At 36.9% G+C, this 51,081-nt stretch overlaps 1 protein-coding gene across 1 annotated transcript; it reads left to right on the top strand.

The window, feature by feature from the left end:
- The first annotated feature begins 21,940 nt into the window (after positions 1-21,940).
- lhcgr (luteinizing hormone/choriogonadotropin receptor) lies at positions 21,941-47,222 on the top strand. Its single transcript, XM_041251671.1, has 12 exons — positions 21,941-21,954; positions 30,740-30,886; positions 39,898-39,969; positions 41,534-41,608; positions 42,231-42,305; positions 43,492-43,566; positions 43,652-43,729; positions 43,932-44,000; positions 44,400-44,474; positions 44,920-45,105; positions 45,665-45,736; positions 45,977-47,222. Exons 1-12 carry the CDS (start codon positions 21,941-21,943, stop codon positions 47,220-47,222), a joined length of 2,184 nt encoding a protein of 727 aa, XP_041107605.1.
- Positions 47,223-51,081: the final 3,859 nt, after the last annotated feature.

Below are 51,081 nucleotides of genomic sequence, written 5' to 3' on the forward strand. Positions count from 1 at the left end.
TGGAACCGTGCCAACCAAAAGATGTTTGAAAATGGAAAGATTCCATACAAAAATTGAAATTAAAGCGTTCGGAAATATTTTAACACACGAGACCACTTTTTTATTTGTACTATTAACTTATTTTAAGGGAGACGATGCCCTGTTAACGAAGTGTTTACATTGCCTGTATTGTGTAGGGTGGTCAAACGTATTTCCAAATTTAAACGGACAATCGCAATTGATTTTCTTAATCTGTTTTTAATCGAATTTAAAGATATCTGAAACCATTAAAAAATAATAATAAAATAAAAATAAGCCTTTTAGCGCGCAAAAAAAGCGGCTCATCATCTAACTTTGAGTTTCAACAGTTAAAAAAAAAAAAGATTATGTTGAAATAACATCACAGTTGTTGTTAAATAGCCAATAGCTGACTTGGTTGTAAAATAAGTGCCTCTAAAAACAGCGTCTCCCACTGAAACTTTTAACCACCGGTCCAAACGGGACAGCCACTGAGCAGCTGCAGTCTGCGCTGAAAACGCGTAGCCGGCAACATCATTTTAAAAGGGGAATTAGCACAATTTGCTGAAAGCGTATCACTTATTCACAGCACTATAACCAAAATAGCACACTCGATATGTTGGCTGCCAATCAGAACATTTACATTTTTTGAGGCAGAAAGTTTTAGTGCATTCAGTTTATTGTACTGCGTTTTGTATGTGTAACACGCACGGTCTGCCAGTGGGGTCAGAGCAAGCCATGGGGGCGCATTAGGTTACTGTCGCTTTAAGGAATGAACCCTCTGGGCCCCGCCCCACACAAACGCGTAACGTTCTTCTTAGAGACGTCATTTTGGTGTGGTTCAGGGACTGAACAGTTAACGAATAACTCAGAGTCCTTGGGAGGCTGCGCGTCTCTACTTATTGCTTGCTTTTTCGTTTAAGGCATTTCACTGTACAAGGAGAGACGAGTCGATTTAAGATTTGCGATTGCTTTTTCACCGGTTTCAGTTAACATGAATAGAAAATAGATCAGACCCGTTGAAGTGGTTTTAGCCACCCCAGAAAAATGACTAATCACACTATACAAGAAAAAAATACATAAATCAGCTTTAATTAGTTTGTCACCCCAGAAAAGTGACTAATCATACTATTCATAGAAGATTACATGAAATCAGCTTTAATAAATACCAGAGCATTTTTGGTCATCCGATTCTGTATAATAGATTGAAATCAGTTCTAACTTCTAATGACGTAATGGTATTAGTAAAACCAGTAGGCTAAGACATATATATAACGATTATATTATTATTATATTAAAGTTAATATTATTATTATTATATTATTATTATTATTATTATTATTTTATTTTTATTTCACAACAAAGTTCACCTGTTTCAAAGTTTAAATAACCAGCAAACTAAATACATAATCTGCTTCAATATTTGACGTAGTTGTTATATTGCATTAATGTATCTTTACAAATACTGCATTTATTATTATTAGTATTAATGAAATTGGTAGTTTTTCCCATGATAGCAATGTTATCTATTGTATTATATGTGGGGGGAAAAAAGGTTTTGGCAACGAGACAAAGGTATGGTATAAAATCAGCCATTAACTGACTTTATGCAAGTAGTAACTCGGTGAGAACGTTGGACTTTAGCCAAGTAGTAACTCGGTCTCTTGCCCAAACATAGCCTATACAATTTCGTTGATATATATTATATATATATATATATATATATATATATAGTAAATATTATCATATATAATATATATTAAGTCAACACTTGTTAAACCATCTTTCTGTTCCAGGCCTTTTTTTGCGTTTCAACCCCAGATACCTTGCTGTACATTTTTTGCGCAATTGTTAAAGCTATAATTTCATTTCAATGTATTGTAGTGTTTCGCGCAAGAGGCAGAAAACAGACACGCTGGTTCCTTTTTCTAGTCCTTTTACTTTATTTGGATGCTCGCTCAGCACCCACACAGTCCTCAGCTCTGAACAGCAACACGAATACCGGAACCATGACAACTAGCGCCGCCTCTTATGCAGATCAGGGTACCAGAGCTTACATCCCATTGGTCCTACGCCGCACACTAGGAGCAATGGGCACAGACAAACAACCAATGGGGACAGACAAATAATAGCCAATCACAGGGGAGACACACAATAAGCACACGCAGGGCAGCAGGCTGACATACTAGAGGTGAATAAAGCAGCGGCGGTAAATCAAAGGGGCATTACAATTACAGCAGCAGTTACAGTACAAAAACACAAATATAGAGATCGTTACATTATGAAAGTTAGTACGCCCTTCCCCGAATAAATGCACTGAACTATGTACCTTATTATTACACAATTATCTTTTCAGGTACCTGTTTAGATTTTAACCCTCCTATTAGGTTTCGGGGTATATTTGACCCGACTCTATTTTCCAATTAGCTTAAAAGCTATTTTAATTTTAATTTTCTTTATAATATTGTATGACTTTTCCTAAGTTGGGGTCATGAACTTATACACAGAAAACAGAACCTTTGAGATGTTTTTTTTTTTTTTTTTTGTTTGGGGGGACAGGGTGGGGTCACTGTGACCCATGGCATTTATCTATGTAGATTTGTGTGCAGGAATAAAACAAACTTATTTAATTTGTTATTATTAAACAAACTATTTAATTTGTTATTATAGTTGATTATTATCTCTCTGGAGATATTTATAAAAAAAAAAAAAAAAAAAAAAAAAAAAAAAACATATCTCTACAAGGCAGAGCCTAATGTTTTTCTGTCAGTATTGCAACAGCATCTCACTGGTAAAGACATTCCAAAATGAGGAGCTAACAGGTTGGCATTCAAAAAAGTTTTATCACAGCTCCTGGACTAAGAGAGCATAAAAGAGTAAAACCTTTGCATATAAAAACATTTAATCAATTTAAGGCTGTTTAAATTAGTATGAACTTGCACCGGGTCAATATGACCCAAAACATAACAGATGTACCTAAATTCTGAACATAATAGGAGTGTTAGATATGCACTATTCAAACTTGTGCCCAATTACAGATCAATTACTGTGTGTTAAATTGGCACGACTAAAAACAATAGAACGAGGAGGATCTGCAAGTCCTATCTCCTGTTACAAATCGCTTGTCTCATTTTTTATTCATTGTGCTTTGAGCATACCAGTAATCCCTTCAGGCATGGCGTCTACACCTGTCATATTCTAATCAGCCGCTAACAAAAGCACCTCTGTACGAATGGGTGTTTTGTTTCTATTATTGTGTGCCTGGTGGTCATGCACTGGCACCATCAACATCTTGGAGCTTCATCCTCAATGCCGCCATGCAACTGTGTGCTGGTTTTTTTTTTTTTTTTGGTTTTTTTTTTTGTGATGTGGTCCAACCTACTCTGTATTCCGAGCTTCCAAACATGTGTAGACTGTACTGCATGGCACTGTAGACCCCAAGAGTAGCAAAACAAATTATTGTATGATTTACAGAAAATAAAGTGTTATAAAAATTTCAAATGTCTTGTCACATCCAACCTCACCATACATACTTTTACCATGTGCATAAGTTTATATGGAAAAAGTATATTATAAAATTGACAGAAATTCTAATATCCACAAAACCAAAAGATGCATAAACATGTACAAATATTCTAGTTACTGCAGTGCACATAGAAAAAAAATGCAGGAAAACCACTAAGATTTGTTTTAACAGAAATGTACCTTTTTAATTGAGGATTCTGAGCAGCGAATTCCATGATACAGCTTTCAATGGTGAAATAAGTCAGATGTTGCTACCTAGAAAAGTAAACCACCATGATAACCTGCATAAAAAGATGATTCCTTTATGGAACTGAAATCAGACACTTGAAGGATGTGACCATTTACAATGCTGTAATAACATAGGTTCCATCTAGATCGATGTTCCTCAGAGACTCCTTTGCTACCTCTGATTTTACTGTATGTGTGTATATATTTCATATGTGTGTGTGTATATCATATATATATATACCATATGCATAAATTTACTATTATAACATCCTAATTTTATTATATTTATTATTGGTTTGTGTGACTTGGATAACTATACATATATATTATCACCGAGCGGGACACTGAAAATCTTTCTGGGTGTACCCGACCACGGACCAAAAGTGCTTTAAACCTCTTTGTTACTAGGTCTACCAATTATTTTTCGATGCGGTCAAAAGCACGACTTAGACTTTAATGACAGATATTAGGTCACCAATTTTCGTCGATGGACTGACACACAGGAAATTTTTTGTTAATTAAAAAAAAAAAAAAAGAAAAAACGCTATTGTGAAGATACAAAAATAAATAAAATGCAGGTGAAATTCTATACTAGGGGTTAACATTAGAAGCTAGACACCCAAACTGTGCTTTGGCTGACCCCATTAAAACTAACCACCTGCAATGTAATTAGTCGTGTTCATAAAACACCTGGGAATGCAGTTTTATACAGCCAAGTGGGAGGTCTGTTTGGTGTTGAAACCACATGAACATCTCACATTTTCCAAGGGCTGCTTTCAATTAAATTCCTCTGAAACTCAAAGTGAATCCCTCGGAAAGCTTTTTTTTTTTTTTTTTTTTTTAATGGAGTGGATTAATTATAAAACACCATTGGTCACTAAGAGGAAAAATGTACACTGCTAGCCTTTGTATTAAATGTAATGGGGCAATGAGAACCTTAAGAACTTTATCCATCCGTCCACAAATACTGATCTAAAAATCAGTTCAAATATAGTTCTTGTCGCTGTATAAATACAGATTAAAAGGAAGCTGTAATGTTTGTTGCTGATCTGTTCTCAGCATCATTAATGACACTTTCCTGTAAGAACAGAGCTGGTATGAATGGGTTGCCATGGTGAATAACCACGATCAGTATCCACCGCTAATCTAAAATCATAGGAATAAAAACTTGTTACATACAAGTTGTAATTGGTGAATAATTTCAACAAGATACAGAAATGAGGATTGGTGTGGGACCCATAATTGTGATACTAATAAGAAATAAACTACACACGTTGTAATGGCAGATAGGTCATTTGCCTCAATAAAGTTAAACCCTGAGCTTAAAAACAGACAATCACATCAAAACTCGAATTTCTGACAGGTTGAATCTGGTCCTCTAAATTGTCGGTTGCTTTTAAGAACCCGATTGAACAACTACTCAATTTCTTGTGTAGCCTAAGGGATAAAAAAGGTTCTATTTTTCAATACAAAGAAAAATAAAAAGGTCACATTGAACTTTTAATGAACTTGTTTCAGTTTATTTGAGGCAGTACAAGATTAGTGCTAATCAGGGTCTGTGTACCAGCTGAAATCGCCAAACCTAACAGAGGAGACGGGTGTTACTTTCTATTAATTTAAAGCTGTAGATCCAAGACATCTTGCTGTTCACTTAACCTGAGACTTCATTACTTTACTAAGATTTTACATGTGGTTTCATTTCTGTCAATACTCTCTTATTATTATAATATTCTCATAGATCGAGATTTTTTAGAAACCTTCAGACTGAAATTTTTTATTTATTTATTTATTTTAATGGAGTGATGTGCTATAAATGCAAAAATAAGCCATTCTACAGTAAGGTAGCCAAATGGTAGTTGTTAAATGACGTCGATATTCACATTATTAACAAGGTTATATTCATGGTGATCATTTCTCTAAACCCCGTTAACATTCACTTCAATTTTATTTTTATAACAATCTCCAAATTATGAAAGTGCAAATATTATACAGCAAACTGTTGGCATAATAATTATTATATTAACTACTTATTTTTTAATATCACCATTATTGTGTTGTTAAGATTTCAACTAATCTTAAGAATTCAGATGAGAACATACATATATTTTACATATATACTGTACAAAGGAAACAAAAAAGAAAACTGTTAATCTTCTAGTCTTGCTGAGCTATCTGGAAACAGTGCTTTCATTTTGTTTTAAAATAACCTCTTTAAACATTGTTTTTTTAATTAAGGCATGTCGTGCAGCACTTCATAATGGCATCCCTGAAAAAAAAAAAACACAAGAAAACAAGCATATTGGCTGGGAGTTCATACAGTTTTGGTATACAGGCAGGGCTTTGATTGCTACCTCACCTCTCCAGCAATTAAGAGCAAATATTTGTGTTTCTTTTGAAATATATAAAAGAATGCACTGGTGGGGCAGATATTAATACAACCACTATAAATAACACTATGTAACACAATTTTTGTTCCTGGGTAGTAAGTGTTATTTCCTAATTGCTTATGCCTCAAATGTATAGAAAATGGCTATTATTCCCCACAAACCTTGCTTTTGTGACCAGGACAGCGATATTTCAAAATATCACTATTTCCAATGGGAAAACAGGCAAATGTGTGTCTTTTCGTTCACATAAAGTCAGAAAAAAACAACATATGAATCCAAATTAACATGTATTTATACTAAAGTAATACAAAAATGACTACAAAAGATTTAGAAGTGAGTAGTTTTTCGAGATTTACGATTATACTGTAAATACATGCTAGTCACATGCTAAATTTAAAATGTTTACCGTACATTATGAGTTTACTTCCTTTTATTAAAATGCACTGCAATACAGAAATGCCTACAGCATATAAAAAATATGCTTCACAGATCTGTCAAATGCACCCAGCCCACCAGATTAGCAAATTGTTCTAAATATAGAAGCAGAAGCATGACTATTTAAAGAAATTAAGAAAGAAAAGATTACCAGGACACACTGAACTTACCTTGCAAATGGAATGTAGGAAAGGCTGTACCTATATATATATATATATATATATATATATATATATATATATATATATATATATATATATATATATATATATATATTGTAATGAAGTGTGGGGCATTGTGGTCGAGGGCCGATATTTTGGCCACGGATTTTGCACAGTTTGTACCCACTTTAAGGAAATGTAGTCCTGCCGATCTGGCGCAGCAGGACTTCAATTCCCAGGAGGCCATGTTAGATGGCATACTTAGACAAGGTGATTGTGTAATTGATTGAACAGCTGCCATCAGTTAAACAATTGGGAGCCTTTTAAAAAGGGCAGGGTCAACCTGTTGGTTGAGGAGAGTTGGAGAATTGGAGAGTTGGAAAGTGAGTGAGAGAGTGAGCTGGAAAAGAGTCCTGGTATTTGGAGCCGGTAAGCAGCTTAGCTGCCCGGACAGTTAGTTAGGGAATCTTTCTGTTATAGTTAGTACTCTATTAAGGAGTTAGGCTTTTGTTTGTTTATTTTGGGTGTTTTGAAGTATTGTAAATAATAAACACACAGGTACCATCCTGTTTAACTTGCATTCCTGGAAGTTTGACTTTCTTTTTTTTTGCTAGAGGACAGTGTAAAAGGTCTGGAGAAGTGACAAACACACCAAGCCTTTCCAGAGTTGTCACAATATATATATATATATATATATATATATATATATATATATATATATATATATATATATATATATATATATATTCAGTACACAAATGAAATGTGAATTTGTATAAATTCTTGTTTAAGAAAAAAAATCAATATTTTTAATGGCATTCTGGTACCTTCAGATTTAGGACTGTGGCAGTGGCGCAGCGAAATACCAAAGATGCAGTTGAGAAACGAGCTCCTTAGCGAATTGTACAAGTAGTATATTAGTTAAAATAGTTTGAGCTAGATGTGATGCAATTAGAAAAGTGTAACTTTTGGACAGTGTTTTAGAAGAAACACAACTATAAGATGTATTCAACTTCAGAATGCAAGATACAATAAAAATAAAAAAAAATCAATTGTCACCACTTGGATCAAGGAGCATGACTGATGTATACAAAATGGAAAATAAATTAATAAATAACACATTCCCGATGTGCTCCACAATGCCCATTATGTATCAGGGAAGCACTTCACTATCTTACTGCTGTTGCTGCAACTGATTTAAGAGAGGAGAGTTTCACAATAGGTGACCCAGAAAATGTAACAAGAGCCAGTCTCTCACAGCCCACACGTTCCCATTGAGAATGGTGCAGGTGGTTGCTACAACAGTCCTGGTAGTGCTGCAATGAATCTTACCGGAACACAGCAGTGACTCACTGAGGAAATTAGCGGCTCACATTAAACAGACAGCAATTGCACAGGCAATAAATCTTGGTGAACAAGCATGTGCCCGTTGCTTTTGCAACAGCCTGGAATTTTTGTGGGCTATTCCAATCAGATCACATGGCGGAACAGTGAAAGTGGTGGCTATGGTACCATCAACATTTGTGCAACAGAGGAGTCATGGATTTAGAAATACTAAAAGTTTGAAGATATTGAAAAATACTTCCTACTCTAGACATTTGTCATTGTTATAAATCTGCAAAAAATAAATAAAATACAATCAATCAATTAAATGTATTTTCTATAGCTGCTTTCATGCAAAGGCATCCCAAAGCGCTTCACAGTAAAAACATCAACACTAAAACATTCAAAATAAGTACTTCACCACAAAAAAAAAAAGAGAACAGTTGAATATTAGAGTAACTGAAAATGCATGTGATTGAAGGGGTTTGGTGACACAAAATTACATTCTTTTACCAACAAACATCTGCATTGCTCCATGTAGACAGGTGTAAAAACCAGCCATCACTGGATCTCATTTAAATCTTAGGCTCTTCTCAGCTTTTACACTGGCCCCTCAGTTGCAGGGAAGATTAATAATAACAGGATGAATTGTGAATTGACAGGATTTACTATTAAAGTGGGGACCTCTACACCTTGTTGAAAACAAAACATTCTGAAGACTCAAGTGCTTGATAAGAGATGTTTGGGTTACCAGAACCCTGCTAAACAAAGGACTCCATGTCTATTTAAATTAGACCCACCATTTTTAATCCTCCTTCATGTGTACTTATTTATTTTTAACATCTGCAGTACTATGGAGTTGTGTGTCTTATTACAAGGAAATTTTCTAAAATAAATAAAAATCACTGCAGTTCCCTACAATTTCAGAGCCGTGTATGAAAAAACCCACTTGCTAATACTGAAATATTTAGGGCTTAGGTTGGATAGTTTGGGACGCACCTTCATTTGGAATCTCAAAAAAGGGACAGATAACACAAATGTGTACTCAAGCTTTACACCATACATCTTTAACTTGACACACATCTTGTACATCATGAGGCTAAGGCAAGCAGCAGTGAGAATTCCTTCAAAATCAGGAAACACATTATCCTCAGAGTCTAGGGAGAACCCTGAAAACTTGTTTTCTTGTCCTTGTTAATACTGGCCTCCTGTGAATTAATTTGGTCCACATCAATAACTGCTCCGTTACTGAGGGCTTGACATTAAGTTTGAAAAAATAATACAAACAAACAAATAAATAAATAAATAAAATTTCTTACCATGCCATTGCCAAAAACTGCAATATACAGAAAATAATGGCCAGTTCTTTTTTATGCCACCAGAAGAAAAAAGGTATTTGCGAATACAATTCAAGGCTAGCTCCAAAAAGATTATAACAAATACCGTACTACTTCAATTTGGCGCCACCCTCGTATTAGACGCCCTCGTATTGATGCCGCAGTCATATTTCAGCTTTATAATAGAGGCTGTCCTCGAATAAACGGCGCTATCAATAAAGAAACATTAAGGGATTTTTTTCTCCCCCTACTAAAAAAAAACAAAAAAAAAAACACAGTAAACAAATAAACACGCAACACTGACTACGGACCATGCCTACAGAAAGTCTACACCCCCTTGAACTTTTTTCACATTTTGTTGTATCAGTGCCTCAGAGTTTCATGCATTTATGAGGATTTTTTTTCCCACATATCTACACACCATACCCCACACTGTTAAGGGGAAAAAAGTTTTTATTGAGAAAAAATTATATATTAAATACAAAACTGAAAAGATCATAACTTAATACTTATAGTTAATAAGTTAATACTTGGTGGAAGCACCTTTGGCAGCAATTACAGCTGTTAGTCTGTTTGGATAGGTCTCTACCAACTTCGCACACCTAGATTTGGCAATATTTGACCATTCTTTACAAAACTGTTCAAGCTCTGTCAAGTTCCTTGGGGAGCGTTGATGGACAGCAATCCTCAAGTCATGCCACAAATTTTCGATTGGATTTAGGTCGGTGCTCTGACTGGGCCATTCAAGGACATTTACCTTTTTGTTCCTCAGCCAGAGGGCAGCAGGTTTTCCTCAAGGATTTCTCTGTACTTTGCTCCATTCATTTTTCCTTCTATCCTGACAAGTGCCCCAGTCCCTGTCGATGAGTAGGGATGGTATTCTTTGGGTGATGCGCTATGTTGGGTTTGCGCCAAACATAACGCTTTGCATTTAGGCCAAAAGTTCAATTTTAGTTTCATCAGACCACAAAAACTTTTTTGCATACTTCAAATGGGATTCAAGTTGGGCTTTCTTGAGTAATGGCTTCATTCTTGCCACCTTACCGTACAGGCCAGATTTGTGGAGTGCTTGGGATATTGTTGTCACTTGCACACTTTGACCAGTCTTGGATATAAAAGCCTGTAGCTCTTGCAAAGTTGCCACTGGCCTCTAGGTAGCCTCTCTGATCAGTCTCCTTCTTCCTCGGTCATCCAGTTTGGCCTGATCTAGGCAGGGTATTGGTGGTACCACACACCTTCCATTTCTTAATAAATTGTCTTGACTGTGCTCCAAGCGATATTCAAGACCTGTGCACACACATAGTAAGCACATTTTATTTTATGGTAGCACAGTTCTGAATGAAAATGCAAGATAAACTACGTACAGAATGACAGTCCTTCTGAAGTTCTTGTAGGTGTTTTTTTTGTTTTGTTTTTAGTTCAATTGTAATTCCCGTACTCAATCCAATTTAAAACAATGTGCTTACTATCTATGAGAAGATTTAGTTTAGGGTTTCTCTTGCAGAAAAATTCCAAATAAGCAAGTTACAGTGAGAAAAAAAATAAGAGTAGGATATATTGTAGTTTTTACAGAAATCTAACTGATATTCTGAGGTAATTTTTGGTGCAGAAACATCTACGTCACACTCATGGATTTAACTGCCACACCAGCATTGTCCAACCCCCTAACAACAAATACACAGGCCTGATTCGCTGGTACGGTACTCCCCTGACCTTCCAACTCCCCCCTAATAGGCTCTCAAATTGAAGTAATACATTACATGTTATTTACTCTTGATATAAATGAAAACACCAGTATTATCACCACTGCATTACAGGACTTGGCACGAAACACTTGCTACAGGTCATGATTATCTTTAAACAAATCTCAAGCGTTACAGTTATAGGTCAGCAAAACCTTACAATAAATACAGGTGTGTTTTTCAATGTAAACTAACATGAAGATGACTGGTGCTACAGCAATTTTGAGAGGATACATTTTTTATTTATTTAAACAATATGTGCAACATTATAAAACAAGGCTGTCCTTCATGGCGGAGGTTTGACTACACACACCGCAGGCACAAACAGTGCATCATGTGATTATGCAAATGAGTAACATAATGGGTTTCTGACTTTATAAAAAGTACATATTTGAAAACTTCCTTGTCATGCTAGGAAGGGACTTTGCTCTTGGACTGGACACTGGCCCAACACTACCAGGCATTGAAAGCCAATCTTATTTGCACAGCACTTTTCTTTACCTGCATTGATAACAAGGAATGATTTATTTGACCGTTTAACCACGTGCTTTACACTCACACACGTAACATAACTGCAATTGCCAATGTCCTGGTACACTGTGTTCATCAGCAGGCATTGTTTTCAAGTGCCTGCAGCAGGACCATTGTTACCAGTGCTGCAGTGCTTTACCGTTTCTCTGAATTGTAACCTTATCACAGCGTTCATTTTATATTCCAATTTGAAAAGGATCTGCAGTGCATTCAATTTAAAAAGAATGTAGCACTCAACACTTCTACATGAAGCACATGAAGCCTTCGGTCCAAATAGACCCTGTTGCAAACTTCTGATATGTTGTAGAAAACAAATGCTGTAGAATACCCCACCCCCCGAAAAAAAAAAAAACACACACTCACTTATTCATGTATTCTTGGTTTGTTTTCTATGCTGTAGAGATCACATATCTTTACAGCAAGCAGGTTAGTGAACACCTCCCCCCCCCTCCCCTAGGTATGGCTTTGTTTGTATTTTGTTTAAAACATCACAAGAGAAGTAATTTTGCATGACAGTCTAACAACAACAACGTGCTGATGCGTCAGCAGCGTCCCTTACTTGAGTATTTTATTTTGATATTGCATAACTGTGTGAAATCCAACAATGAAAAACAATAAACAAGTCATACTTTATTATTTCAATTAAAATGCATTGCATCTATAAAGTCGTATATTCCCTGCTGTTCAGTGTTTACAGAACAGTTTATTCATTCTGCACCAGCCTCTCCAACCTTGGGACAGGGGAGCCACATCCTCAATTTGGTAAATCTCGGGACAAGACCAGTAGAATTGTCTGCTACTCAGAAATGTCTCAATTAAAATGAGTGCCCAGTACAAATCTGTCCAAAGATGTGAGCATATCATCAATACTGTCTCTCTCCGCAGAAAGTATGCACAATTAATACAATCATTAAAAGAAAAAACACGTAGTAAAATATAGTGATCTGTGGGAACAGGGCTTAACCACTGCTACGAATTACGGATTCTACATTCAGAGGAGTCTCTCTGCGGTCCCGTTTGTGCTCATAAGAACATAAGAAAGTTTACAAACGAGAGGAGGAAATAGGGCCCATCTTGCTCGTTTGGTTGTTAGTAGCTTATTGATCCCAGAATCTCATCAAGCAGCTTCTTGAAAGATCCCAGGGTGTCAGCTTCAACAACATTACTGGGGAGTTGATTCCAGACCCTCACGATTCTCTGTGTAAAAAAGTGCCTCCTATTTTCTGTTCTGAATGCCCCTTTGTCTAATCTCCACTTGTGACCCCTGGTCCTTGTTTCTTTTTTCAGGCTGAAAAAGTCCCTTGGGTCGACACTGTCAATACCTTTTAGAATTTTGAATGCTTGAATTAGGTCGCCACGTAGTCTTCCTTGTTCAAAACTGAACAGATTCAATTCTTTTAGCCTGTCTGCATATGACATGCCTTTTAAACCCGGAATAATTCTGGTCGCTCTTCTTTGCACTCTTTCTAGAGCAGCAATATCTTTTTTATAGCGAGGTGACCAGAACTGAACACAATATTCAAGATGAGGTCGTATTAATGCATTGTACAGTTTTAACATTACTTCCCTTGATTGAAATTCAACTCTTTTCACAATGTATCCGAGCATCTTGTTAGCCTTTTTTATAGCTTCCCCACATTGTCTAGATGAAGACATTTCTGAGTCAACAAAAACTCCTAGGTCTTATTCATAGATAATGAATAAGATATTTCAGTATCTCCCATATGATATTTATGATGCACATTTTTATTTCCTGCGTGCAGTACCTTACACTTTTCTCATGGCTCTGCTTCTGTTGCTCCTCCAGGTCTCTGTGTGTATTTTTCCAGTTTTAATATGCTTTGTACCAACTAACTGTATGTAACTAAATAAAATTAGAACATTTAGAAAGTATGGCATTAGCAGCAAGACATATATCTTGTGAGAAAGCTGTTCTCAATACCACTCATTTGCCCCTTTAATAACACAGACCCGAGACTGACAGTTAAGCGCGTTTACGCGTACTTTTAATAATACAAAAATAACCCCAAAAAAATCCTAACTCCTTTTCGAAGCAATGTCTAAACATTTACAAAAAAAATTCCCTAAACAAACCAAACTGGACAGCTAAGCCATTTGCAGTAACAAAAAAAAAAAAAAATTCCACACACATTGTTTTACACAGTACTCACTATTGACTGCTCGGCCGCAGGGCACACACCTTCCTGCTTCCTTCTACCCGGCAATCATGAATGAATTTGCTGTGGGGTTTATATTCCTACCAAAACAGGTGTAGGCAGCTGCCGCTGATTTACAATAACCGCCACCCCTCCACCCCTCCACCCCTCAGGCCGGGACCGAGAACCGTCGAAGAGGGAACCCGATGGTTTCACCTGGGCGACCAACGCGTAGGCCGGTGACATGGAGGGTGTAGCGACAGGCAGAGGTCTGAACCACGAGACTGGTGCAGCGACATCAGGACACCCAGGGGAAACACAGCGGGAGGATGGGGGAACGCCACTGACTTCTCACCCCTGACCCTGGGTTTCAGGGGGAGAAGAGTAAGGGACCAGGTCAGCAGCTTTCCTTGGCAGTACATCAACCTGGACACTGGGTCGAGCACAGGGAATTCAGGGCATTCTGGCAGGGTGTCAACGAGCACAGGGCAAGGGACCATTTCTAGTGGTGGAGGTTGGGGCTGAGGTGGAGGTACCCTCTTCACCTCCTCCCCCTTGTCTGCTGCTTGTCCCTCTTGTGCTGGAGACAGCTGGGCTTCTCTTACCAGCTTCACCTCCAACATCTGGAGCAGCAGCTCCAGCTCTGTAGGCTCTGGTTCCAGCAGGCCGCTCTCCTCCCTCCATTTCCTTTAATCTCTAGCTGCCATTCCGTATTTTTATTTATTCTTTTTATTAGAGCTTCCATTTTCTCTTCTGCGTCTTTAGGGGTGCCCAAACACTCTGCCGCCATATGTGAGAAAGCTGCTCTCACTGCCATTCGTTTGCCCCTTTAACAGCGTAGACTCGACACAGAGACTCACAGCTAAGCGCATGTACGTGCACTTTTAATAATACAAAAATAAACTAAACAAAATTCTAACTCTTTTTCGGAGCACTGAATAAACATTTACAAAAAAAAAAAACCTAAAACTAACCAAACTGGATGGCTAAGCCATTTACCAGAAACACAAAAAACACACACACACACACACACACATTGTTTTACACAGTACTCACTATTGACTGCTCGGCCGCAGAGCACACACCTTCCTGCTTCCTTTTACTCAGCAATCACGAATGAATTCGTTGTAGGGTTTATAGTCCCCACCAAAACAGGTATATATACACACACAGTACCGTAAAAAAGTACTTGCCCAGTCTGATTTTCTGCATTTTTGCATATTTTTGACAATGTTATCACTGTAACCAAAATCTAATATTAGATTAAAGGGATCTTTAGTGAACAAATACCACAAAACGTTGATACTTATTTCATTTAGTTATTAAAGAAAGTTATGCAACACCCAATGCCCCCGTGTCAAAAAGTAATCGCCCCCTTAGACTCAATAACTGGTTACGCCACCTTTAGCAGCAATAACTGCAACCAAACGCTTCCTATAGTTATTGATCAGTCTCTCACAGCGCGGTGGAAGAATTTTGGCCCACTCCTTCATGCAGAACTGCTTCAACTCAGTGACATTTGGGGGGTTTTGAACATAAACTACTCGTTTCAGGTCCTGCCACAACATCTCAATGGGGTTTAGGTCAGGACTTTGACTAGGCCATTCCAAAACTTTAAATTTCTTGTTCTTCAACCATTCTGGTGTAGACTTGCTTGTGTGTTTCGGATCATTGTCTTGCTGCATGACCCAGCTGAGCTTCAGCCACGGATGGATGGTCTGACATTCTCTTGTAGAATTCAGAGCAGAATTCATGGTTCCTTCAACGATGGCAAGTTGTCCAGGTCATCCCCAAATCATGACACTATTTCTTGCTGTGGAGTGCAGTTTTTAGTTTTTGACAGACATAACGGGGCCCATGTTGGCCAAAAAGTTCCACTTTTGACTCATCTGTCCATAGAACATTATCCAGAACTCTTGAGGATCATCCAGGTGCTTTTTGGCAAACTTGAGACAAGCATTCATGTTCTTCTTAGTGAGAGGTGGTTTCTGCCTTGCTACTCTGCCATGAATCCCATTTTTGCCCAGTGTCTTTCTGATGGTGGAGTCATGAACACTGACCTTAGCCAGGGCTAGAGAGGTCTGCAAATCCCTGGATGTTGTTCTGGGTTCTTTGTGACTTCCTGAATGATTTTACGCCTTGCTCTTGGAGAGATTTTGGCAGGACGGCCATTCCCGGAAAGACTCACTACTGTTCCAAACTTTCTCCATTTAGACAATATGACTCTGACTGTGGTTTGGTGGAGCCCCCGAGCCTTAGAAGTGGCTTTGTAACCCTTTCCAGACTGATAGGCATCAACAACTTTTTTTCCGGAGGTCAGGAATTTCTTTTGATCGTGTGTGATGTGCCTCTAGAACCTGTGTGCTGACAACTTCAGTCTGATGGTAAAGGCCAAAGTTAGTCAGATTTATATTAGGCAAGGCTGGCCCAAATCAGACCTGACTGTTAACCAAAGTATTCAAACAGCTGACCATAATTATTCCTTTAATTGTGTTGAGTTAACTAGGGGGGCAACAACTTTTTCACACCTGAAGATTGCATGTTTGACTACCTTGTACACCAAACAAATGAAAGAATCACCAAACTTTGGTGTCATTTTTTCTCTCAGACTCCCTCTACATACTACTACAACCCACAAAAAGATCTGACGAAATTCAATGTGAAAAATGTAGAAAATCAGACAGGGGGCAAATACTTTTTCACGGCACGGTACATTACATACAACTCTATATGGCGCCACTGCCATGTATGAAGCAGGGTATCTAAGCAGTGGGCTCATACCTCTAGTGGCTGTAATGCTTCAGTAAAATATGTAGTGAATATCTTGTGTACAAGACATTGTAAGAGAAGTGCTATGGTGGAACATGTTTGAAACATACAAAATATACACTAACACTAATAATTTTAATTTAAAAAAACCCTCCAGCTTGTGTTAACTAGAAGCAAAGCGCTGTACAGTGGAAGCTGCATTGAAAGAAATGTCTGAAAACCCCTCTGCTGTTTGGGATTTTATTGTTAAATGCCCAGATGACCAAAAAAATAATTTGAATGCAAACTGTGCAACCGACTCGTATCATGGAGGCATAACCAATCTCTGGGTTCACTTGTCAAGCGTAAGTTCATATTATTATTAATATTAATATTTTTAGTAGTAGTAAAATGTGACTGATAGCCTACTTGGAAAGGTGACTGTTAAAGCTTTGTTCATTGCAGTTGGTGCTTCTGCAATGCAAGCTTACTGTATATATATATCGGAAGGCCCACTCAATTCACAATAAAAACATTTAAAAAAAAACATTTCTTCACATAAAACAGCCCAACGCCAAACCCCTCCATTAATCCTCCTTGATATTATCTAACCGAGGAAAACAAAACAAACATGGAGCATGGAGCGTAAACACTTAGAAGCGTATCCAGAGAAAAGCACACAGACCTCAAGCAAGTTGGGTCTGGTTACTAGGATCAATAGTTCATTGTATTGGCCCAAGGCCAAAGAAACCAAACCACCAGGTATACAGTAACTGTGACTCATGACTGGCTGACTGACCTGCAAACAAGAAGTGGGATTTGGAAAGGTGAAGGCCCTTTTAAAATAGATCTTCTCCCCTATCAACCTCCCTTTTATTACTGGCTACTTCCTTATTGCAACACTGCAAAATGATTCAGGATTAATGAGAAAAACAAAACAAAAAACAAAGGTGTCTTTCACTGAGCTACAGCAGAACTGAGACAGCTTGAAACAGTTCTAAAATCTGTTTTAAGGACATGACAGGTAATTTTACATTACTGTCCATCAGATCTTGCCAAACTACAACAAAGCCATAAATTCTTGACACTTGCGTACATGTTTTTGACTTAAGGGACACAACGAAGAACGCTGTGTGTGCATAAGCAATATTCGGTATCAAACCAATTTGCATTGCACTAAGTTATTGAGCTTTTAAGAAAAAAACAAGCAAAACACATCTATCCAGTAAAGCTTAGAACGAACAGCATGTGCAAGCAGTCACGCCATCTTAATGCAAGTATAGATGAAGAGATTTTCCTCTATACTGCTTATGACAGCTAGCTAGTGTATTCCTACAGTAAACACACTTGTCTATTGTAACCGGTTCCAGGCAGCACTTCGTCATTTTGTTCAGCGCTCATTGTGACGTTCAAGAAGCTGAGTACGTGGCAGAACAGAAATCCTTTGTCAATTGTTCTATCACGAGGCAGGAGGCAGGCCTGCGTAAAAGGGCTACTAGAATAAAGACTAACTCTTGTGACTTTAGCAACAGAACAGGGTTTTCTCCTTGACTACTCATCGAGGTGAGGCCGAACCGATCGACCTCCAAGGCCATTAAATGAGGAACTTCTCCCAAGGGGAAATGAAGGAAAGATTGAGGACGAACTGAGGTCTCCCTGGCTTACTGAGTCATCTAACCAAGATGAAATGTGGTTAAAGTTTTGGCCAGGGTTCCCCTCTGACCAGCAGGAACCTTTCTCTCGGAGGATAAGACGACATTGTCGGCCTCTACGGTTGGGAAGTGAGCTTCACTTGCCCCCAGAGGGGACCGTTGCACAGGTGACGCAGCAAAGTGGAGGAGGAAGGGAGGATGGAGGAAACTGAAAAGCAGGAAAAGAATTAGGAAGCTGGTTAGTTTAAATAGGGCTATTGACAGGCAATTTAAAGGTTGACTGACATATTTTAGTAGGATGACAAAGGAGGAGCCCCAGCTCCAGCCCCCTGAAATACAATAAAATCACTCCAACCAATGCTGTCTCTAGTACATTAGCTCTTGTAGCTAAACGCTCAGCTTTTGCAGAATATTCGATTCTAGAATTAAAGTGACACAAAGTTATAGGATAAAACGTCTTCTTTCAAAAAGGAAGAAACTGCTTGTTACTTATGCTGCTTGTACAGTTATGCTTTCTGTTTAACAGAAGAAGATACGTGAAAGAAAGCGGAAGAGGAGTAGCACACACACAGCCTGGTTTCACCATACGTGTGGACAGCAGTTTATCAGTCATATTTAGATATGTTTTCAGAGACGTTTTGAAGTGGAAATGCCCTCCTTTTTGCAGCAAGGGGAATCCCACTACAATCGATAACTTCAATCAAGAATTATAATAAGTACAGTGGTAAACAAAGCACTCTGCTACTCAGATTAACTTAATGACAGCAGAGCTCAACAAAGAGAGGCGTGGGCTTTGAAAACGTAAGAAACATCCTAGGGCAATTCACAGATGATATATTTAATAGACAGAGAAGCAAGGGCTCACAGGGTCACAGTTCATTCTAGCGTTGCACAATGTTTGCTACTGCATGCTAATGGGGAAATTATTGTACCTGTAAATAGTTCATAAGTCACAACTCTGAAATAAAAACAAAAGCCACCAATGTAATGTAGCGGTTCTACAGTGACACTGAATCACACCTGCTTCAGTCTGTTTTTATATATAAATAAATAAATTTCAAAAATCATGTTTGGCTAACATGGTACAGAGGTGTGTTTAGAGGTAAACAAACCACTCTGCATGCTGCAGAGATCACAGCTGCAGGACACGGACCACTGCAGGCATGTAATGACATTACAGTGCACCACGTGGAGAAACCCGATTATTTCTGAAGCCACTGGATTGTTCTTGTTTTTAATGGCGCAATGCCACCTGTTGGTTAGAATTGTTTTTTTTGTTTGTTTTTTTAAACTCAGCAAGAGTTTATGTACACAAATTACTTGTTCTCTGTCAGTCTCTAAAGATCTCTCTCCCATCAGAAGCACCTGAAAACAGAATCTGTCCAGCAAACCGAATATAATAATGTGTTTCATGCACAAGTAAAAATAAATTTAAAAATTAAAAAAAAAAAAAAAAAAACACCACACAAACTTGAATTACTTAATTTCAGTCGGGTAATTAAGTCTTCGTGGCACTTTTGTCTTAGACAGGTCGTTTGGCTTATATTATATAATAAAGTACGTTTTGAAAAAGTAAAAATAAATAATTAAAAAAAAAAAAAAAAAAAACACACACACATGAATTATCAATAAAAGCAATATATTTCACTGTCCACTTCAGCCCTTACAAGCATGTGTCGGGTCAGTTTTCTTTCATTTTAACTGCTGTAGGAAATACATTTAAAGCTAAACCAATAGAAATCTACCTCCAATGCATGAAAACAAGCCATATACTGTAATCCTCAAACAAATGTAGCCTTTTAACCTTGAGTGTAGATTTAAATACTGTACAGTGTAGGTCAATAGTATTGCAAGTGAGACAACTACAAATCAGATGCACTTACAAGGATGGAACAAAAAATTCCAGCAGCGAAACAAATCACAAACCACTTCACTCTCGTGCTGAAGCTTAAGGAGGAGGCATCCAGGACCTTTGGAGAAAACACAAAGTTATTCATGCTGAGGTCTATACTAAAGCTCTAAAAATCATATCCTCTCTCCCTGCATATTAATTCATCCGGTCTTCTCCCCCAGGGAAACAGCTGCCGTTCAGATCATTCGTGAGACCACTATATACAACCATACAGGGTCATTGCAGTCAGCAGGCCATGTTGCAGTGCAAGTACAGTTCAATATTTTAGAGTTGTTTAATTGAATAGGGTTGGAAGAAAGACCAGCGCAGGAAGACTAATTACAGCACTGTGTTACTCGGTTACAGTAGACCATGCTAGTGAGTCTGAAACACAACCTCTGAAGGGTTTAGGTACCAAGAAGCAGTGACAGCTTCCGATTTGTAATGTAGTCTTTGAAATACTTACAGAAAACAGGGTCAGTGGTAACACTGCTAGTGATAAAGGAATGGAACTTATAAGCTTGTTAGTGCTTCTTTAATTGCTTATGGTATACATAATGTAGGGTCTATCTTAATTACTATAATTTTTTATAATCGAGACACAACAGCTGTGAGGTGGGAGTGGCATTCTGGTACCCATTGAATCCTATATGACAAAGCACACACACCATGAAAAATTATGTTCTGAACATTGACTGTGTCCAAATTACTTAGTTATTTGTGCTATGTCCTGTTTGTACTATCGAGGTCACTTTAAGTCACTTAAACTTATGGGGATAAGAAATTAAACTACAGAATTAGAATAACCCTATAGATTTTGTTATCACTGACCTATAACAGTATTCTATTCGTGTAACTTTATTTTTTTTTACATAAAGTGAAAGTCTAGGGGGTGAGATGGCGGAAAGGTGGTGGATAACTTGTCCCACTGCAGCGTTTCACTAAGCACAGCTGATGGCAACAGCTTGAGACAAATCATGAATCATTAATTAAAAAAAACAAAACATTATATATATTACTCTGAAGCGCTCCTGCTCTCTGTGTTCTGTTATTAACACGTACAAAAAAGCCACTAACAGTAAGGTTTCCAAATGGAAATGTATCAACAGTGAATACTTTTTCCCCCAGAGTGCAGCGCAGACAATAGTAAATCTGAACTCCTGAACGATATTGCTACGACTATGGCACGGTCTAAAAAAATTAAAATATTACCAAATCACAAACGGTGATAAAAATGCGTTTGAACAACAGATATTAAAGGCTTATATGGTTTCTCTTTCAATTAGAGACCAACCATGACTAAACACGTATTGCACACAACAGTTATTATGAAAAAGGTAAACTGCGTTTCTCCCCCAACGCACTGTTGTGAAAAGGAACAAACTCGAACGCTTACGCACTGCGTTGCATGATAAAACTTTGATCGGCCGTGCAGAAACACAGCTCTGCTAACCAACGTCCTGGACTGTGCGATGGAATTACAATGTGCATCTACCTGAGCAGTTAAGCCTTGCTCTTCATCCTCTGCAAGGCTCAGGACACGTCGCAGCTTTTCCATGGCGTTTGGCAGTAACTGTTTAAAACAATTGCTTTTTTAAATTTAACTCTTCACTCTTTATCTCCCTCCTGCCATTTCGTTGTGTCAACTTTTTCTATAAAAAAGTTAAACAAAGTCACGAGTGTATTCTGCACTCATATTGGCTTATTTTGGCCCCTTCAGGGTTTTGCACTTTTGACCGAAGAATATTCAAACTGTTCACAGGTGGCACTACAAATTAAACTGGGCCAAACACCGCCAGGAAAAAGGTGCTGAGCTTCAGTGGCAATATGGCTGCGTCCAGGTACAGAACATGCCCTATGGAATTACGGTAAGAAAGCAAGTGGTCGATTCACAGGTTGCTTAACTCATTCAATTTACATTAAAGAACATCAACAAAACAAGAATTTGTCCATGTCCTAATATATTTAATAAAGATAATCTGTAGAATTGTGATGGGACAGAACCAATCCATCTTTTTAGGACAGAGGTGAACAATATGTTACAGCAGAGTCATGGGTTCTGGCATCATGCCATCTGTGTAGCCTAATATTGCAGGGAGAAGGAGATAGAAGGACCTGCCATGACATCAGCAGAGGTTCCATCACACACCTACATACACTGTCTATATGAACCACAGCTCTGAATTCCAACGTCAGGCTAAACCCTCCTGAACCCTGCACACAAACATACTTTGGAAGATGCTAGTAAGTTCATCCTGGCTTTAATGTACGTAACCTTCCTGTATAGAGAGCACAATCTTGAGGTTATTTCTAGAATAAAGAATTCCTACACTTTTATTTAATGTACACACATTAGCCTGGGCTATTGGTCAAAACTGTACGAAGCCTTGGTGTACTTCAAGACTGCAGCCTCTCTTTGATGCCCACATCTCCTCTGTGGTCAAATCTTCCTTCTACCACCTTCTGCACATCTCCAAAGTCCATCCCTACCTTTCCCTCCCGGATGCGGCGATACTTTGCCATGCATTTGTCTCCTTTCGACCACTGGTCTTCCAGCACGCGCCATCAATCGACTGCAGCTAGATCTTGCCCAGCTGCACTGGCTACCAGTAAAGTTCAGGATTACTTTCAAAATTCTCCAGTTTGATTGATTGGTCTCCAATTGATTGATTGTAAAATGCAAATACATGTCAGCTCATACATTATTTATAAATTAATGTTAATAAAGTTTATTCATAATATAATAATAAAGTTTATATATATAATATATAATATATTATATATATATATATAATATATATATATATATATATATATATATATATGTGTGTGTGTGTGTGTGTGTGTGTGTGTATATATTGCGCTTCCTATGAATGAATTATGAATTCTATTGTAAACTTGTTAAAATGATTGAACTCTGGCCTCCAGATGTGAAAGGTAAGTGAGTTAGCCCACTGCTCCACCTAACTCTCTGAACTGTCATTTTTAACTAGAAATGCAACCTTAGGACTTAGAACGGCAGATGTTAGTTACTCAATACATCCATTAGGTCTGAAAAATATATTCTCTTAACAAATACTGTTTTAGGCACCCAGCGCCTACCTTAGTGTTTGTCTGTTTTTACATTTAATCATTTTTGTCATCTTTTATCATATTTTGGCTGCCTTTCTGAACTACCTTTAAAATCCAGTAGGTGGCGTTGCCCTACAAGATTGGACTGCTTTAACATCTGGCTGGTTTACTGATTGACAGAACTACCAAGTCTGCCCACATGAGTTTATAGTTGCAGGAAGAATTAACAAGTAAATACATTTACAATACCCAATTAAGAGTAACTAGCTGATATGTGTAATGGTTTTAATTAATTAGCACTCTTAGTCATTAATTACTTCCATTCCAACCAAACTCAAGATCCAGAAAATGAAGTACAGTCTAACAATCACAACACAACATGGTTATATAGTGTATACATTTTATAAAGTGAGTTTAGTAATACAGTTCAAAAGTAAGCAAGCATTCATCAACATACATGGAGGCTGTGTGATCCAGTGGTTAAAGAACGAGGAGGTTCCCAGTTCAAATCCAGGCTCAGCCATTGACTGACTGTGTGATAAATTGTTGTAAGTGACAATGCAGCTGATGCATAGTTCACACACCCTAGTCTCTGTAAGTCGCCTTGGATAAAGGTATCTGCTAAATAATTTATATTTGTCTTTCTATAATAATACCAATGTTCTTAAATCAATAATCAAATATCATGAATAAAACATGTAAATAAATAACTATTTATCTAGGATAATATCTAGGATATTATGAAATTATAATCAATCAAATCGTTAGCAATCTGTTGTTTAATTATATATATAATATAGTATATAGATATATATATATATCCCATAATATATATATACTAATATATATATTATATATAATATCCCTTAATTATAATTTAGAATCTTTTGCAGTTGAATAAAGGGAGATTTTAGCACATAGAATGGAGGGAACAGCCCTTGAAAAAGACCCTGCTGTTTGGATTTTTATAGTGATTTCACAGTAAAGATGTTCTTCAGCTGGAAATATTGAGTGGGCAGTTGTTTTACAGCTGGAAATATGTATTTGTTTATTACTTTATATAGCACTTTTCATACAAATGTATCGCAAAGCACTGTACAGTACATAGCAGAAAAAAGAACAAACCACAATACATTTGTATAGTATGTCACACTTACAACTGCCACAATCAGACCATTTAAATAACATATTTAAATAACAGTATACACATATTACAAAAGCAGCAATTTTAGAGTTACATTAAAACCCACTAAGATAAGAAAGTCATTTTATAAAAGTGCGTTTTTAGGCTTGACTTGAAAACTGTAACGGTCCCAGCTTCCCTGACAAACGCAGGCAGAGCATTCCATAATTTAGGAGCTCAACAAGAAAAATCCCTCCCTCCTCTGTTGCTTTTGTTGACCCTCGGAATAAACAGCAAACCCTGCTGTTCTCAAAGTGCAGTTTGGAAGATACAGGGTCAGCAACTCCTGCAAATAACTAGGTGCTAATCCATTCAGGGCCTTGTAAGTTAACAGCAAAATCTTAAAATCAATTCTACACTGCACATGGAGCCAGTGTAAAGAGGCCTGAACAGGGGTAATATGATCACTTTTCCTGGTTTTAGTCAGAATTCTAGCAGCGGTATTCTGAACAAGCTACAGGCGGGATACCACACATTTTAGAACACCAGAAAAAAGTACATTTCAATAATCAATTCTAGATGAAACAAGGCATGCATTAGTCTCTGCATCAGATATGGAAATAGTTGGTTTGGCTATATTTCTCAAATGGTAAAATTATGCTTTAGTAACTTCCCTAATATGAGTCTCAAAGAAAGATTAGAATCAAAGATGACCCCCAGTTTAAATTTTGATGAGAGACTGCAAGGGTCGAGCTCAAGCAATCCCACCTTTCCTTTTAGTTGGTTCTGTGAGCCCACCAGCATAACCTCTGTTTTTATCTGAATTCAACTTTAGAAAGGTTTGTGACATCCAATGGTGGATGTCTGTAAGTAGCAAATAACACCAGGCAGAAGAAATTTCTGGCTTTAGGGACAAATCTAGCTGGGTATCATCAGCATAGCAATGGACGTTCACTCTGTATCTGCACCTAATGTCACCTAATGGTAGCATATATTATGAACAACAAGGGACCTAGAATGGAGCCCTGTGGAACACCACAGACTACTTCTGATAATGCTGATTTTACCTCCCCTATAGAGACAAACTGAAACCTATCAGAAAGATAAGATTTGTGGACAAGGCCAGACAGTCCCACTGTGCTTTAAAGACTATTCAGTAGGATGGAATGGTCTACAGTATCAAATGAAGCACTTAGATCTTGAAGAATTCAAACTGATGGAAAGCCTGAATCAGAGCTTACCAGCAGATCATTCACAGCTCTGACAAGGGCCGTCTCAGTGCTATGTGCAGCACGAAAACAAGACTGAAACTTCTCAAATATAACATTAAGAGTTAGAAATTTTTGTAACTGAATTGCAACCTCTCTAGAACCTTATCTAAGAATGGTAGGTTAGAGATTGACCTGTCTTTACTGAGGACTTTATGTTCCAAATTGTGTTCCTTGCTTAGGCTTTACCACAGCTGCCTTAAGTTGGTGGTTGTTTTACAACTGGAGATATTGAGTGAGAGGTTGTTTTATTCTGTTTTGATCCTGCAATCACACACCACGGGTGTGACAAACATTCCCCTGGTTATTTGAGAGTTGACAGAGCAGACTTATGATTGGATTATGTTTCTGTACAATAAAAAATAAACTAAGACTCTAATTCCAACCCCGTGTGTGTCTTTAAAAGTTATTTTCAAGGTGTTTTTTTTTTTATTAAATATATCTAGCCCTAACAAATAATTGTCTTGAAATACTCATTAAAATTCTCACAAGCCTGCAGATTTTATTATTGAGATGCCCCACTTTAAAATTATTTCCAGAGAAACATATATTAGTGTTGATCTTCAGTACTGGCAGGACGCTAAGTGAATTTACAGTGCGTGGCAAATATATTTCTTCTGAGAAGAGATAAATCTGGAAAACTGCAGCAAAATGGTAATGAAATACCGAGAATGTTGTTATAGTAAAAAGATATAATGAAATAGGTCTCAAAGCCAGTCATGCGACATACAAAATATTATTATTGTTATTAACGTTTTCACTGTACTCATCATATATTCAGGTAGAAAAGTTTACCATGGTATTTTTGCATGGCAAATTATATTATGCATTTACCATAGTTTACTCTGGTTTGCCATGTTTTTGAATATGCTCTACCTTACCTCTCTGGGCTTTACAATGCTTACCTGTTCTTAACCACACTTTAACAATGCTTTATCACACATTGCCATATTTTTACGGTGGGAAACTTTTATAAGGATTGCTTGTGGATTTGGGCCAGTACAATGACCGCAGATAGATAAAAACTTAAAATTCTCAAATAATCTCACAGTGAAGTGATTCTGAGAATTATTCCTCTGATGAGATTTAATTTAAATATTACAGGCTCTGACAAGATACAAGTAGAGTTTAACCAATATGATTACTTTCATATAAAGCAAATATCCTCATTTGCATGCCAATGCTCCTGACCCTGCACATGTTAGTATCAGCATGGCCAGCACCTTAATAAAAAAAAATTAAAAATCCAGTATAAAAATCATGTCAAACTACTCCAGGGCATTGTGCTATAGAATAGGTTTTGGAAATGAAAGACAGAAAGAATGAACTGAAATCAAAAGCAAATCTCCATTTGACACATAGCCCTTCGCCCAATTTTGTCATCAGTCAGAAGGTAAAAAATCCAGCAGTTTTGTTGCATTTTTGGCAAAGGTACAGAAAGACGGTCCAGTGTAAAACTGGAGTACGTGCTTTAAATTAGGGGTATGGTTAGGGTTAGGGCTGATTTTAATCTTCAGCTCAGTATTCAAATATTCTCAGTTGCCCATCGCTAAAAAGCCAGACTCGTCTTTCTGCACCTATTCTTCAATTTTTATTGTATTTGCATTTCTTTTACAAAACAATGTCCTATAAACTTCAGAAAAAAAGAATGAATATCGGAACATCTAATCTGAACACAGACAGAACATACGAATAGTTTGGAAACAAGAAGAGGCTGTTGGCCGATCAAGGCTGGTATGCAAAGTATTGCTGTATAGTGCACCTTAATAATGTTGATCAATGTTTTTAGCATGAACCTCATTCAAAGCTCTGTGCTCTCTATGCTTAATACTTTATCACACGCTGAAACAAAAATTGTGGATTTAATAGTCCACTTTCTTTTCTGATACTGAATACAACTTTCTCTGCAAGTTATTGAAATTAGGTGTTTAAAACCAAGTTGCTAATAACTGTGTTATTGACTGGTACCTCCCTACAAAGCACAAAATAATAGGCATGAAAGGATAATTCCTACCAGCCAGCATTTGCTTCTTATCCCACAGAGGCAAGTGTTGAATTTATATATTAGTTTTCTATTAATACTGGGCAAATTCTCTGCTTCACTATTCTTAAAGCAGTACAATTACTATGCCAGTCCAATATTAACCATTATTTCCAAATGATGTGAGTGAATACTATTGTTACATAGCCAGAAAGCTCATCCTAATTCCACATGTCATTTATTAAAGCCCCCCCCACCCCCACCCCCACATACACACACAAACACATGCAGCTTATTAATAGGTGTCAGTAGTGTAAGGACATCATTACAGCAATGAATTGAGGTGTTATTATTTCATGTTTTTTAACAGAAAAAAATTCTGACGCACAGGTGAAAATGTTTTCTTGAGCCAGTTTCTTTTTTACATGTTAAATTCGCCCCTAAGTCTTATGCAGCAGTCAAATAATCACCCCCCTCTGGGATTTTAAAAAGACACACAATTCAACCTCTACCATAAAGGCGTCCTAAACCCATTCAAACAAATATGAATTCTGCTATCTGTGTATGTTGAAGCAATAAGTGACTATGATTCTTGTGCACTTGGTACATTGCGCATATATATATACAGTGCCTTGCAAAAGTATTCAGACCCCTGACCAATTCTCTCATATTACTGAATTACAAATGGTACAATAAAATTTCGTTCTGTTCAATATTTTATTTTAAAACACTTAAACTCAAAATCAATATTTGCAAGGTGACATTGGTTTTATGTTGGGAAATATTTTTAAGAAAAATAAAAAACTGAAATATCTTGCTTGCATAAGTATTCAACCCCCACACATGAATATTTGGTAGAGACACCTTTCGCTGCAATAACAGCTTTAAGTCTTTTGGGGTAAGTATGTACCAGCTTTGCACACAGTGTCAGAGTGATTTTTACCCATTCTTCTTGGCAGATTTGCTCCAGGTTGTTCAGGTTGGTTGGACGACGCTTGTGGACCGCAATTTTCAAATAGTGCCATAGAATCTCAATGGGACTTTGACTGGGCCACTGTAGGACATTCACCTTTTTGTTCTTGAGCCACTCCAATGTTGCTCTGGTCTTGTGCTTGGGATCATTGTCCTGCTGAAAGGTGAATTTCCTCCCAAGCTTCAGTTTTTTAGCAGACTGAAGCAGATTCTCTTGCAGTATTTTCCTGTATTTTGCTCCATCCATTCTTCCTTCAATTGTAACAAGATGCCCAGTCCCTGCTGATGAGAAGCATCCCCACAGCATGATCCTGCCATGACCATACTTCACTGTAGGGATGATGTATCTTGAGGCATGGGCAGTGTTAGGTTTGCGTCACACATAGCGCTTTGTGTTTTGGCCAAAAAGCTCATCTGACCACAAAACCTTTTCCCACATCGCAGCTGGTCACTCTCATGCTTTCTAGTAAACTCCAGACGTGCTTTCAGATGGTACTTTTTGAGTAACGGCTTCTTTCTTGCCACCCTCCCATACAGGCCAGTGTTATGCAGAGCTCTTGATATGGTTGACTGGTGCACCATTACTCCACTCCCAGCCACTGAACTCTGTAGGTCCTTCAAAGTGATTGTTGGCCTCTCTGTGGCTTCTCTCACAAGTCTCCTTCTTGTTTGAGCGTTGAGTTTTGAGGGACGGCCTTTTCTTGGCAGTGCCTGGGTGGTGTGATGCAGCTTCCACTTCTTGATTATTGATCCAACTGTGCTCACTGGGATATCCAAACACTTGGATATTATTTTGTACCCTTTCCCTAATCTATGCATTTGTATTACTTTATCTCTAACTTCTGTAGAATGCTCTTTGTGTTCATTTTCCTTCAGATTCATAGCATTATAAATATCTAAATATCAAACAGAACGAAATTTCAATGTTACATTTGTAATTCGGTAATATGAGAAAATTGGTCAGGGGTCTGAATACGTTTGCAAGCCACTGTGCATGTGTATATATATATATATATATATATATATATTGCTGATATATGTGGCTATATATTAGGATATATATTATATTTTATATATACTATAATATCCTATATAATATCTATTATATAATACGATATATATATGTGTGATGTGTGTTGTAAAATAGGTTACACATATATTTCTACTGATGTATATTTTGCAACCCATATCTGAAATCGTTTTTTGTATGTATGTACAAAAACTTTCAATCTGTTTCAGTTTATTTAAAGTATATTTGGATTTAAAAAAAAAACTTTTCTTAGTTTTGTATCAAGAATATTCAAATAATAATGTCGGCCCTAGATGTATTACATCCGGTATATTGTAGTATAATAGACATTATTATTATTATTATTATTATTATTTTTATTATTATTATTATTATTTATTATTTATTATACATATTATTATAAAATAATAATAAAAGTCTATAATGTAGATTTATACGGCTATTACTTTCAAAAAAGAACGATAAAAACTCTGAAAAGACTTTGTTCCTTTAATAACTTAAAACGATTTGAAATATTTTTTTTTTTTTTCAGACGGTTTTCTTAGAGGAAAAAAATGATGACCTTAATAATGATTACTTGGTATACACAATAATATACACATTATTAATTATTATTATTATTATTATGTTTTCCTGAATTGATCTATTGATCATCCACGATTGGTGGCGGCTATTATTTATTATTTTGTTTTTTATTATTTTTAGTATTATTTTGATACAGTAGAACCAAATCCATGGCAAGCTGCCCCAAAAATAGCTACGTTTCTGAATAACGGGTAAACATATTACGGTAGCTAGTAGTTGTATCAATACCAAGGGATAATCCGTTGTAATTCGTGGTCAGGTACAGTTTCGGACGGACGAGGTTTTCACGATGCAAAGGAGCTCGTCAATCCATAAAGATAAATGACCTTGTCATCAAGAGGGCTTGTGCACTCGCCCAACTATTTAGTAAGGTGTTCCTTTGGGCTGCCAAAACCAAAGGCTCGTGCCACGGCGTAAAAAAAAAAAAAAAATACAGTACGCTGATCTTCAACATTTGTAACAACGGTTATTTTATTGTTTAAGTGTTCCACAAATCCGACTTCCAATCACTTGTTTGAATCTGCCAGGTGTCCAGATGTTCTTTCCGACTTATTGTAGCGTTACTAAGCTGTAAGACATAGGCAAAATAAAACAGATTTATTTTAAGTGTTAACATCCATTCATCCTTGACTTCTTTGAGTCTTGTGTGTCCAGATGTCTGCCGATGTACCAACAAGACTCTAAGATGCAATGCAGAGACAGAGGCTCTTCTTCCAGCTGCAAGAGACGCATATAGGAGACTGTAAGTAACAAGCACATTGAACAGATACAGGCGGTCTGCTATACTGTCTCAGGTATGTGCAGGATAAGAGTGTGCATTGTATCTAAATGTGTCGGTTCGTGATGCTGTTTAATTATTTTATGTGTTTAAAATAGATTTAAAAACATTGGATACTTAAATAAACAATTAATAGACACAAATATTTGTCTATCGCATTTGCAATTGCTGCTCATATAGCTGAGGTACCCAACTCACAGAGGAACGCATACAACTCGATGCACTTTTAAACCAAACAAGGTTTACACTTCGTGAATTATATTTTGAAACTGTGCTTTTTTTTTGTTTGTTTGTTTTTTATTATTGCTACTATTTAAAATGATGATTTTTTTTTTTTTTTTTTTTTTTTTTTTTTTTTTTATTAAGCAACTAGCTAGATAATGCCCTACATGGTTTTGTTTTATGTAAATGGAGACGTTCCATTCAACAGACACAATTCTTTTTCAAGGAGACACTTAATCCACATTGCTGTTTTATTTATTTATTTTTATTTATTTATTTTATTTATAAATACCTAATATGTATCTCAACAATCATAATTCTAACTAATAATCATATAATAATAATATGTGTAAGCATGTCATGGTTAAAGACATATTTTTTTACTACACACATTCCTCACAAACAATGTACACGGCCTGACTATAAATATAAAATGGTACTTTGGGCATAGAAGGTTATAGTGTGACTGACGACGTAAAATTGAACAGTGACACTCGTGTTTTACAAAAAACGAAAATTCAGACAGGGTGAGGTAATGGTGCAGAAAGGCATTACATTTTATTATGACGTATTAGACAGACGAACGTAATATTGTTACACTTATGTCCGATAAAAAAACAACTAAAGTCAATAAAAAAGGTAAGTATTAAACCGGACATGGTAGATAAAACACGATAACTCTTTCTGTAAATAATACTACATAATCTGCTGCATTATAACAGAGAACATTGTTGATTCATTTTTTCCATTCATAATTTGCTTACCATGCTATTTTGTGCTATCAACAGTTACAACTTCACAATATTATTTTCTTTCCACCAGTGCTATCGGGGTGAAGCAGCTAAATTGATATATATCCAGTTATGGACAAAAGGTTTTAACCATCCTTTAGAATTAACAAATTTTGCTTAATAAAGTCGAATGAAACTTGTTAAATAATGTTACATTAACATATTGAATTACATAAGCTGTGACATTTCAAAATACTAACTGAAAAACTGATAAAAATTAAAAATGTGACATTTCAAAATCTAACATGAAATACTGTACTACTGTCAAAAGAGCAATATTATTTTGTCGTTCATTGAGTACATGATGTTAAATAAAAGATCTCAATTATACAAAACTGTTGGCCACAGCTGTCCACTAACACATTTTTAAAGATGTAGTTCCCTAGAGAATGCTGACTGCATTGACAGTTTAGTATTCTGTTTGCTGAACTGTATCAGTAACCAGACCTTTGCCAAAAGGACCCTTCAGCTTCTATGAACTAAACAACCAACTGAGAACACATGAGGCGGAGTCATTTTCCTGTTTTATATCTACAAACCCAAGATGGGTTCACAAAGCACAAGATATATGAATTGAAACTGTAAAAGGGCAGTGCATTTTTAAATGAGGCTGAAAGATAACTTCAGTTCAATGTAACTGGGAGAACACCAGTAGTTAATGTTATTATTATCCATCCCGCTTGAGAACCTTTGTGAAATTTTGTTATGAATTGTATAGAAGATGTTTTGTACTAGGGGGCTTCATAAAATGAAAAGGAAGCTAAGTATAACATAATAATAATAATAATAATAATAATAATAATTAATAATAATAATAATAATAATAATAATAATAATCATCAGCTTGAGTATATGCAAGCAAGCTCATTACTTTCTGTACCCACAGGCTGTATTTTCAGGGCAGATGTGTGCATTGACTTGTAGAATTAAAAAACAAGTTTGCTTCATTGACCTACTGAAGAGAGCATTGGAAACATCAGACGCACAGGCTAATCCCTGTTATTGACAGTGGTTTCCACAGTACACTTGCTCTGAAAAGTGAAGCCAAGAGAGAACCATCTTAAAAGTGGTTCAAAAGTGAACAGTGCCTTCCTGGTTGCTTATGGTAGCCCTTCACCATGATGACAAAGTTTTTTTCCAACTTTGCAAACTATATTTATACATGCTCTGAGTATGGACTTCAAATATTAAGATCTTATTTGGACAAAGGGTGCTCCAAAACTGTCTGGATATTATTTATGGGCAGTGCGTACTATATGTTGAGGTTTTGTAGTAATACCAAGCACATAATCCTTAGTTTTACTAGGGTCTTATCAAGAATGCTGTCCCTGACAACTGTGTATTCTGTTAGTGAGGTACCACAAGAACTGTTAGCTATGAGTTCCCTGCTTTACTAGTCTGGTCTGCATGTCATGTTACCACCCTGCAATATTGGCACCACTGTTGCAACAACAGATGCTCTTGTTTCAGTTAACACCATAGAGCCACTCTCTCGGTACATGCCGTCTTTTGGCTTTGTTGTGTTGTGCTGCACATTTGCAGAAGCTTATGAAATGCAATTTAACATAAGGCGATCTACAGAGAAATGCAGTCTGCTTCTCTTTATGTGTATCTTGCAGTTGATTTGACAGCTCATTGATAAGACTAGCAACAAAGAGCAAATATTATGAACTAGGACTCATCTGGTTTTCTCTCTGATGTGCTTTAAACTGTTCTATACACGCCAATATATATATATATATCAATATACCTGAGTATATATATAGGAATGATCGAGACTGTTTCACGTATTGACACGAATCACTCTTCTATATATATATAATCAAAGAGCAAATATATATACTAGGGACTCATTTGTTTTTCTTATATATCAGCTATGCTATATATATATATATATATATTAAATGTATAGGTGATGCAGTGCTCAATATAACGTAGTGCAACAGGTGTAGAGGTGATGAAATGCTGTTGTTTATTTACAAACAACAAAGTACTGGTGAAATGACAATTTATAATCCAAAGTAACCACAGGACTGGCAATACACAAATATGCATATTACTCAGTGATATAACTCCAGGGTTCAGTCCCGGAATAATAAACACAGTATAAACACACACAGAACACTGACACAATCACAAGTCCAGAGTGAGCGCTGAAGAGCAAGTGGTGCAATACAATTTATTAATGAACGCGAGTGCAGTGAAGTCTGGGTTGGGTGCTGGCCTCAAGCAACAGCTCCCGGATTGTGTTAGCCATCTATCAAGAACAAACAGAAAGTTAGAATGACAAACAAAAAAAAAAACATGATCACACTCACAATTATTAATTACATCCGTTTTCTCACGGGTCCTTCAGTAACCAACCAAAGAAACAGATTGCTGGGCCACTTCCTCGAAATACCCTCAGTCACGCCCTCTTTCAGTGGCACGGCTAATCACGTATCCTCCAGTCCATGACTGACACATCACATACCGTATTAAGGTGATGACTTCTGGTATCGTGGCCCCGCCCCCATCCTGGATGGCCAGCTTCCTACTGACCCTGGAATGAACTGCCAAACCATCTATAGAGTTCTACAGAGCCCTCACAGGTCGGAAGATTGCTGACTAGGATTCATTTGCTCTCCGTCACAATAGCACATGGCATTTTTTTCAGCGGTTCCCCACCAGCTCAGTGTTATTATCCCAATAATGGCACGGGACACGTATAAATCATCTCACACATGGTGTCACCTTTATAATTGCAATTGTAATGGGTTGTAATGAGTTTGTTGAAGCACAGGTGTTACTGATACTACTGAACCAGGTGTGTGAAACCAGCTGATGGGATATGTGCTGCAAAAACACAGTTTTCTATCATTGAAACAGAGCCCTGTATCTACCAGAGTTATGAAAATCAATCAGTGTCTGCAAGTCTTAGTCAGTACAAAAAAAAAAAAAAAAAAAGAGAAATATGTGAAATAACACGGAGGATCTTATTTAATTGAAGTAAATGGCAGCAATATTTAGATTTAGGAATTAATTAAAGAATGAAGGAAACACTTTGAAAAGATGTCCCAAAAAGGAAAATAACAGAAGTGCAGTTGTGAGAAATGAAATTGCACATTAGAGTCACAGTGATGTCTGTCATTAAAGATGAGCCAGTAATAGAAGGTTTTGCAGGCATGCATCATGTAGGGATCTGTAATTTGTGGCAAGAGGTAACATCCAAATCTCTCATTACGTTTTGTTTGCTCTAATCACCTTGTTTGCTACTGATGATAACTAAGTGAGAACTATAAGTGCTAGTCACATTTCATCTCTTGTTTCATTCAATGTAATCCTTCTACGAATGTAAGGATTTGTTTTTCACATCACATTAGACTTTACAATGCATAGATCACTGGTGTCCAGACATTGTCCTGGAGAGCTATTCCACTCCAGGTTTTACAGATAAAAATAGATAAGTAATTACTGCAGGATCTGGATGGAGGTTTAATTGGTTCAATGAAAACAATTTAAAACAGGGTTGGAAGAAAGATCAGGAGTGGAAGAGCCAGTGGGCATAAGGTGTCTGATTGTTATAAGATATCTTGAGCAGTTTGGGTGAGAAGACTGCTCAAATGTGCAAAATGATGTCTCTTTTATTAACCCTACACACAACATACTAGCTTGTTCTAAAACACAAAAAAACGACGATTGCACTCAGATTGAGCTATTAATAAACATAGAAAGAAAATGTTTTAGAACTGTGTTGTAGATTATATACACAGGGTGATATTTGTACTGGGATCTAGAAAAATCCTTAACTATGATTTGGTTTCCATTGCATGATATCTTTCTGATATAGTCATTTTTAAAATAAGCAGAAACGAGAATGCTCGAGATTCCCACATGACGCAATACATGTGATACTTGCATAAAGAAAGAGGTGCTGGCATCTGTGGGTGGAACAGCAAGAGACAAACGATAGCAATTTATGCTGGAAATTTATATAGAGCAAGAGATTTGATTTTTGTTCAGTATTGAATTACATCAGACGTCATTAGCAAGAAATAACAGGTGATACAAATAATAAAGACCAAGCTCTTGAAGTTTACTTAGCTGCAAAAATGCAACCTTTTGTAATAAATAAAAAGACATGGCACAGAACTGCATGTATGTCCTCTGTTGACACAGCTGTCTGTAATCAGTTTCATTTGCCTTTTCATTTAATTAGTGCCTGTAGAGATTTGGATCCTCCACAGCTATAAATATTCAGGTTTTCTCTAGTCAGTAATATGAATTACTGGCTATTAAAAGAAATACACTTCATACTGCATTTTAATATCAATGGAAAACTTTAAATAATAAAGATTCAACAGTTTGTTTTTTCTCCACATTCTTTCCCAGTGAACCACATTACCCAGTCAAAGCCAGTTCTTGAAAAAAAAAGGAAAGCATATGTTGTTCTGAACCCCTTTACTGCCACACACATCTTAATGAGTTCATTAGACACAAGTGCTCCAAAAGTCAATAAGTAGTCTGGTCTAAACAGCTTTCATGAGAGCAGAGGCATCATATACTTTAACCTTGTAATCCATAACCACAAAACACTCATTGCAAGATATGTAAAAAATATTACTAATGTAAAGCTAGTAAATACGTTTAGGGTTAAAGCTGTTCTTTAGATGAACTAAAACATTGTCCAGGTGTAGCAGTAATTTGATACATGCTTTGATATTATTTAATGCAAGCTTGTATATAAACAGAACAGTTTGTATTAAGATGATAAAACCTGTTTGATGGATCAGTGAAAGCAATGCCATATAGGATATATTGCTGTAGGTACAGTAGTCATCTATGTGTTGCTTGTATGCCGGAAAAGAGGTTAGATTTTTTATTGGAAAGCTCTATGCCCAGACTCCTTATCTTAACAGATGTTCAAAGGTGTACTTTCAGTACTTTCACATATCAGTATCACTCTGTGCCTCATTGAGCAGGTTGTGATAGGGTGTATTTGCAGTAAAGGCCTTGAATGAGCATGTAATCTCATGAATGGAGTCACAATACTGGAATATATGACTCGTTTTACATAAGAATGATGGGATTTCTGCAGTTCCTTTTTTTTGTTTCTTCTTTTCTGTGGAGGTCCTGGTTTTTATTGTGTGAAGTATACCGCTTCACATTTCCATGTTAAAGATTAAAAATTGACTGCATCCATACTGCTTATCAGATATTTCTCCTTTTACTCAATATTTTAATGTCAAATTATTTCACTGGATGAAGCCAAAAATGTAAACGTTCATGAAAATTAAAAAATGATTGTGGTTGCAAACGGCAGAAAGGTGAACTTCATGATGTCTAAAGTAGAGACATGCAGCATGAAATGAACCATCTTCCTAGATTCTGCTATTAAAGTATGTACCTATCACATATATGCATTCACATGCTTTAAGATCAGCTGATGCAGGCCTGCTGTGCCTCCCACAGGTGTACACAAAAAGGAAGGGAGAGAGTGCTTGCAGTCACTGTGCTTCCAGATCGTGGAATGCATTGCCATCTCATAGCAGAAGTGCTACATCAGCTGATAACTTTAAGTCAAAATTGAAAACATTTTTTTTTTTTTTTTATATTAGCTTTGAAACAGAATTGTAAACTCTGTTTTTCTTTAATTTCTATACTTATGAATTGTATTGTGATTTTCTTCTGTTTTGACAGCGCTTTGATATGCATTTTGTATGAAAGGTGCTCTATACATAAAGTATTTATTTATTTATTGATTGACTGATTAAAAACAATTGTGCCACAAATGAGAGCTAACTAATCATAGCGTCTGATTCACAGACTGCAACTTCAATTAAGAATACTAGGGTCGCTATGTCCCCCATGTTTAGGAATGGAAAACTATCCCCATAAAAATAACTGCAGTCAGAAGCAACTGATAGTGATTACTGATAGTGATAACCGATCGTGATAATTCATAGTGATAATCGATAGTGATAACCGATTGTGATAACAGATAGTGATAACTGATAGTAATTACTGATAGTGATAACTAATAGTGCTGGTAGTGAGCAAGCTGTATCATATACAGAGTCACATACATATTATGGGTTTTAATCTTGACATTTCCTATTGATCGATTAAATCACACCTGTTTGCTAGTGATATTTTATTGAAAAACAATTACAATTGCTGTTTACAGTTTCATAATGCCAGCTAACTTTACTTTACATACATTTACTTATATGTAATTTGAAAGTTTGAAAATAGTTGCTTGCTTACATGTATTTGAAAGTTACCTGTGGTCTTTAGTACCCTCCACCATTTTTCAAGTTTTATGATAATGCACTCAGGTAGACAAGATGAATCAATCCATCTATTTTTCAATCAATCAAAACCCATAAGTGTGATTGATCATTATATATCTAAATACCTTCATTAATGAACATTGTTAACTGTTAAGCTTTTAAATAATAGCAGGATTATGGTATTTCAAAACATGTGTTTTTTATAATTAATAGCCTGAACAAAATAAAATGAAGAGTCTCTTAATATCTTTGTACGTACTATGTATATAATTAAGTTGTGGAAAGAAGTAGGGTGATGTCCTTGCTCTCTAGAGTGGTTTGATTAAACTTTCTTTGAGTTGACTGCTAGCAGGGTTGTTCTGCTGAAAATCATTGTATAAGTAAGGCAATGTTTTCACAGTAAAAGAGAAACTACCCCCATAACCTTATTGAACTAGATTAAGATTACAGTTCACAAGATAGCTATCTAAATTGTTTCATTGAGAGGAAAATACATAATTTTGAAGTCAAAAGAATGCAAGATGCAGCATACTTCTTCAGTCACAAGCTAGAAAAGAGATGGAACTGGATAAGATGGAACAGGGTGACTGCTTCACAGCACACAGCTATATAAGGAGATCATGCTTATTTCTAAAGCACAGAGTCAGTAACTTAGAAAAACATGCTGCAGTTCTCACAGTCAACCAGTCAGAAACAGCACAGTTAAAAATGAAACTACCTGATGGACTTGTGAAAAACAGTAAGATGCACAATAAGTCAGTGAATGTGTTGTTTATTTTCCATAAAATAACTAAATAAAAGATATGATGAATCCTACTCAGTTAGACTGTTATAGTGGTTTCTTATTTCTGATGTTCTCGTCATGTAGCAAACGAATTGTAGGAATGGATATTCTTTCCAGGTCTATATGGCATGTCTCGTCCAGGTTACTGGGATCAGGAGCGCTGGAGCTAGGGGTGCTGGGGGTTACAGTTCATTTCAATGGCTTGCAGCACCCTCACTTTAAAAATTCTTCCAGTGCCACTGACTAGGATTTAGATTGTGAGGATTCAGGCTATTGGTAATATCCCAATATCATCATGTCAACACAAAATCAGGAATATGTCAGGCATTTCATTTAGGGGGTGCTAAATATTTCTAAGGTCTCTTATTGTCCCCAGCAGGGAAAGGAAAGACAGTGATATAATGGTTATAATGGTACTGGTTGTAGATTTGTCAGTACCTCAGTGTGTCACACTTTTCCATGTACCTACAACACTGCTTATCCAATTATGATATAACTTGGTATTAACATTACTTGGCATGAATTACTGAGAGTTTTATATCTTGGGATATATGGGGGGGTGTCTGTCAGTCTGTTCATTTCCACATCTGTATATCACATGATGCTGAGAACACTTTATTCCAGGTGCTGCACATCAGTCCTTTTATCTAATAACATCTAGATGTTAAATACCAACTCTCCAATTTTCTATTGAGCTTCTGGTTTCTGTCCAGCATGGTTATCCCGGTAGTAGCAGCAATTCATATCCATTTCCTTTGCATGGTATGAGTGAGTAGAGAGCTGGGGCACTTGTCATTGCAGTACTACATTAATATTAATACATATACACATTTGTGCACATTAAGTGCACAAAAAAGCATATCTATTGCAATTAAGTGTTGTCTTCTGTTCTGTTCTTTTTTCCAGAACATTGACCCATCTCCCTTTAAAAGTTATTCCTAGCCTTGCTTTTGAAGGACTAAGCAGCGTGTTTAGAATGTAAGTATGTGCAGTGTGTTTAGAATGTAAGTATGTGCAGCGTGTTTAGAATGTAAGTATGTGCAGCGTGTTTAGAATGTAAGTATGTGCAGCGTGTTTAGAATGTAAGTATGTGCAGCGTGTTTCATGCGTTTACTCTTGCGCAGTGAGTGAAAGATGACTGACACTTTATTGAACGTCATGATCCCGGCACTATCTACAGGCACCCACTGTCATAATTAAATACCAGTTAACTGAAATTTTTTGACTGTGGTGCTTAAGTCTTTAATGGCTTTAGTAGCTAGCATTTATAGATTGAAATGTAGATTCTCAGTCAACAAACTGATTGAGGAGTTTGTAATTTTAGCCAGAGGATAGAAAATTGCTGGTCAATTCCCATAGCAAAACTGGCAATATGGGAGAATAGTGCCCTGTAAGGGGAGGGGTATGGAATATGGGAGGTGTGATACTAATTGGTTTTGTGAAACCAATGAAAACACATCAGAAAGTATCAAAACTATAAAAATTGTAATATAAGCAGATCTAATCTGATTCATGCGCGCTGTTGACTGCAAATAGTCAATTAATTCATATTTAATTTATTTTCAATAGCACAGTAAGGGTAATTGACTGAAACAAGCCCTTGGTATTTTTTGCAAGAAAAATACACCATGTTACAAATTATTAGATTTCTTATTAGATCTTTAAAAAGAAAAAAAAAAAAAGCCTGTGCAAGAGAAATCAAAGAACCCACTCAAGAGAGGTACTTGTTATAAATCTGCATATAGATGTGTTTCTATAATATATTAATAAGGGGATATATTAAGGGGGGGAGGGGGGGCGCAGCAAACCAGTCACTTGAGAGTAGAAGGAGTTTAAGAACCACTGTACTAGAATAAGTTGTTGTGGGTGCCTAATTTCCATACTGTTAGAACGGGTGTGAGATTCTATAACATGTACTAATGTAGGATAGACATACACGTTTCCTTTAGGATCTTTACAGGGCTTTTTGTGATCTTAATGCTCTCTGTTCATTTTTATTAATAATTACAGTTTTCCTAACTTAATACAAGCACCATAGCAACCTTGTTTGAGGGTGGGGGCTGACACTGCATTGGAGTTAATCGACACAATGATATCAAATAACAAACAATCACCATTACACTAAAAAATATTTGATATTTGAATAAGGACTAATATTCATAAGTAGAAAAAACTTTGAAAGTAAATGGCAAAGAAAAAAAGTCCATCTTCTTTTGTAAAGGAGCTCTCTCCAGTACAGTTTAGCAATTAAAAAAAAAACAACACTGTCTGTCTAATCCACAAACAGAGACGGTTCTTTTGGAACAGCAAACAGCATGTTGGTATCTGAACCCTGAATCATAATACTAATATCTCAGAACAATTGGATTGCTAAAAGACATTTAACAGTACAGTGCTGTAGTGTGAAAGATGTCGTCTTCTTGTATTCTGATCGTTTTCTGCTTTGTAATGTATAGAAAGAATACACACATAGACAACATCATATAATGGAGACTCCAAAACAAGCTTGCTAACTATGCAACTGCATTTCATTTGATTTCAGTGAGATCTCTCAAAGTGACTTACTTGAAAGAATAGAATCTCGTGCCTTCAATAGCCTTCACAACCTGTCAGAAATGTAAGTAAGAACAATTGTGCATTTAATACTACTTTGACTTTCGGGAGGAAATATAGAGTTGCCTCATCTAGGAAAGCATCATGTCGTTAGATGGTTTAGTACACTGAATATGTTTCTTGACGAATACAACATAGTCACTATCCCAGTATCTGGACACTTGCCATGTGTCTGCACTGCTTGCTAAGGTTATTATGTTGAAACATGTTAATCTTGAATGAACAGTGTATCACTTCATCCAGTAGATAATACAGTGGACAGTGGAAATGACCAAAACCTTTCAATAGCTTTATTCACAATAATGTGTTTAAACTAATACACCAGGGACACATTTTAGTTACATATCCCACAAATGTCATAACAACCTTATTTTTAAAATAAATGCTTCCACTGCTTCAGCAGCGTCTGATTGTCTAACGGATATTGAGGTTTGGATGTGTAGAAAGATAATGCAGTTTGACACATCCAAAACAGAGCTAATTCAATGTCTTTCAAAATGAGCAAAACCACAGCTTTCATGATAGTCACAGTCGCTTACAGGATCTGGTAAAGATGACACATTGAACTGGTGAATGAACAGGTACTCTACACTGCCATTCATTTTTGTTCTTTTTTTTTTCAATAGCTCAATCCAGAACACTAAAAGCCTGGTGGACATTACTCAAGAAGCATTCAAGGATCTTCCGAAGTTAAGATACCTGTGAGATAATCTGAACAGAATTGATTTCATTTTGAGATCTTGTTGCTATTGTCATTTTCAATAATCGGAGTTAGCCTTTATACAGTGAAAACAGATTCAACCGGTCACCAAAGGGAATTTGTAGCAGCGGGATATTTTAAATATTTCATTTCTTACTTGTTTAATATGCTATTATGCATATAGGCTTTTTTTCAGAAATGGCTCTTCCTTCTTGCCACTGTTCCATACAGGCCAGATTTGTGGAGTACCTCAGCTATTGTTGACACATGGACAGTTTCTCCCATCTCAGCCATGGAATGCTGTAGGTCTTTCAGAGCTGTCATTGGCCTCTTGGTGGCTTCTCTGACCAATGCCCTTCTTACCCGGCTGCTCAGTTTGGGAGGATAGCCTGCTCTAAGCAGATTCTGGGTGGTGCCGTATACCTTCCACTTCTTAATGATTGACTTGACTGTGTTCCAAGGGATATTCAATGCCTTTGAAATCTTTTTATACCCCTCTTCTGATCTGTGCCTTTCCATAACTTTATCCCGGTGTTATTTTGAAAGCTCTTGGTCTTCATGTTAGTATCTTTGCTTTGAATGCACCACCCAACTGTGGGACCTTACAGAGACAGGTGTATTTAATCTGAAATCATGTGAACCACTTTTATTGCACACAGATGGACTCCATTTAACTTATTGTGTGAATTCTGAAGGCATTCTGAAGAGCTTATTTAGGAGTTGGGGTGAATTCTTATTTAATGAAGACTTTACAGGTTTTTATCTGTAATTCATTTGATCCCCCCCCCTCCCCACCCCCATCCCCATTTTTTCACACAGTAAAAGTGTTGAATGCTTAAATGCTTAAATGCTTAAACGAATGCTCATGATTGCATCAAGATTCATGTTGTAACACAACAAATGTGTTGTTTGACACTTTTGTACACATGTGCGGTGGGGGGGGGGGGGGGGGGGGGGGGTGGGGGGGGGGGGGGTGATGAATACTTCTATAGGCACTGTAGCTGTAGCTATAGATATAGATATATTACAGAATACATGACAGGGCTTAGCTAGCATTATAAATAGAATACGTGAATGATAGTCTATTCACAGAGTGAATGTGCTGTACATTTCTTTAATTGTCCAACCCTTTCTAGGTTCACATTGCAGCTACTGGTGTTCATCACAAACCCTTTGTTATTCTACAGGAGCATTTGTAACACTGGAATACGAACATTCCCTGACCTAACAAAGATATTTTCTGCTGTGTCCAACTTTTTTCTGTAAGTGTTACTTTTGCATGTTACATTTATATTTCTGCCAAATTACATTTATTTACAAAAATGTTTTTTTTTTTTTTCCTGACAGGGAAATTAGAGACAACTTACACATAAAAGCAATTCCACCCAATGCCTTTTTGGGACTGGCCAAGGAGAGTGTAACAATGTGAGTTATTATTGAGATTATTATCTATGAAAAATAAAAAAAAACAGTATGTAGGTTCCTTAAGCAGTTTAAAACAAAGCATTTTCAGGCACCTCAGTCTATTTTAATGGTTTAGATCATTAACACAGCCCAAAATATCAAAGCTTTGCATTGAATTTGCAGACAAGTTATAATGTATTTGTGTTTCTTTTGTTTTCCATAGGAAACTATGTAACAATGGCTTAAGGGAAATACAAAGCCACGCCTTCAATGGGACAAAGCTTGATACATTGTATGTATGCTTTTAAACTATAATGACTTATTTCAGTATTTAATTGCCTTTTGCTTGGTTTCCGATCAATATATAAAGAAGGCATTTCAGCTATTTCATGCTGTGGACAAAAAATATACCTCAAACAATTGGCATTATCTGTAAAAAAAAAAAAAAAAAAATGTTTTACTGCTAAAGTTTTTTTGTTGAAACTTTGGATGACTTTTTTGCCAGCTTGATTTATTTTTAGTAAGTCCTATGACACACGCTTCATAGATTGCTAAAATCATATTATGAGTCGCTCAGTACTAGTGTTACATCTATACTGTTTCCACAATGTGTTTATTTGCTCCTGACATTGGGGAGATGCTAAAATGATATTGTAAAATAAACTATGTGTGGCAAATCCTCTTTTCACAGGGAGCTGAAAGATAATAAACACCTCCGAGTAATGCACAGAGATGCGCTAAAAGGGGCCACGGGGCCAGATGTATTGTAAGTCAGACATATTCTTCTACTTTTGGTTGAAACATAGGATTGATGTTTGAAAAAGAAATATCAAGTACGTGTTGTGCTTTATTTGGAGTATTTTTGTGCTTGCAATTTTAGGCCATAAAGTCAGAAACAATGTATTACCCCTTCTTGAAGGAGAGGCAGTGACCATGGCTGAGCGGTCACATACAATTCTGTACATTTTTGAAACCGTGACTGTGTATCATGTGTGCCCTATGTATATCACACACGACTGAACACCCACGGGTTGTATCCCTTGTACAAAGTGCAACGCTTGTATATAACACACAGAAATATGCCCCAAATGTGTAAAAGGGCACATGATTTATTCTAAACAATACAGTATATGCAGTTGCTCTACATCCTGTAAAATGTGCTTGCTTTCCTGTAGTAACATCAAAAAGCAGGCATTTCCACTGTTTTACAGAGATGTTTCCTCGACAGCACTAGAATACCTTCCCACCTGTGGACTGGAGTCTGTCCATATACTGATTGCTCGTTCTTCTTACTCCCTGAAGAAATTACCGCCTTTTAGTGTATTTGTCAATCTACACGAAGCTTATTTAACATACCCGAGCCACTGCTGTGCCCTTCAGAATTGGAGAATCAAAACGTAAGAATGCTAACCAGTTATTCGTCTTATAAATACTTCACGCTTTCACAAGAGAACAGTCTAACAATGATTTGAAATGGTTTCATTGAGTACCTATTCTTGTATATTTGTGCAAAAATACAATATGCCTTTTATACACAGCTCTGGCCAAAAGGTTTGCATCCCCCTATAGAATTAACTTATTTTCCTTCATAAAGTCAAATGAATACTGCTGAATAATGTTATGTTAAAATATTGAATTACATACAGCTTTGTATTTTTCCATATACTTAACGAGAAGTCTCAATTCCGAAATTCTAGGTAATGCAAAACTTTTAACCAGAGCTGTATATAGTGATATGTTAGAATATTTACTAATTGGAATTCAATTATTCAATAATTCTGTAGAGCCTAGCTCACATTTTCTTCAAGAGTAAATGGTCGATGGGGGGTTCAGTCTATTTTTGTTTTTATTTATTGGAATTGTACCACTCCCTTTCAATGTTTCTGGCTATACTTCGTTAAATGTGATCTGGGTTCTCTGAAAATAATGTTTGCTTTTGTACCTACTTTTACCCAGGCAGAGTTCTTTGATTGCTAGTTGGACTAACCTATCCAGACAGTGTGAAGAGGAGAGAAGCATGTCAGAATAGTGAGTAATGTGCTAATAAGACTTTATAGGAAATTGTTTTGATTGCTGCTGTTATTGCTTTTTTCTATACAGGAATACATGATAATTTCTAGAAGGTTGTGATCTCACCAAAATGGTTGCATCTATATAAAGGGCTGGTGACTGCAAAAGGAACCATGTAACAAAAAAGGAGTCAGTCATAATAAATGAGTCTTATTAATTAATTACTTTCAATACATTCTTTAATTGTTTTCTTTACAGCATTTCAATCCCAACAAATGGACGATCCAGCTCACCTGTGGTGACTCAGTTCCCCATTACCTCGGAGTCCAGATCCCCAACAGAGAATTTCTCCACTTTTTCAGAGGAAGAGCTGGAAATGTTGGATTTCCATTATCCAGAATTAGACTTTTGCCAGACTGAAATAAAACTCCAGTGCACCCCTGAACCCGACGCCTTTAACCCTTGTGAAGATATCATGGGGTATGCTTTCCTGCGAGTCCTCATCTGGTTTATCAACCTCCTCGCCATCATGGGCAACCTGACCGTGCTGCTGGTTTTCATGACCAGCCAGCACAAGCTCACTGTCCCACGGTTTCTGATGTGCAACCTTGCCTTTGCTGACTTCTGCATGGGAGTCTATCTGCTCCTGATCGCCACGGTGGACTACAGAACGAGAAGTCAGTATAACCACTACGCGATAGAGTGGCAGACCGGCCCTGGGTGCAGCTCGGCTGGGTTTTTCACAGTGTTTGCCAGTGAGCTCTCTGTATACACGCTGACTGTCATCACCCTGGAGAGGTGGCACACGATCACCTATGCCATGCAGCTGGAGCGCAAGCTCTGCCTAAGGCATGCAGTGCTGATAATGCTGGGTGGCTGGATCTTCTCTATCACGATGGCGTTTCTGCCTCTTTTGGGGGTCAGCAGTTACAGGAAGGTCAGCATCTGCTTGCCAATGGACATTGAAACGTCAGTCTCTCAGGCCTATATCATTGTAATTCTGCTTATAAATGTCCTCGCCTTTGTCATTATCTGTGTCTGTTATATCAAAATCTACCTGGCGGTAAAGAACCCAGAGCTTGTTGCCAGGAATACAGACACAAAGATTGCCAAAAGGATGGCGGTGCTCATCTTCACAGACTTCACCTGCATGGCGCCCATATCTTTCTTTGCCATTTCAGCAGCCTTCAAGGTCCCTTTGATCACAGTGACAAACTCTAAGATACTGTTGGTTTTGTTTTATCCCATTAATTCCTGTGCAAACCCTTTCATGTATGCCATTTTCACTAAAGCCTTTAGAAGGGACCTTTGTGTCCTGATGAGCTGGTTTGGGTGCTGTAAAACAGAGGCCAATACGTACAAGTTGTCCATCTATTATTCTCGGAAGAACGGCAGCTCGCTAACGGCTAACAGGAGTTCACGGGCTGTGTTAAAAATGACAGCTTTCAGCTGCCAGCCTTCCCCGGGTAGACAGGAAGAACTGTTTTGCAAAGAATGTGAATAAATTTTTTTAAAAAAGACATCCACATTTTTTTTAAAAAGTTTGCTTGCTGGTGCAAATTTTTATTAAATTATATTTAAAATAAAATAATGTTGTGTGTGTACATGCAATAAGTACTGTTGCTGGATATTGGGGATATTACAAAAAAAGGGAGTAAGCCTGTACTGAAATGAATTTGATCCCCCGGCATCTGCATATTTCTAGTTGCTTATTGTTAATTGTACTACTTAATACCAAAAAACAATGCTCTATGTTAAGACCTCAGAGGAGTTTGTAATTTTCCCTGTGCTGTTTAATGCCTTACATTACAGTATTTTCTTTATTTTGAATTTTAGCTTAAACAGATTTCAGACTGAACAGGAAAAAGTAGCACCAGGACAGATCTTAAAAAGACCCGTGGACTCACCTTTGAAAAGAATATAGAGGGAGTTGTGATGCTTGAAGCTGCCATCTTGGGAGGTCACCAACACGTATCTATTGTGCATTAAAGAAATATCAAAACTCTTGTGATTGTGTTTTTCTGGTGACACATGTCTGTAAGCAGATATAATGTACCACAGCACTTCATTTTCAGTCTGCTAATTTTAGGATCTGCATGTTGCCTAATGAAAGTTGCCGGAGTTGGAACGTGCTAACTGAAGATATTACTCTAGCAAGGTTTTCTGTACAGAGTGATCCAGCGAATTATGTGAGACATTTCTTCCAGTAATAAAGTAGTCCATGTCAGTATATCTTTGATCTCGGTCCCTCAATTTTTCTCCTTGACTGAGAACACAAAGTTAGGGTTATTATCCTGTTCAAAACCAATAAAAGACTGAAGAGGCTGTTCTCTGAACATTTTGACATTGAAATGTTTGTTGTCAAAATCATGTACAGTTGATACCGAAATTGACTTTCAATTACTTTTTTGGCTTCTTAATATATATATATATATAATATATATATATATATATATATATATATATATATATATATATATATATACAGTACTGTGCAAAAGTTTTAGGCAGGTGTGAAAAAATGCTATAAAGTAAGAATGATTTCAAAAATAGACATGGTAATAGTTTACATTTATCAATTAACAAAATACAAAGTGAGTGAACAGAAGAAAAAGCTACATCAAATCAATATTTTGTGTGACCACCCTTTGCCTTCAAAACAGCATCAATTCAGTTCATCTTGGAGAACTAACCACAGTTCTTCTGTGGATTTAGGCAGCCTCAGTTGCTTCTCTCTCTTCATGTAATCCCAGACAGACTCGATGATGTTGAGATCAGGGCTCTGTGGGGGCCATACCATCACTTCCAGGACTCCTTGTTCTTTTTTACACTGAAGATAGTTCTTAATGACTTTCGTTGTATGTTTGAGGTCGTTGTCATGCTGCAGAATAAATTTGGGGCCAATCAGATGCCTCCCTGATGGTATTGCATGATGGATAAATATCTGCCTGTACTTCTCAGCATTGAGGAGACCATTAATTCTGAGCAAATCCCCAACTCCATTTGCAGAAATGCAGCCCCAAACTTGCAAGGAACCTCGACCATGCTTCACTGTTGCCTGCAGACATTCATTCGTGTACCACTCTCCAGCCCTTCGGCGAACAAACTGCCTTCTGCTACAGTCAAATATTTCAAATTTTGACTCATCAGTCCAGAGCACCTGCTGCTATTTTTCTGCACCACAGTTCCTGCGTTTTCATATATAGTTGAGTCGCTTGGCCTTGTTTCCACGTCGGAGGTATGGCTTTTTGGCCGCAAATCTTCCATGAAGGCCACTTCTGACCAGACTTCTCCAGACAGTAGATGGGTGTACCAGGGTCTCACTGTTTTCTGCCAATTCTGAGCTGATGGCATTGCTGTACATCTTCCGATTGTGAAGGGAAGTAAGCATGATGTGTCCTTCATCTGCTGCAGTAAGTTTCCTTGGCTGACCACTGCGTCTACGGTCCTCAACGCTGCCTGGGAGAGACCTTGCTGATGCAGTATAACTACTTTGTGTCTTGTTGCTGTGCTCAGTCTTGCCATGGTGTATGACTTTTGACAGTAAACTGTCTTCAGCAACCTCACCTTGTTAGCTGAGTTTGGCAGTTCCTCACCCAGTTTTATTCCTCCTACACAGCTGTTTCTGTTTCAGTTAATGATTGTGTTTCAACCTACATATTGAATTGGTGATCATTAGCACCTGTTTGGTATAATTGTTTAATCATACACCTGACTGTATGCCTACAAAATCCTTGACTTTATCCTTGTGTACCTAGAAGAATTGATGCTGTTTTTAAGGCAAAGGGAGGTCACACCAAATATGGATTTGATTTAGATATTACTTCTGTTCACTCACTTTACATTTAGTTAATTGATAAATATAACCTATTAACATGTCTATTTTTGAAAGCATTCTTACTTTACAGCATTTTTTCACACCTGCCTAAAACTTTTGCACAGTACTATATATATATATATATATATATATATATATATATATATATATATATATATATATATATATATATATATATATATATATATATATACATTCTCTCCTCCAGCACATAATGTTTCTTGTTTTTTTTCTTTAGTGTGCCTGATAATTTTTATATGTCATTCAGATAACATTTTACCTTGAAAAGGCATTGAGGATTAAACAGTGATTAGATTTCCTTTAATCTGATTGGTCAATGCGTGGGCCTTCATCATTCAAAGTATTGTTGATTAGCCAGTGTTCTTTAATGTAACCTTGGTTATCTTTTTAGTTAAGAAAAGGCTTTTGGGGGAATTACATTAATAGTTCAAGCAACAGGCAGAGTGAAAGAAAAGGAACACCAGGTATGTACTTGTTCTGGCTCCATGCTGTGATAAAAGGTTTGACATTTATTTACGATTTACTACACCACTATTCTGTTTTCAGAACTGTGCAACTACGTGACACTTCATCTAATTATGACTGGGCTAAGCACATCATCATCACACAGCAATTGAAAATAAATGAAAGCACTGTATCCAAGGGAAAGGCTGGTGGTACTGAACCAGACAGCTGTCATTTAAGAGGAAATGAGAAGCAAAATGCATTTTATTTAAATGTATTATTTATCCAATTATATAAATCTCGTGATCATCAGTTATAATACATTTTAAATGGATGCTGGGATTTTCATTTAACTCATACAAAATATCTAATATTAAAAGTCATACACAATATCTTATATATAACAGTGCCACCTACTGGATAAATGTGAAATATAAGAAGTAAGGCGTACTTAATAGAAAGACGTGTGAAGCACGATGAGCATAATAAATTCATAACATAAAGTTCATAACATAAATTAATATGTTTTAATATAGTATGAGTGTGCGGTTGCCACCTCAAAAAAAAAAAAGACAAAAAAACGGGAACCCCAAATAGAAGGGGGTTTGTTCAAAGTTTAAACTCTATTTAGAAATTGTATATTCATCCCAGTGATGTAGTCGATGGTACAGGCAGGTACACGGCGTTTACTCACTTTTAATTTGGGCGACATAGCGTTTACCCACTTCTCATAATCATTACAGTGAGCGTCTGTGCTGTGTTGCTGCGCATCAAATGATGATACTATGTTGTGTGTGTGTGTGTGTGTGTGTGTGTGTGTGTGTGTGTGTGTGTGTGTGTGTGTTGTACACACTTCCCTCATATATGAAAGTGTTATTTAATTTTACCTTAGCTTTTTTTTTTTTTTTTTTACTTACAGTAATCCCAATATCAGCCCTATAATCATTATAGGTCACTTTTGCAGATTGGCACCTACAGTAGTACAAAAACCTTCCACAGGACCTCCCTAATTTCACTGCAGATGTGTTGTACACATGTCCGTCTCGCAAGTATGATACAA

The sequence above is a fragment of the Polyodon spathula genome, chromosome 6, assembly GCF_017654505.1.
Source record: "Polyodon spathula isolate WHYD16114869_AA chromosome 6, ASM1765450v1, whole genome shotgun sequence".
Lineage (NCBI taxonomy): Eukaryota > Metazoa > Chordata > Actinopteri > Acipenseriformes > Polyodontidae > Polyodon > Polyodon spathula.

What these genes read in the sequence shown, in the direction of transcription:
- lhcgr (XM_041251671.1), top strand. An exon ending in GCCAAGGAGAGTGTAACAAT is followed by an intron (nt 43,730 to 43,931) that starts GTGAGTTATTAT and finishes TGTTTTCCATAG; the next exon opens with GAAACTATGTAACAATGGCT. An exon ending in GCCACGGGGCCAGATGTATT is followed by an intron (nt 44,475 to 44,919) that starts GTAAGTCAGACA and finishes ACTGTTTTACAG; the next exon opens with AGATGTTTCCTCGACAGCAC.